This window comes from Malaclemys terrapin, chromosome 2 (assembly GCF_027887155.1).
Source record: "Malaclemys terrapin pileata isolate rMalTer1 chromosome 2, rMalTer1.hap1, whole genome shotgun sequence".
Taxonomy (NCBI): Eukaryota; Metazoa; Chordata; order Testudines; family Emydidae; genus Malaclemys; species Malaclemys terrapin.
Window position 1 is genome coordinate 212,154,372 of NC_071506.1, and position 72,089 is coordinate 212,226,460.

Below are 72,089 nucleotides of genomic sequence, written 5' to 3' on the forward strand. Positions count from 1 at the left end.
GGCCCATCACTCTGTGGATGGCCCCCCCATCACATGCCCTATTTCCCCAATGGGGGCCCACAAATATGTTTGGGGCTGGGCCCACAAAAAGTTAATCCGGCCCTGACCTCAGGGCATACTTTGTATATTTATTTAAAAGGAATACAATGTTCCCTTTGCTTGCACTTCTAGCTCCCAAATAAATATCAATTGCTGGGTAGCTCCCAAGTATCAGGGGGTAGCCGTGTTAATCTGTATCCACAAAAACAACAAGCCGTCTGGTGGCACTTTAAAGACTAACATTTATTTGGGCATAAGCTTTCGTGAAAACCCCACAATCCCACTTCTGTGGGTTTTTTTACCCACGAAAGTTTACGCCCAAATAAATCTGTTAGTCATTAAGGTGCCACCCGCCTCCTGTTGCTGGGTAGCTGCGTTCAGACGGAGTGAAAGTTGATTTCCAGCTCAGAGAAAGAGCAGCGTGGGGCTCCCCAGGCAGACCAGCTACTCCCGGTGCGTGGGTGAGGAGACATTGCCAGGCCCCCACTCCCAAAATCCCGCGGAAGAAGTTGCAGCGGCGGGAGCTCAGGGGCGTGCGGCTCCGGCGTGTGCGGTTACAGGCAAGGCCTTGGGGCTCACAGGGTGAAACCCCCAACGTTACACGCGCCGTGGGAGCCGCTAAACACCGTCCGGTTCCGCTCGGCTGAAATCACCCGCGCTGGGGTGGGAGTGCGGGGCCTGCCGCTGCGGAGGAGCCCGGTAACGGCGGGCGGGTTTTCCCCTGCGGGGGGGGGAGCTCGGGAGAGTCCGTTCCTCGGCGTGTGCGGGGCTCGGGGGCCTGGCCCCGCCGTCCCTCGGCACCGGGATCGTTCTGTTCTGCCTCCGAGAATTAAACACCCTCCACCGGGGCGCTCGGGCACTGCAGAGCTCTCGCGCATGCGCGGCTACTTTGACGGATGGGGGTGCGCGCGCGCGGTCTCTCTCTTGGTCGCGGGCTGGAGGAACGCGCGAGGTGACGCGGCTGCGCGCGAAGAGGGGCCAGCGCGCGACCCGGAGCGCGGGCGGAGGAGAGGAACCTGCTCGGGAGGTGGGAAGGGGACGGCGGCGACCCCGCCCCTCAGGCCGCTCCCCCTTCGTCTCCCTCTCGGGAGGGGGTCACAGTGTCGGCTCCCTACGCGCGCGCCCCGCGATGGGGACCGAGCTCCGGCAGGCGGGGGGAGGGGCCGCTGTCACGACGCTGAGGTGAGGGGGCTGGGGGCCTGACGCGGCACGGCGGCTGCTGGTCTCCTGCGTATCTCGGGGAAGTGTCAGGGCCTCAGCTGCCCCCGCGGGGTTCTGCGCTCACGGGCCCTTCCTTGGCCCACGACCCCTGGTGGGGACAGGCCGGGAGCTGCCCGCTGAACGCGCTAGCGGGCCGGGCCGAGCCGAGACAGCGATCGGTTTCCACGTGGCTCGTTTAAAACTTCCCGCGGGATCCCGCTGCTCTGCCGGGCCCGCTGTCCTAGGGAGCGAGGCCGGGGGTGGCGCTTTCCCGTCACACGGTGGCTGGAGCCCCTGCCGCTTTTGAAGGCAGCCCTTTTTGTGTCCGGATTGTAACCCCGGTGTTGTGCGGGGCCAGGTGACTGGCGCTGCCCACGCCCGCCTTGGCTCGGACCCACCCTCAGAGAGACGGGATTTTAAACCACTAACCCCACGGAAACGCAGCCCGCCAGGAGGGGCTGGGCTGCTGTGTCTGAGCGCCCTTCGTGGGGTCTTGGGGTAGGGCGGCTCTGGTCAGGGTCTGGATGCAGACTGACCTCCCCTGGGCTGTAATACGTGGGGCTAGTTTAGGAGATGTTGGTGGCCTGTCATATACAAGAGGTCAAGCTACCCATTTCCCTCTGGCCTTATAAGCTTTGGATGGTCAAGAGTTGGAAGACACTTGGCTTGTGTTTTGTAAACTTCTTCTGTATTTATGCTGAGATTGCAGAAGCGTTCTGGCACCCTGCGCTGCTCATCTGGAGACCCAAACTCCTCCCTTCCTATCTCTCACCAGAGGCTTTGATTTGGAACTGCAGTTACATGACTGCATCTCAGATCTGTTACATAATGCAGCATAGGCCCAACAGGTGTCTGTCTGAGGCAGCAAAATGTTTAGTCACTTGTTAATGGTGTGGATTTCAATGGTGTCTTTTAAATATTCCTGTTGGCAAATCAGCCCTGCTTCATTCTCTCTTGCATAGAGCTAAAGACTCACATTTTAGATTTTAATTTTAAGGCAGTTTTTGCAGTCTAGAGATATCTCATGAAGCACCCAGCAAATTCTATTTTAAAAACTTACTCAAGTCTTTGAATTTTTGTAATTGCACTGCTTATGACCACTCTGAATCTGCCTGGGGTAGCAAAAAGCCACAGAACCAGCTCTAGTGTTGTACTCTTAACCTATGGAAATGTTGTAGCTAAAATGTTTATATGAATGTTTTAGTTCATTCTGTATACACTGTTGTTGAAGTAACCATGCTGCATCTGGCCAATTAGGGAAATGGGTAGCTGCTTCAACAGGCATAAGACTAGAATCTACAAAAATCTTTCACCAGATCACATGCTATTTTAAAGAGTGTGTTGGGGTTTTAAAAATTGTTTTAGAAAAGTGATCAAATTGTTGACTTAACTGGTTAACCATAGCCGATTTTGTGCTGCATGAGAAAAGTGAATATTTCCTTTGTATTTAAACTCCTTCAGCTTTTGCCTGTTCATGACATCTGTCACTCTTACTAACATTGGTATACCTGGAATGTTCAGTTGTTCAGTTCAGCATACTGCTGGGAATGCTCACAGCAATCAAGTGCTCAGTTAAATGTGAGAAACTGACAGCAGTGACTTCTTATACACACACTATGCTGCTTCCCTTGAGGAGACAATTATGCTGAACTATTTCGTGCCTTTCTAAGGGGGAAAAAAAGGCCTACATACATATTAGCCAATACCCTTATACGTGACGTAAGGAAGTGTTTGGCCCTAGATCTATGGAGAATTCCAAAAATATTAAAGCAAAAATTATTAGGGCTCTTTTTAAAAATATATGGTGAATGGACTATTAAAACACAATTTGTTTCAAGCTGCCTAGGTATCACTTGATTAACACTCTATAAAAATTAAAAAAATACATTAAACTTTAAAGACAGATTTGTTTTTTGTTTTTTTAAATGCAGTAACTTTTTGCATGTCACTCTCCCTTCATGTTACAGTTGAGAAGTAAGGCTCAATAGGACTATGAAACCAAATATATATTCACTTTGAGTTCTGAAGTGATAAGGCAAAAATGATGCTTTATTCCCAAAGACTTTGGTGTTACAAGTGGAGTGCAGTATAAATCTAGTTTGTTTGAGGAAAGAAAGTTGTGTTTTGCTCAGACACAACTGTCTTTTGATTAGGGTGCAGATGAAATAATTCTGTGTGTGTTCAGTTGATCAGTTTAATAACATAATACTGTAGCCAACACCAGATGTTTCAGAGGAAGATGCAAGAAAACTGCAGCAGGCAGTTATGAGAGAATCTGCCTCCAGAAATACTCCCTCCTAACCTTCAGCAGTTAGAAATTGGCTTAAGCCCTTCCAAAACTGTTTGGTGGCTTTTGGTTGGTTGGTTGGTTTATTTAGTGTTTATTACAGTAATTCTAGATTTTCTTGTTATCCATACAAAAAATTGCTAATGTCATTTTGAAATCTGTTAAGATTTTTGCCTTGATATCTTATGGTGATGGATTCCATATCTAATTATACATTGTATGAAAAAGTATTTTCTTTTATTGGTTTTGTATCTGCCACCTGTTTTTAAAGGGACACAACCAACTTGAAAACTTTATTTGTTTTGAAAAATTTGAAGTTAAATGTAGCACCTAAGATAACTGGAAGAAGTTTGGGTGGAAAACTGTTTTGCTTTATTTTTGTTTGTTTTTTTTTCGTTTTATTTTGTGGATTTGAGGGCACTTTGTGCATAGTCAATTTCACTGTTTCCCCCTTGTAGTCAGTCAATTTCTCCTGTGCTGAAAAGACAGTTATAAAAAAACAGGGAGATTGAAAAACATTTTAAATATATCAAAGGACTTTTTTTAAAAGCCATACTCACCAGAAACTGGAGTATCTTTAAATTATTCTGTTTAAGATTTTCAAATAGTGTCAGTTCATATCCACCTATATTAATACAGAGTACACATTTTATCACATAATTTACTAAAAGTTACTTTTTTCCTGTAGCTTAGGAAAAAATCTAAAAGCATCCTTGTGTAAAACCAAATCCTGCATTGTGGATTTTCTTAATTGTTCATTACCACTGTTACTTAAATTGTAAAACAGTTTTTTAGAGAATTGAAAGGGGGAAATATAAATGGACACAATCATTAAATATACTTTCCTTTTGTATTCTTCTTTAAGTGATCTAGCGGATGTCTGAAAGTTGACTTGAGCATAAGCAGTGAGATGTTTTGCCATTTGGGGGCTGTGAGGAGGTAAGACTGATTGCCAAATTAATCTACCCTTTAACTTAGTAATTAAAAGCTGGAGGTTTTGTGTTTAATACTTTTCAATTTTTCTCTGAATGGGTCATTTGTTATCCATGTGCCATTTGACATTTTTACCACAATAGCTGCAGTACACATTCAGTCATCCAATGGAGGATGAATAGTTAGACACAGGCTAAACAGAACATAGGTTTGAGTATGGCTTTATTGGGTGAAATAAGCTAAAATTAAATATCCAAAATATAACTGAATTCTTATGCTATTAAAGTTCAGCATTACAGATAAAGTGAACTGTAAGGGTAAAGTAAATTACTTTTAACAAAGATATTCAATGCGAAAGCTACAGGAAAAAGTTATGTTTAATAGATTTTGACAACAATCTTCAACAGGGAGTATTATTTCATCAATGATTCTGTCTTGCAATCCTGTGGCATAACACCTTGTAGCAGAGATTGTGTTTGATAATATCTTTCACAATAGTGAGACTGCAGTACTCTTGGGGTAATGATTTTGCTTTTGAACATGAATCCCTGTCTCTTCTTATCCTCCTTAATCTGAATGCGGTTTTGGGGAAAATTGATCACTCCTTGAGCAAGAAGCCAAGGACACCTTCTTTGCATTTTTTTCTCTAAATAAATTTTAATTTCTTAATTTCGCCCCACAGCTATGGGATGCCTCAAGATCTGTCTTTCATCTTTTCTGTGTATATTCTTCATTCTGTTACATAGGTTAATTGGTCTGTGAGTGTTCCTCCTTTGAGTAAGTTCAAAATAGTTTTTTGCTAGGATCCTCAGCCTACCTTCTACGATGGTAACGTTACATATAGCAGTTTTATTTTTTTTGTTTCCCATCTATCGCCATTTTCTCATTAAGATCTTGGATAAATGTGATTTGTATGTCTCAAGTTAAAAAGGTTATGAGGAAAACCTTGTACTTTAGCCAGAGGTAACTTTTAAAGATGGGAACAGGTAAGGTACAGGGAGCCTAGGCCCCTTGCCAACCAACTATGAAGGGGTAGGCTGCTGACATTCTTGTATGGGTATTATCCATGGATCTTTTTTTTCAGACTATCTTTTGTATGAGCTTTTAACTGTGTCTGATTAAATGTAAAGTACTTAGGAGTGTCTGGAAGGGAAAATCTTTCTCTTACTGCCTCAGAGCCTCCTGGTTACTGCAAAGAAGTTGTATATGGGAGGGGTAACTTTTACGATTGTCCTTTCCTGAATAACTGCCCAGTCTCGGTAATTTCACTCTGCTTCTTGACAAAACTAGGAGTAACAGAAGAGGTGGTAGAGTTGTCTCTCTGCCAATACAAGACTGTGTTGCTTTGGTTTACATTTGGTTCACATTTCAAAGGTTATTTTTTTTTAACTGTAAGGGCTCCCCATCTTCGTCAGAGAAAGCTTTGTGCTTATCATGGTCAGATGGATTCCTCAAGCCCTGCAAGTTTATTTGAATCTTAAATATTCACCTACCCTTTTTTATTAGCCTCATCAGTTGTTTTGTTGTTAACTAAGCGCAGGGCTTAAATTCAGCCAGAGCCATCCAGAACAGAGCTCTGGTAAATATTTTCAAACCTGCGGGAGCCCTGGCACCAAGCCCCGGGAAATACTTGGGGAGAATTTAAGCCCTGACCAAAGTGTTAGAGATACTGACAAACAAGATCAGGGTCCTTATCTCAACTTGAGAACTCAATACTTGTTTTAAAAAAATTGTTAAAAATAAAATTTAGACATGCACATGAGACTCTGATGTCTGACCTTGTTTTAATTGCTGGATGGAAAGGTATTCACATGAATGAATCTGCTGCCCAAGTGGTGTAAAAGAGATTTGGAGATGACCCTAACATGTTATGGATCTATGCAAGTTCTATTTTAATTTGACTCACTATTTAATGATTTTGGAAAAGAAAAGATGGCTCCCAAAGACCAAACCATCTGGATGTTAACTTCATATTGCACTGACTTTCTCTTAAGTTATTTGATTTTCAGAATATCCATATTTGCACAGATCTTGGCTTGTAAAACGTTCTTGGATCATCTTTCTTGGGTTTGTTGATGATGGTTTTACTAGATCTCATAATATTTGAACTAACTGCAATTTGACTATGGTGTTTGTTTGCAAAGGCATTTGGCAAGTGCAATAAAACTTGATTGATTGATCTCCATTTTGGTCATCTTATTTCAGCCTTGCAAAATTATCAAGATAATTTTAACAGTCCAGGCACATACTCTCCTCCCCAACTCCCCTCCCCCTCCCCAAAAAAACAAAAAAATCTGTTAGCCAACTTCTTTTATAGGATAGGAGTAGACAAAAAGAAATGTTCATCACAATTTATTCTCCAGTAAAATTACTCACCCCAGAAAATCAGGTGAATGGAGTTTTATAAGGCTGTCTTATTATTTTTATATGGTCATAATTTCTATGTGAAAGATATGCAGTTATGCCTCTTAGGTTTCATTTATTTGCCTGTCTCGAGTTTATCAACCTCTGACCATACTATGATTTTGTCTGTCTTGCATTTAATTTTGTGAAGTGTGGGGTTTTGGGGGCGGAGGGGGGGGGGGGTTGGTCTATAGTTTTAAATGTATACGCTGTCTTTCAATGCTGAACAGAACTGAAGTGCTCTTCCATCAGCATTCACATTCAGTTTGAAACTAAGATGATGAAGGAAAAATGACTTCTCATGGTAAATTAATTAGTATGCTATGTGAGATCAGTCGGGAAGGAAAAATTCCATTGTTAAACATTTACCATTTACTTGGTATTTATAAATGTGCTGTCCTGTTCATTTAACACGACAACTCAGACAACTTTGTACTATGGTCAGAAACCTTAGTGATCTTTTACCCAGAATTTGCCTTTTCCTCTCATTTCTCTAATCTGCCGTGCAAGTCTGCTCTTTGTCATTTCCAGAATGTTGCCAGAATTTGCCCTTACTTCAGCTCTGCCTCTAAAACTTAAAGACACACTATCTCCCATTTGCCCACTACTTGCTCTTACAACCTCGAACTCTCTCCTTTAATTGTCCACAATTGAAGCTTACCCTTTAACTTGTGCTTTCTGATCTATCTAAATTTCTTCATCCAAACACTCCCTCTCTTCAAATCTTCCTTTATACAATCTTCTTCATCTATGATGGAAATTAAATCTGTCAACATCCCTCCTCTTCCCTGTTCTTGCCTCTTTCCTCACTTTCAGCACTCTCGTTTTCAAATAAGCTTATTTTCTTTCACTCCAATCTACCTCCTTATATCATTTTGTCTTCTATACAAGAATATGCTTGGGAAATGAAGTAAGTTTGCTCAGGATTAAGAATAGCCATGGGCATGTGGTTCTCAGAAGTGAACAAGGGATGCCTTCTCTGTGTTGAAATATATGATTATTTCTTCTTCAAGTGCGTGTTCATGTCAATTCCAATTAGGTGTGCACGTGCCACATGCACAGCAGCCAGAAGGTTTTTCCTCTAGCAGCCTCCGTTGGGTTGGCCTGGGTGCCCCCTGTGGTCGCGCCTTCATTGCGCTCACTGTAGGGCCCTGCCGACCCGCCATCCCCTCAGTTCCTTCTTACCACCTGTGACAGTTAGCCTGAATGCTCGTGGCTCTTGCTCTGCAAGTGCAATTCCCCTAGTTTCTTTAACTTCTTTGTGTAAATAGTTCATATATAGAGTATAGTTAGTGTTAGTTTTCGATAAGGTTTAGTTGGGGGGTGCACCCTTTGGTTCCCCCCGTGATGGGTTGGATCACAGAAACCCCCTTGGGGGCTGCCAACTGATGTGCTAAGACTACTTCTACCCCTGCTTTTCCCTGCCAGCTTGGGACTCCAGCACCCTGTCTTGTTGAGCCAGACACATCAGTCTGCTCTAACACAGACCCAGAACCACGTGCCCCAAAGCTGCAGACTTAGCTGAAAGCATCTTACAGAACTATTCCTTTCTTTAACACTCAGATGCCCAACTCCCAATGGAGTCTAAACCCCAAATAAATCCGTTTTACTCATAAATTGTTCGCTCTCTATAACACTGATAGAGAGAGATGCACAGCTATTTGCACCCCCCCCCCAGTATTAATACATACTCTGGGTTAATTAATAAGTAAAAAGTGATTTTATTAAATACAAAAAGTAGGATTTAAGTGGTTTCAAGTAATAGCAGACAGAACAAAGAGAATTATGAAGCAAAATAAGATAGAACACGCAAGTCTAATATGTATGTCTAATACAGTAAGAAAACTTAATACAGATAAAAACCTCACCTTCAGAGGAATTCCAGTAAACTTCCTTTTACAGACTAGTCTCCATTTAGTCTGGGTCCAGCAATCACTCACACCCCCTATAGTTACTGTCCTTTGTTCCAGTTTCTTTCAGGTATCCTTGGGGGTGGAGAGGCTCTCTCTTTAGCCAGCTGAAGACAAAATGGAGGGGTCTCCCAGGGGTTTAAATAAACTTTCTCTTGTGGGTGGAGACCATCTCCTCTCTCCTATGCAAAGTCCAGCTCCAAGATGGAGTTTTGGAGTCACATGGGCAAGTCACATGTCCATGCATGACTCAGTTTTTACAGGCAGCAGCCATTGTTTACATGCTACCTTGAACGTCCTCAGGTAGACTTCTTATGTGGATTGGAGCCTTCCAAGATTCACTGTCCTTTAAGTAATTCTTGATTTGCACATTCCTTTCTCAAGAAGCTGACCAAATGCTTTACAAAAGCTTCTTAGAAATCAAACAAGTACACAGCCAGTATTCATAACTTCGAATACAACAATGACACATGCATACAAATAGGAGGAATGTATTCAGTAAATCATTACCTTTACAGAGATATGTTACATGGCATGTGTAGCATAAAACATATTCCAATTATGTCATATATACATTCATAAACATATTTCCATAAAGCTTCATGGGGTACACCATCACACTCCCCCTTTTTTCCCTGATACTGGGGCATGCCTCAGTCCCCAGGGTTTAAACCCTGCATAGACTGTGGCAAGCATATGCCAAAAAGTGACCCTCATGTTTCCTGCCTGAAGTGTCTGGAGGAAGGCCACCTCAAGGAGCGCTGCAAAATCTGCAGAGGTTTTCGGTTGCGGACCCAAAAAGAGAGGGAGCAGCACCTCAAAGTATTGCTAAATGAGGTTGCTTTGGATGCCCATTCGGACCCCTGCTCAGCGGAGCCAACGCTGAGCACTTCGGCACCATGGCACAGTGCCCTGGAACCGTCAGGACACGAGTCGGCACTGAGAAAGGACTCCAATAGAGACTCTCGGCACCAGCAGGCATCTCCTCATAGGAGCTCTGCGCACTCTCATTCTCCAGTCCCGCACAAGAAGAGAAGACCTGAGAGGGGACGCTCCACCACGCCCAGAGTAGCGCTGAAGGAGCACGCCGCTATGAGACCCACATCGGGCCACACAAGCTCGGCATCCACATTGAAGGTTGCGTTGACTCCAGACTCTCCCTAGGACCAGTTGAGTCTGGACCCCCTCCCCTCCTCTGTCTGGGAGAACCGTGACTTGCAAATACCATCCACACTGGAGACATTCGAGGCAACTGAAGACCTGATCACCCTCACAGCACTGCTGCCGCGCCTCCTCTCTCTCTCTCTCCCCCCCCCCCCCCCCCCCCAGACAGGACAGGACGCCTGCAGCAGTCTCAGCACCACCCATGAGACCTGGGCGCCATCCAGGGGCAAACCGGCGATAATGCCATGCCGATTGCCATCCCCTCGGCACCGATCACCAGTGCCATCAACAAGCGTGCAGGTAGGGGAGCTGCACCAGTCCCCTAGCCCTAGATGCCGCTCTCCAGCACAGATGCACTCTGCTCCTCCGTGGTCATCTTATACAGAGTCCTCGGAGTCAGAAACAGAGTCCTACTGCTCCCGGTCCAGGAGGAGCAGGAGTTAGATCCCACAGACAAGGATACCATCTCCAACCGAGACCGTAGCCGGGTCAGTGGCTGCCCAGTGACCATTTTGGACCCCTGGACCTTCTGCCAGGGCCAGAGTCACTGGTCCTATTCTAGGTCGGCGACATATGTGCCCTCAGCCTCCCAGATGGTCGCTGTACCTCTGGCGTCAATGTCAGCCGTGCTCGTGGGGCACTGACAGCGGCACCAGCCTTGGCTGCCCTGGTACCAGCTGCACCACAAGATCCCCTCAGTGCCGGGGGTAGCGAGCAGGAACCACTCCCGACTAGGGCCTTGTCGTCCTTCTCGCCTGACAAGGCAGTGGTTTGCACATCAATGGCCCCAGCCCTAGAGGAGGGTGCTCCAACAATTGATGCACAGGGTAGCGCAAAATGTGGGCACCCAGACTGAGGAGGTGGTCGAGTCCTCTGACCCGATGGAGGACATCCTTGCTCCTTCTGGTCCCTCCTCTATCGCCCTGCCTCTGATATGGACCATACAAGAGACCACTAAGATTTGGCAGACTCCAGTCTCTTTGCCACCAACGGCAAAGTGGAATGAGTGGAGGTATTTCATTCCCTTTAAAGGGTTCGGGCACCTCTATACCCACCCTCCCCTAGACTCCCTAGTGGTAGCCAAGGCGAATGAGCGGGAGCGGCAAGGCTGCTAGGGCCCCTTCCCAAAAAATTGGGAGGCAAAAAAGATGGGCCTCTGGGAGGAAAATTTGTGTCACTGGGGGGCTACAATTCTAGGTCTCTAACCACCAGGCTGTCCTCGGCAGGTACAATTACAACTCCTGCAGAGTGATGGCCGAATTCACAGAGTTGTTGCCGGAGGACTCCAGGGAAGAATTCTCTCTAGTGGCGTAAGGAAAGCTGGTTTCTCTGAGTCTCACTTCAGGCAGCCCTTGACGTGGCAGACTTACTGGGTATAGCCATGAGATGGAGCACCTAGCTACAGGGGTCTGGGCTTCCTTATGAGGTCCAGCAAACAATTCAAGACCTCCCCTTTGAGGGTTCGGCCTTGTTTTCGGAGAAAACAGACTCCTGGCTTCATAGCCTGAAAGACTCAAGGGCCACCCTCAAGTCTCTGGGCCTCACCACTCCGGCAAACCAGTGGAAACATTTTAAGCCACAGCCCCCCGACCTTGTTTATACCAGCCTCAAAATAGGCAGGACTTCTCCCGCAGGTGGGGTGGAAACAACAGAAAGAGGCCCCACTCTTCAGGCCAGGGCTCTGGTCAGGCGAAGCAGTCTGCTGGCCAGAAGCAGACCTTGTGAAGATGCGCCATGGGGCAACGCACTAGTCTGGACACTGGATCCATACCACCTTACCTTCTCGTGCTGACTGTCCCCTTTCTTCCCTGTGTGGGCCTGTATTACATCGGATCGCTGGGTACTCCGCATGGTTGAAAGGGGATAGTCCCACCATTTCTGTGCCCTTCCATCCCCCTTCCCTGTCCCTCTTCAGGGACCCTGATCATGAGCAACTCCTCATACAAGAGGTGCACTTGCTCTTGTTGCTTGGGCAGTGGAAGAGGTTCCTCTGGAGCTGAAGGGTTAGGGCTTCTATTCCCGGTATTTCCCAAAACCAGAAGCCAAAGGCGGCCTCAGGCCCATTCTAGACCTGAAAGATCTCAACAAGTTTATGAAGAAACTGAAGTTCCCCATGGTCTCTTTGGCCGCCATTATCCCTTCCTTGGATCCAGGGGACTGGTATGCCACCCTTGACTTGAAGGATGCTTACTTTCACATTTAGATTATGCTGTCCCACAGAAGGTACCTCAGATTCATGGTGAACTTCAAGCACTACTAGTTCACAGTCCTCCCATTTGGCCTGTCAGTGGCTCCTCAAGTGTTTACCAAGTACATTGCAGTTGTGGCTGTGTTCCTGCGCAAGCGATAGGTACAGGTGTTTCCGTACCTCGACGACTGGCTAATCAAGGGCCGCTTCAGGATGCAAGTGGAGGCACAACTTGGCTTCATCAGAGCAACTTTCGACGAACTGAGCCGTCTTCTCAATGCGCAAAAATCAACTCTGTCTCCCGTTTAGCAGATAGAGTTATAGGAGTGGTACTAGACTCCACACAGGCCACAGCGTACCTCCTGGAATCACGGTTCCGGTCCCTGGGTGACAACATTCAAAACCTCAGACAGTTCCCTACAACCACAGCAAGGAATTTCCTGAAGCTTCTGGGACACTTGGCCGCTTGTACCTATGTAGTACAGCATGCTAGACTCAGACTCGGGCCTCTTCAGGTGTGGCTAGCCTCGGTGTATCGCCCAGTTCAGGGTGGTCTGAACAAGATCGTCACTCTGCCTCATCCAGTCCTCAACTCCCTCCTGTGGTGGCTCGACCTGCAGGTAAGGTAGGCCAGGCCCTCCTTCACCAGACCTCACCCATCCCTTTTGCTGGCGATGGATGTGTCAGCATTGGGGTGGGGGGGCACACCTGGAAGACCTCAGGACACAAGGTCTCTGGTCCTAGGCGGAGCTCTCCCTTCACATCAACATCAGAGATTTGAAAGCAGTCCGCCTAGCATGCCAGACCTTCCGAGTTCATCTGGAGGGGAAATGTGTATCAGTCATGACAGACAACATGACAGTGATGTTTTATATAAATAGACGGAGGTGCACGCTCCTCTCCCCTGTGCCAGGAACCCCTTAGACTGTGGGACTTTTGCATAGCTCACTTGATCCTCCCTGGGGTACAGAACGAGTTGGCAGACTATCTCAGCAGGTTGTTCCACGGCCATGAGTGGTCCTTGCACCCGGATGTTGCGAACTTTATTTTTCAACTCTATCTATCTCCTGCCCCTCCGCTCACAGCGCACTCCACGAGGGCACAGGCTTCATCAGCTGTATTCCTGGTGCATGTTCCATCCAAGGAAATATGCAGAGCAGCGACATGGTCATCAATACACATTTTTGCCTCGCATTGCGCTGTTACCCAGCAGGCCAGAGATGATGCAGCCTTTGGTAGAGCAGTGCTACAGTCAGTGAACCTTTGAGCTCTGACCCCGCCTCCAAAATTTGGGCTTGGTAATCCACTTAATTGGAATTGACATGAACAAGCACTCGAAGAAAAAACGGTTACTTACCTTCTCGTTACTGTTATTCAAGATGTGTTGTTCATGTCTATTCCAATACCCACCCTCCTACTCATTTGTCCAAGCAGCCAGCAAGACGGAACTGAGGGGGTGGATGGTAGACAGGCCCCTATATTGAGCACCATGAAGGTGCGACCCCAGGGGCCACCCGGGCCAACCCAACAAAGGCCACTAGGAGAAAAACCTTCCAGCTGCCATTCGTGCAGTGCACACACACCTAATTGGAACAGACATGAACAACACATCTCAAAGAACAACAGTTACAAGAAGGTAAGTAACTGAGGGGTTTTTTTAGCCCAGAACTAATGCTTTGTTTTTATATCACTTTTCATCCAAGAATAGCAAAGTGCTTTACAAATATTAAACTTCTTAGCTACTTTCGCACCTTCAAGTTATGGGCATTGACTTTGAGAAACAATTCCAAGATGGCAACCCTTAGTACCGCTGACTATTCCAATCACCAGTGTTTAAAAGAAGTATTTGTGTGGAGGATTTCATATATGAACTTATAACATGCATACCTTACCTTCTCCAAATACCACTTTTTGAATGCCACTAATCAGAACCATTAGCATCAATCATCTTTGTAACACAGTAGGCCTGTTCTGGTTAAATAGGATTTTGTAGATCCCATGGGACAAAATCCAGCCTTCTAGTATGGCTTATTTTTAAGTGATTGTATTTCATATGAGTGTTTGCACCATTTTGGTAACATTTCTTTTATGTAGTTTATATTACTTTTTCATATAGTGGTTACTTTAATACATAAAGATTTTATTACCTTGTTAGGTTGTGTCTGGAGAAAATATTGCTACAGTGGGTTCTTCAGACAAGACCTTTGTCAGGTGCTGAAGCCGTCAATGCTCTCAGACCTTTCTATTTTGCTGTGCATCCAGATTTCTTTGGCCAGCATCCCAGAGAAAGGGTAAAAATATATTTTTGTTTCTAATGGTGTTTTCATTTATATGGTATATGAAGAATGGAAGTATGTTATTAGTTTAGTTTTTACGCTGTCAAAGTTTGATCTACATATTGTAGAATTAAAATGATTGATATTGGTGATTAGGAAAATAGAACTTTAACAAGAAAGTGTCCAGCAAATTCTTATAATTTGGACAAAGTATATCCCCAAACTCACTAATCAGCCTTTCACTATGCATTGCTGTCTCTGACAATCTGGAGTCTTGATCCATACAAAACATAGAACTAATGCAACACTCCATTTTATTTTTTTAAAACCTGTGACAACCCTTACAAAGAATGACCTTTTACTTTTAATCAAACCTAATTTTTACCTGGTTTTGGAAGCTATCTTGAACATTATATATGCCTTAACTTCCGTTTACCCTTATCTACCATCAAGTCAGCTATTCATGCAATGAAGACAATTTTTTAATAAAATTACTCAGTCACCTTTCTATTTGGAATACATTGATGTGTTTTCGTGGAATTGTGAACTATGTTTAATATTTCGAAATTTAGTTGTATCTTATTAAACTAACACTGTTAGCCTACTTTTAAATAAATATGCTATGTTGAGAAAGCGGACAAAATTAAGTATTTACAGTGGCTCTTATTTTGTTTTCTACAGGAAATCAATGAAAACTCTCTTAAGAGGTTAAATGGCTATTTGGAGAATCTCCAGAAACCAGGATTTAAGTCTTTTAAGCCAACTCAACTCACTTTTTATGTGAGAGATACAGAACAAAACTCTTCTGATGTCCAAGAATCCTTCAGTGCTGCAGGTGCCTTTTTTATCTGACAATTTCTCTTGCAAAATTAAATACTGAAAATCCTTTCCATAGTTTTGTACTCTTCACACCTTTTATAGTGCCTTATCTAATACCCATTGATGTCAATTGGCATTGGATCAGGCCCCTAAAGGCCATCCCAAGTAATTACACATTTTTCTAATGGAAAATCTTTATTAAGAGAGAGTGGTTATAATGGGTTTAAATGTAACTAGGAGTCCAGTCAATAATCTTACAATGAAATTGAAATAATACCCTGAAATACTTGCCAGATATCAATGCTTTTAATTCAACTGTCTGTGTATAACTTGAAGATAGTTTAGGGTGTTACTTTTATTTTCTCATTATTTGGTCCAGCTGTAGCATGTAGACTCTCAGTATGTTATAGAAGTGCTGAATGACCTAGAGTAGCAGGGGTACATTTTAAAGTGCAATTTGTAAATTTCAGTTAATATTCGCTTAAGAGAACATACAGTGCTTCACTGGCAAGTTTGGTATGCTTGTCTCTGAATTTTCCTCAGATTTTTTACAATTTTGTCTAATGAAGTGTTAGTCTGTATTTTAATTCATGTTCTGTTTTCTTATGGTCAGAAAATTCTCACATAAATGAATTTTGAGTGATCCTTCTGCTAGAAGAAGAAAATCAAACTAGCCGGCAGAGAAAAATAGTGGTATATTTGAGCCACTTAGATATAAGAAAAAAAGAGGGGTTGTTTAGTAGTTGGAACAGGGGGGACTGGGTCTATGTGGTTCTGTTCCTGCTTTTGCCACTGACTTGCTGTAACACTGTGCGAGTCAGTTAACATCTCTGTGCCTTAGTTTACACCTCTGTAGAATATGTGTAATGCTTGTCTCTGGAATTTCATAGGTGTTGAGGCTTACTGTTTGTGAAGTAGTCTTAGATCCTTGCCTGTCTACAGTATATTTAATCCAAAGTAGTATTTTTTTGTTAATAAATCTTACATAAAGGGCTCTCGGACAAAACTGTTGGAGTTAAAGCAATAGAAGTGTTTGCACCTCCGTCAACTTTATTTTCTATTTGTCACAATTGCAGATAAGCTTCAGATTCACCCATTGAGCCAAATAGTTGAAATATCCTAGTAGTTATAGCTCTGGACTTGTACAGTTGTAAATATTAAACTATATTCTGATGCCTTCTGCCATGATAATAGTTTGAAATCTACAGTACTTGTTAAATAAATGTTATAATTTCACTTTGAAATTTATCATATAATACATGTATGGTTTGTTTTAGCTTTAAGACAAGAATGAAACAATGTGAATGCATCTAAAAGCTCAGCTGTTCAGTTGAATACAGTATTAATTGTTTTGAGGGTTGCGTTTTATAGGTTTTCGAGCCGTCAGTTTTACTTTGCACACCAGGGACTTATTAAGCACAGTATTGGACATTCTCAACTCCTGCAGCTTATCTACTGAGCATGTCCAAAGTGTGAACTCTCAGCCTCACAAAGAAGTAAAAGGGACGTTTTACAGGCCTATCAAATGGGACAAGACTTACTACTCATTTACTGGATTCAAGGATCCTGAGGAAGAACTAGAACAAGCCCAGAGGGTGGAAATTACTCTAATGTAGGTAAAGGTTTTTATTTAACTAAACTAGTGTTTTGTAATATACCGTATATACTCGTTCATAAGCCGAATATTTTTGGTAAAAAAGTGAAGCATCAAAGAGCGGGGGTTGGCTTATAAATGGGTCGACACCAAAATTTGATGATTTTAAACTCTATGGAATCATTGAATTGAATATCTAATACATTGTCGTTTTGTTTACCTGGAGTGTCTGCAGGCATGGAGCCCCTCAGCTCCCATTGGCTGGGAACGGCGAACCGCGGCCACAGGGAGCTGAGGGGCTCCATGCCTGCAGACACTCCAAGTAAACAAAACAGCCCGACTCGCCAGCGGCTTACCCTGACGGCCGGGAGCCAAAGTTTGCCAACCCCTGAAATATAGGATCGGCTTATGAAAGGGTCATACAGTTTTTGCTATTTTTACCTAACCATCTTGGGGTGTCAGCTTATAAACGAACGGGATAATGAGTGAATATATACGGTACTTTAAGTAGTCTGATTTTAGTAGTGGTAAAATAAGTTAAGAATTTTTGACAAACTGCTAAATTTTTATCACTCCCTCCAAGTATTGTTCTTTACCTGACAGTGATGTAATTGACCAGTGTTCAAATGAGCAACTGCAGTAATCATAGACTCTGGTGAACGATGGGCAAACAGGCAAGGAATGTTTAATCCTAGTTTTTCATTGGTTTGCTGTGGAATACCACTTAGATTCATCAGGGAAATCAACAGATTTCAAGTGTTATAACTCAGTCAGTACTCTGTCTCTTGTAATTTACTTAGAGCTTTCGGAACACAAAATAATGAATTTAAATCTATACAAGTCAAGACATTAATTGGGCACCATGTTATAGAGCCCTATAAAAATGCTTTATATCTGTATAGTGTGGTTTTTGCAGTGCCTATCATTTTTTTGTGTATAAGCTTCTAACATCTGTTTCAGCCTTAGGGCATCATCTTAAATATCCAAAGGTTTGGCAATTTAATATATGCAGTTAACTTACACTACATGCAATATGTTGTGATTTAGAAATCAACTGCTGAAAATTGCTTAGTATTCTTAATAATCCTGAATGAGCTTACTACTAATTTCTGAAGAAATAAACGCTGATCATGAGACACTTCAAAAATGACTGAATTAAAACAAAAAAGGCATTATACAATTTAATTTTTAGTCCCTTGAATATAATAACGCAAAATGTGTGGTGTTTATGCCAAGTGCCAAACTAATTAGAATGTAAGCTCTTCAGGGCAGAGAGCATGATACCCAGCACATAAGGTCATTGTACTACTGCAAAACACATAACAGATCTAAGTTGTACATGAGTTTTGTTTTCTGTCTGTGTGTAATTGTACATCCTTTTCTTCTATATCACGGGCCAGTTATGATTACTTCATAATTTGTATAAATTGTCATTTGAAGAGGGACCTTTTTCTTGTATCTGTTTTATTTTCATGCTTGAGTTTAGTACTTTTTCTTAGCGATGGAGTATAATATTGCTCTTGTAAAAACAAGAAACTGCAATCAATCAGTTGTGTATAGAGGGCATTTGGATAACTGAAATAGTTTAAAAGGGTAAATAGAGTAAAGGAGATCATTAAGTATCTCTTAGAAATAATTGATTTTAATCTTTGAATGTCTCAAATATTTTTCCAGTTATAGCAAAAGCTCCACCACGTTTCTGACCAGTATTACAGCTATCATTTACTATTTTGTTTTGAGGACAATATACATTGTTGACTTAGGACATCTCTACACTGAGACTTCACACTCTGGCTTGCCATGTAGGAATCTACAGCACATTAGCTGACCGCTCACTGGCTGGCTATGCGGACTGCTACTGTGCACTAATAGTTCCAGAGTGTTGTCTCCATGTGGGCAAGCCCTGAGAAGTCCATCTGCTGCTTGAAGTTACACCAAAATTACAGTTCAGTCAAAATACCTTCCTGTGAACAACTGAATCCCCGTCACTGTTAAGAAGGGTTAAAGGCCAGTTGGGCATATTCACTCCACGTGGGTGGAAATTAAATAGTTATCAAATAGAGAGGGAGGACAAAAAAAATCCGGGGATAACTCAGCAGACACCTGGGCCTTATAAATAGGCTGAGAGAGTTCAGTGTTGGGGAGAAAGCCACAGGAAGCAGGTAGGTCGTTTCTGCAAAGAGCCAAAGTGCCAGATACTGGTAGAGGCTAGAGGCCTCAGGAAGGTTTAGATTCAGTGGGACAGTGCTTGATACCAGAACTGAGGAAAGGCAGTGAAACCCCAGGAAAGGGTTAAGTGCAGGGCCCAGAGAATAGATTGATTTTTTGGTAGTTTGGATTACGCTTGAATGTTTCGTTAAACTGAAAGGGATTTGGACTAGTAGCTTCTCAGCCAGAGGGCTGAATGGCCTGCAAAGACAGGCAGCCTGCAGGGGGCTCTGTGTGGTCATAGTGCCCCTCAGGTTTGGCATGGCTGTTCTTCTGTCTCCATCTGTGGAGGGATGGATGGGCCAAACCTGAGTGGTGCTGTGACAGTATGTCAGGTCACAATGCTCGTAGCGGGGAGCAGAGCCAAGCCAAGCTCCACAGGACAGGAGCTGCGACTGCAGGGTGGCCTCAGTGTGGGCTTTATTCAAATTCACAATTACCATGAACGCTAATGCTATGATTTTGACACAGCCGTCACAATCAGGGCAAAATACTGGCTAATGGTATGGATTCAGCTCAGAAAACAAGTTCATATAAGGTGTGGCATCTGAAATATCACTAAAATATGGAATGTGATATAGTGGAATAATTTTTATCTCATGTTATTTTAGGATTGTAAAATAATGCTCTAGTATTACTAGTGTATATTTGCATTTTGCTATTCACATTTGTGCAGCACAAAAATAATGGGCTATTTTTAATACTGTAGATGTGGCCTTAATTGTATTTATGTGCACTGCACACAACTGCTAAGACCTGAGATTTTGTACTCAATAGATCCCTCTCTTTTGGTTCATTGGGTCTGGTAAAAGCACCCACAGTTTTAAAATTGTGCTGTTGGGCTCACTTCACATTGTCCTTGCTTAGATATTTAGATTGCCCTGTTTCCCTCTCCTGCCCCCCAGCCATCCTATATGTTCCAGAAGTCAATTCATTCCTGCTGGTTATCAGTGACGAAGGAACCCTACAACTGTGACCTCTACTCATCAGTGTTCATCCTAGCTCATGTGAGGTATCAAAGTATTTCATCCCTCATATCTCTCCCCCACTCTATTATATCCTTTGGCTCTGGTGTCAGTTTCCTTAAATTTAAAAACAAAACACACCACAACCTTGTGTTAGTCTTCAGAGGCACTGACTTCTGACGGAGTTGTTTTAGAGCTGCTCGTGTAAACCACACCAGTCTTCAGGCCTCTATCTTTCAGTCCCCTCAGAACAGCTAGAGTAATAGAGCTGCATCTCTAATACTACCAGAGGTTTCAGAGCAGCTTGTGTGGCAGTTGGTGCACAGCTTTTGAGGAGCTCAAGTTCTCACTTACAGATACATCAGAGGCATTCAGCAGCTTCAGTCACTTTTGACTCATTCCCTTTGGAATGTCACTGAGCTTCATAGACTGATCTTAATGCAAGGGCATCTTCAGTGCTCTTAAGACCTTGCTCCTTCCAGTGTGAAAAGAGTGTACATCACTGCTGCGCTTTATCTTTGAAGCACCAGTGGCACACTTCTCAGCACATTTTCTGGATCACGTGTTGTGTGGTGTGTTTTCTGTCTGCTTCCCTTTCTCTTTGAGTGAGAGGGGCCTCTGCAGCTTTAAAAAATGTGTATGTAGTCATACAATATCCATCACAAGTAGGCATGACTACTGTGTCTTGGTTCAGTGAGGATCACGCTTGACTAGGCTGTGAGATGATCACAGATGTCAATTTGAGTCATTAGGTCCCAGAGGGAGCTGCTCCTTACAAATTCCAGTGCTTCTGATAAGTCTGGAGAGAATTTGGCCTTAAATGAGTCAAAACTGATACCCCATGCTTCACATCAGGGCAGGCCTTAGGGGTGAGCGACCTGGGCAACCCGCCCAAGGTGCTGTAGTCAGGAGGGTACCATGGTGAAGAGGCAAGGGTCTCAGTTTCCCCCTTGCTGCCTGCGGAGTGCAGCCTGGCATGACGGGAGCGCCCACCTCCTTGCTCCGGAGCAGATGCCCCCTGCTTGCCACTACACCTGGTTTCCCAGCCCACCCTCTCAGTCCCACCTCTGACTCTGCAAGCCGATGAGCTCTTCCCCTGCATTCTTTGGGACTGTCCCAGCCTGGGCCATTCCTCCTTCCATGAGTGGCCTGAATGAAAGCAGTGCTGCCCAATAGAAGGTGAGTGTGGCATCTCAGCCGGCCAATGGGAACTAGAAGTTGCTGGCCTCTTTTGGTTTGGGAGAGGAAGGAAGCTGAAATTGCAAGAGAAAGAGATGAGTAAGTATGGGGAAGGTGGTTTCCTGACCCCATGTCCCAGCTCTCGGCCTCCCAGGGCTTCCAGCTCCCCCTCCACCCAGGGTCCCAGGAGGATCCCCCCTATGCCCCAGCTCCCAGGAAGCCCCTCTGCCCCCCAGGTGCCAGCCTCCCAGTTCTCAGGACCCCCATTCTCCCCAGGGTGCCCCCCAGGTCTTTGAGGTCCCATTCCCCTATTCCACACTCTGACCACCCAGTTTCCCAGCTCTCAGGGGCTCCCCCTTTCTCTTATCCCAAAGGGAGGTGTCAGTGCAGGGGGTTGGGGATATTTCAGGAGCGAACCTTCCACCATCACTACTCACCCTAGCTATCTCCAGTGCACTGGAATGTTTGCATTTTAACCTTCCCTGTCCCCCCAATAGCCTCCCTTCTCTGAGAGTGGGAAGGGGTATTTGAATATTGGGGATGCTCAGTATTGGGTTGTGGGGAGAGATCTGTCCTTTTGGAGCCCCCATGTCACTACCCCACCCCTGCCTTCCCACACAAGCAGACTATCTGTACTCCTCTGGTTCCCTCACCCCTTTCTGGGGCTCTCTCGTCACCAGGCTCCCCTGCCACCACAGCTCTCTGGTTCCCTCCTGTCGCTGTACCTTCCCTTGGGCTGCTGACCCTTTGTGGAGAGTCCAGGGAGGCACTGGGGGCTGGGGCAATGAGGGGGTGGGTGGGGAGCCCAGGGAGGCAGCGGGGGCCAGAGGCACCAAAATACAAGTTCACCCAGGGCGCTATTTTCCCTAAGGCTGGTCCTACTTCACATCAAGACCAAGTTGGCATTTTCTATGGTGGTGTAGGTCTGATGGGATAGATCCCATCATTCTACTTCCATCCTTTCAGAGCAGTCAACTAGATGTACCGTATCAATATTGCTGTAGTGCATTGAGCATGTCCTCATCATGTAGTTCTTAAAGCTGACTTTTGTGGTTAAATGAGGCATGATAATACTCCTATAGTGCTTAAACTCATTCTGTACCATTAGGGCTCATAAGACTTGTAGCTGACTTTGCCAGTGAGATACAGCTGTAATTTTAAAGTAACTCACAATAAATTGATGCATTCTCTGGATGTATTGAGATGATCCCTGATATCAACATACACAGATGGAGCTTCTGTGGCACTAAAGTGTCAGACTACTGTTCTGTCATGCCATAGTTGGTACAGAGACTTGGGAAAGCTTGGACACATTTCATTGCTACAAGAGTGGTCAAATTTAATATTTTTATCAGCTAACTGCCCTCTGCTGTCTGTGTCCTGTCATGGTGAGACAGTTTGCATACTCTAACGATCCCGAATCTGGGTTGCCGAGGACTTTTTTTCTCCAGCAGGTTCAACCATGCTGGACTGGTCTGTAGGGGAGGGGCCAGACAAAAGACACTCTGGCTCTCCATGTTGGGGGGCCTAAGCACAGGGCTAACAACCCTGTCCCATAAAAAAACAAAATATGTTACAGAAACTGCGGCAGAGAAATCAACCATTAATATGTGTGATGGCCTTCAGGAGTCAATGACCCATATGACTGCCAGTGGTGAAAGCCAAAAGGAAGCCACTGGCATGAAGACTGAAGTACTCAACACCAAGACAAAAACCAAACTTGTTTTTTGGAACGTAGGGACAATGTACGAAACTGGGAAGCCAGCTCAAGTCACAGCAGAGATGAAACGCTACAACTTACGCATCCTGGGTGTCAGCGAGAACAGATGGATGGTATCAGGAAGATTAAAAGCCTTGGGAGAAACTTTGCTGTATTCTGGCCGGGATGATGGACAACTTCCTGAGGTTGTTACCATCTTTTTGGAGAGGTAGTGGAGCAGTCCCTGCTTGAATGGAAGTCAATCAGCAGCAGACGTATGAGAGCCAGACTGAAAGGGAAACACAATAATATCACCCTGATTCAGTGCTATGCTCCAACAAATGACAGTGATGAAGAAGCAAAGGACAAATTCTACCTTGCACTACAGGCATAGTTAAGAGTACCACACCACAACCTAACTATCATCATGGGAGACCTGAATGCCAAGGTCAGTAGGGACAACACAAACAACGACAGAGCAATGAGAAGACATGTGTGGCACCATGAATGAAAACGGAGAGGCTGATGTTGATTTCTGCAATATGAACGATCTAGTCATCAGCAGAACCCTATTTCAACATTCTGAAATTCACAAGCTGACATAAGCGACAAAGAGTCCTGTGGCACCTTATAGACCAGGGGTCAGCAACCTTTCAGAAGTGGTGTGACGAGTCTTCATTTATTCACTCTAATTTAAGGTTTTGCATGCCAGTAATACATTTGAATATTTTTAGAAGGTCTCTTTCTATAAGTCTATAATATATATATTGTTGTATGTAAAGTAAATAAGGTTTTTAAAATGTTTAAGAAGCTTCATTTAAAATGTAGAGCGCCCCAGACCGGTGGCCAGGATCCAGGCAGTGTGAGCGCCACTGAAAATCAGCGTGCGTGCCGAAGGCGGCACACTCGCCATAGGTTTCCTACCCCTGTTATAGACTAACAGAAGTATTGGAGCATAAGCTTTCATGGGTGAATACCGACTTCGACAAAGTGGGTATTCATCCACGAAAGCTTATGCTCCAATACTTCTGTTAGTCTATAAGATGCCACAAGACTCCTTGTTGCTTTTTATAGATCCAGACTAACATGGCTACCCCTCTGATACAAGCTGACATGGGGTTCTCCAAATGGCAGAAATAAGAACCAGATTGACCATACAATGATCAATGGCAAATGACGACACTCACTGACAGATGTGAAGGTGAGAAGGGGAGCAGATATTGGCAACGACCACCACCTTGTGACAGCCTCCATCAAACTAAAACTGAGAAGCGTGGGTCCGCCAAACAAGGGACATAGACATTATGATGTTGACAAGCTAAAATCTCCTGAAATACAGAAAGCCTTCATTCTGCAGTTAAAGAACAGGTTTCAGGCACTTGCAGACCTTGATGAAGAGGAGGGGAATGCAAATGAGATCAACAAGAAGTGGGATAAAGTAACAATCTATAAACAGAGCAGTGAAGCCTGTCTAGGCTACAGGCAGAAGAGAAGAAAGGAGTGGTTTACACCCAACACATGGAATACCATAGAGCCCCGAAGAAAAAAGTTTTAGACACAAAATCCCAGAAGCTAAAGGACAAATACCACGAATAGTAGAGCAAGGCACACCAGGAGGTCAAACACCTTGTGAGAGCAGACAAATGACGTTATATTGATAATCTAGCAACACAAGCAGAGGAACAAGGAACCGTCTACCAAATGACATGGCTTATCAGTGGCAAATGGGAGACACCAACAAACATTCTCATCAGGGACAAACAAGGCCACTTATGGACAACTGAAAAACAACAAGAAATGTGCTGGACAGAGCATTTCAAAGAATTGCTGAACTGGGAGCCACCTATAGAGGAAGCAAACATTCAGGAGGCAGAAGAAGATCTTGATATCAACACAGACACCCCAACTAAGAAAGAGATCATTCAATCCATCAAATTCTTTAAAAATGGGAAAGCTCCTGGCAAGGATAACTTGAATGCAGAATTGTTCAAAGTAAATCCTGAGTTAGCAGCATCTATCCTGGCCTCTCTATTTACATCTTTCTAGGAAAGGGAAAAAGTGCCAGATGAGTGGACCAATGGGATTATAGTGAAGATATCAAAGAAAAGAACCCAATGATTGTAATAACGGGCGTGGTATCTCACTTTTATTTGTGCCAAACAAAGGTATTGTGTAAGATCATAGTCCAGCATATATCAGAGGCAGTTGATAGCATTCTTAAAAAAGAGCAAACCGGTTTTTGAAAAGGGCCTGGATGCACAGACCAGATTTTCACTCTACGAAACAGAATAGAACAATGCTTAGAATGGCTACGGCAATTCTACATAAACTTCATAGACTTTGAGAAGGCTTTTGATAGCATTCACAGGACCAGCCTATGGTGCATTCTGCGGGCATATGGAATCCCTCTCTGTATAATCAACATCATCAAAAGCTTCTTTTCCAACTTTACATGTAGTGTTGATCACAGTGAGCTCAGTTTTTGAAGTCATAATAGGAGTACAGCAGGGGTGTATCATGTCTGCAATCCTCTTCAGTATTGCCATTGACTGGGTAATGCGGCATACAACAAAAGACATGTCAAGAGGTATTAAATGGACACCCTTCTCATCCCTTGGAGGCCTGGAGTTCGCAGATGATCTCGCTCTCCTATCACATACTCAACACCTTATACAAGAAAAAACAACTCGACTCAACACATTCAGCCAGCAAATTGGACTGAAAATCAACCGCAGTAAGACCGATATCATGACCTTTAATATTGGCTCACCGTCAACAGTACAGATAGAGGATCATGCTCTCTCCAACGTAGAAACATTCACATGCTTGGGCAATACTATCAGCCAGAACAGTGGAACAAGCCAGGATATCCGGAACAGAATCAGTAAAGGAACACCTTTAGGAGCTCAAATACAGTCTCTGGAAATCTTCAAAATACAACACCAAAACCAAACTCCAGATTTATCTGAGCTGTGTACTTTCAATACTACTTTATAGTGCAGAATGCTGGGGAATGAGAGAGATGACATGTCCAAACTGTATTTATTCCATACAACCTGCCTCAGAAAAATCCTCATGACGACTGGTGCCCCCCCAGTATTGGGGGAGGGCAGCACCAGCTAAAGGGGAGGACATGTGATCTCCCCACGTGTCTTCACCCCAGCCTAGGGCCCCTGTGCTCTCCCCACCCCCTCCCTACCCCACATTACCTGTTGGGGGGATTTCTGTCCTCCTGCTGTGCCAGCTCTTTATGGCTGCCAGAGCTGGGCAGGGAGTGGGACAGAGCCACTCTTGGCTGCTGCCTGGTGCAGTGCGGCTGCTGCCTGGGAGAGTGCCTGGCTGTGGCAGCAGCAGGCTGCCTCCTGCCCGGGCTTAACTTCCAGAATAGCAGCTGAGCAAGTCAGAGCCCCCTCCACACCCAGCATGCTCAGTCGGCTCCTGTCCCCAGAAGCTGAGCCAGAGCAGGGAGGGGTGGCAGCAGCAGCCCGCTCCATGCCCAGGCTCAGCTCCTAGGGGTAGGAGCCGACTTTGAGCATGCCAGAAGCTGAGCCTGGGTGGGGGGCAGCCTGCTGCTGCCACAGCCAGGTGCTCTCCCCATCAGCCGAGACACGGCGCTGCACTGGCTAGCATCCCAGGCAATGTGGCTAAAAGAGGCTCTGGCCCCGCCCCTTCACTTCCGGCTCTGGCCCCACCCCTTCCTCGCCCCGCCCGGATCGGCTGCTGGGAGGGCACTTGACCCTTCATGATCCTCCCGTGCGTCACCTCCCTACAATCTCAAACCAAGACCTATTCATACAGTGCAGCCAAGAAGATATGAGCACCATCATTACCAGGAGGCGCTGGAGATGGATTGGCCATGTGCTTCAGATGGAAACTGATTCCATCACCAGAATAGCATTAAGGTGGACACCTGAAAGCAAGCGAAAACGAGGCCACCCAAAAACAACATGGTGAAGATTGGGGCACCGCTGGGGAACCATTGAAAGACTTGCTAGAAACAGCCCAGTCACTGAATCATGTTCTCACAGGTCTAGCTCATGAACTTTTTAAAAGCAGCATCTTAAGAGATCTTCATCGCTGCCCTAAACACCAGAGGTGTAATGAGAACGTGATGATGATGATAAACTAAATCATCTCAAAATGTTTTATCCATTAAATCTCTTAAGATGCTGCTTTTAAAAAGTTCATGAGCTAGACCTGTGAGAACATGATTCAGTGACTGATCTACAGTTATCTGTTTCTTAGGGTATGTCTACACTACGAGAGTAGTTCGATTTTACTTAAATCGAATTTCTGGAATCGATATTGCAAATTCGAACGTGTGTCCACACTAAGGACAGTAATTCGACTTTGTGAGTCCACACTAACGGGGAAAGCGTCGACATTGGAAGCGGTGCACTGTAGGCAGCTATCCCACAGTTCCCGCAGTCCCTGCTGCCCATTGGAATTCTGGGTGGAGCCGCCAATGCCTTCTGGGTAAAAAAATGTGTCGAGGGTGCTTTTGGGTAACTGTCGTCATCCGTCCATCACTCCCGCCCTCCCTCCCTCCTTGAAAGCGCCGGCGGGAAATCAATTCGCGCACTTTTCTAGTCAGTGACCGCGCGGACGCCACAGCACTGCGAGCATGGAGCCCGCTGCGACCATCGCTGCAGTTGTGGCCGTTCTCAACGTCTCGCAGCTTATCATCCACCTTTCCCAGAGGCAGATGCAGATAAGTCAGGCGAGGAGGCTACGGCACCACGGTGAGGGCCTGAAGTCTGAGAGTAGCACAGACCTGTCAGAAAGCACGGGACCCAGCGCCGAGGACAGCACAGTGGCAATGGGTCATGTGGATGTTGTGGAACGGCGATTCTGGGCCCGGGAAACAAGCACGGACTGGTGGGACCGCATAGTGCTGCAGGTCTGGGATGAATCCCAGTGGCTGCGAAACTTTCGCATGCGGAAGGGAACTTTCCTTGAACTTTGTGAGTTGCTGTCCCCTGCCCTGAAGCGCAATGACACCCGGATGCGAGCAGCCCTGACTGTCCAGAAGCGAGTGGCCATAGCCCTCTGGAAGCTTGCAACGCCAGACAGCTACCGGTCAGTCGCGAACCACTTTGGCGTGGGCAAATCTACCGTGGGGATTGTTGTGATGCAAGTAGCCAAGGCAATCGTTGATGTACTGCTGTCAAAGGTAGTGACCCTGGGAAACGTGGAGGTGATCATAGATGGCTTCGCAGCGATGGGATTCCCAAACTGCGGTGGGGCCATAGATGGAACTCACATCCCTATCCTGGCACCGGACCACCAGGCCAGCCAGTACATTAACAGAAAGGGCTACTTTTCCATGGTGCTGCAAGCACTGGTGGACCACAGGGGACGTTTTACGAACATCTACGTCGGATGGCCGGGCAAGGTTCATGACTCTCGTGTTTTCAGGAACTCTGGTCTGTTTAGACGGCTGCAGGAAGGTATTTACTTCCCGGACCACAAAAGAACTCTTTGGGATGTGGAGATGCCTATAGTCATCCTCGGGGACCCAGCCTACCCGCTAATGCCCTGGCTCATGAAGTCCTATACTGGCGCCCTGGACAGTGAAAAAGAACTCTTCAACTACCGGCTGAGCAAGTGCAGAATGGTGGTGGAGTGTGCTTTTGGCCGTCTCAAGGGGAGATGGAGAAGCTTACTGACTCGCTGTGATCTCAGCGAAACCAATATCCCCATTGTTATAGCAGCTTGCTGTGTGCTCCACAATCTCTGTGAGAGCAAGGGGGAGACCTTTATGGCGGGGTGGGAGGTTGAGGCAATTAGCCTGGCTTCTGATTACGCCCAGCCAGGCAGCCGGGTGATTAGAAGAGCCCAGCGGGACGTGCTGTGCATCCGGGAGGCTTTGAAAGCTAGGTTCCTGAGCGAGCAGGGTAACCTGTGACTTTTAAGTTTGTGTACAGAGAAGCTGACCCTGCCCCCGTTTCTTTACCCAGTTAATGTTGACTATCCTCTCCAGTTACATACCCCCTTCACCCCCTTCCAACACATGTTTAGAAATAAAATCACTTCTACTTTGTTAATGAACACCGTTTTCTTTATTACTGTTTTCGCGGGAATGTTTTAAACCTGGGACGCAGACTGTGGTGGGGAGCGGGTGTAGTGTAGTGACGCAAATGACGCTTCTAAACTCCAGGATTGACAGGCTCTGCAGTGGTGGACTGGTTGTTTCAACGGAGCCTGTCACCCCTCCTGATCGGGACTGTGTGTATGGGGGGGCTATGTGACTTTGTGGCAGGGGGAGGACGGTTACAGATCCCCTGCTGCGTGGCTCTGTGATCGAGGATAAGGACCACGGCATAAGATCTGTAACTGCCCTTCCCCGCCACAAAGTCAGAGAGCAACCCATCCCCCACCACAGAACATGAAAACCGAGACTGACCAGGGTAACTAGTGACTGCACTGTGTATGTGCCCTGCTGCTGGACCTGCCCCCGCCTATGTACCCTGCTAAAGGTGACTGTCCTGTCCAATTACCAACCCCCTTCCCCCCTCTTCCCCCCCTCCTCCAAAAGAACATGATGGAAACAGTAATTAACAGAAACGTATTTTTTATTAGCAACTACACATGAAACTGGGAGGTGAAACTTGGACGGGGGCTTGTGTGAGGTGGGAAGGAAAGAACTTGTCAAATTTTGGGGAATGAGAGCCTTCTACTACTAGAGCTGTCTGCAGGGGTGGAGTGAGAGTTTGCACGGACTCTGCCGCCCCTCCTTCTTTGCACTTTGGGTGAGGGGGGTATGGGACTTGGTGGCGGGGGAGGGCGGTTAGAGATGGACTGCAGTGGGGCTCTGTCCTCCTGCCTCCGTTCCTGCAGAACATCCACAAGGCGCCGGAGTGTGTCCGTTTGCTCCCTCATTAGTCCAAGCAGCGTTTGAGTCGCCTGCTGGTCTTCCTGCCGCCACCTCTCCTCCCGTTCCATGTGTGCTTGGTGCATTTGGGACAAGTTCTCCCGCCACTGGGTCTGCTGTGCTGCCTGGGCTCGGGAGCAGCCCATAAGTTCCGAGAACATGTCCTCCCGTGTCCTCTTCTTCCTACACCTAATCTGCGCTAGCCTCTGGGAGTGTGATGCCAGGCTAGGTTGTGAGACAGTCGCAGATGTGGCTGTGGGAATGGGAAAAAGGGAGTGAATTCCTCAGAAAGATAAATGTAGTTGTGAACAAAGAACATAGTCTTTCTCTGTGAACAAGACCATGCACAGCACCTATCACATGCACACTCAGGACAAGGTCGAATTCTCGGCCTTCGCATTCAGTGCCTGGGGTCTTGCACTGCAGATCTGAGAAGCGGGGCAGGACACCGGAATTTGTGTAGCAGGCAGACATGGTAAGCCGTAGACTTGTGGCAGTTAAAAATTTAATAGTAGCACTGGCCTCCTTTCACATTGAAAGCAATGCCAGTCCCTGCTGCCAGCAATCCAGCAAGCAGGAACTCTGCCCCTGTCCCACCCCCTCGCGGCTGTCCCCGGGAAAGATCCCTGTATGCTGCCCCTCTCCCGCCTCCACCGCGTGGCTGCAAACCAGCGGTTACAGTTCAGTAAAGGAACAGGCAAGCAGTCCCAACACTAACATTCCCCTACCTAATTCAAAGCAGGTCACCATGAGCGACATCACCCTGATGAGGATCTCAGACCGTGAGAAAGAAAGAATGCTTTGGGAAAGCCTCCAAAGACCAGGGCCGTATGCCGCCCTGCTCTGCAGGGCAATGATCCCTGAGTACTTGATTGTCTCGTGGCGCGGAAACGTTTCATACTACGGAGGACCCAATAAGGCCGCTCTCCCCAGGAACCTGATGCAATGGCTTTCCAATTACCTCCAGGAGAGCTTCCTCGAGATGTCCCAGGAGGATTTCTGCTCTATCCCCGGGCATATAGACCGCATTTTACTGTAGCTGCACTGGCAGGGACTAAACAGTAGAGCGGCTTGGGCAGAACAATCATGCTAAACCGGACATTGTTAGATTTTTTTTCAATAGTTGCACTGCCCAGGACTGAAACGGCCTAGGGCGAACTAATCATGAGAAACCCATTTTTGTTATTCTTAATATTCCTGTTCTGTTAAAAATAAATGTTTAGATGTTTACAACACTTACTGGCTGATCCTTCCCCAGATTCTGTGTCCGGGTTAACGGCTGGGGACGGTTGGTAGGGGATCTCTGTAAGGGTGATGAAGAGATCCTGGCTGTCGGGGAAATCAGCGTTGTAAGCGCTGTCGACTGCCTCGTCCTCCTCATCTCCTTCCTCATCTTCCCCGTCCGCTAACATGTCTGAGGAACCGGCCGTGGACAATATCCCATCCTCAGAGTCCACGGTCAGTGGTGGGGTAGTGGTGGTGGCCGCACCTAGGATGGAATGCAGTGCCTCGTAGAAACGGGATGTCTGGGGATGGGATCCGGAGCGTCCGTTTGCCTCTTTGGTCTTCTGGTAGCCTTGTCTCAGCTCCTTGATTTTCATGCAGCACTGCGTTGCATCCCGGATGTATCCTCTCTCTGACATGTCTTTAGAGATCTTCTCGTAGATCTTTGTATTCCGTCTTTTGGATCGCAGCTCGGAAAGTACGGACTCATCGCCCCACACAGCGATCAGATCCAAGACTTCCCGATCAGTCCATGCTGGGGCCCTCTTTCTATTCTGAGATTGCACGGCCATCACTGCTGGAGAGCTCTGCATCGTTGCCAGTGCTGCTGAGCTCGCCACGATGTCCAAACAGGAAATGAGATTCAAACTGGCTAGACAGGAAAAGGAATTCAAATTTTCCCGGGGCTTTTCCTGTGTGGCTGGTCAGAGCATCCGAGCTCGGACTGCTGTCCAGAGCGTCAACAGAGTGGTGCACTGTGGGATAGCTCCCGGAGCTATTAGCGTCGATTTCCATCCACACCTAGCCTAATTCGACATGGCCATGTCGAATTTAGCGCTACTCCCCTCGTCGGGGAGGAGTACAGAAGTCAAATTTAAGAGACCTCTATGTCGAACTAAATAGCTTCGCGGTGTGGACGGGTGCAGGGTTAATTCGATGTAACGGCGCTAACTTCGACATAAACGCCTAGTGTAGACCAGGCCTTATACTATAATAGGTTACACTAAAAATAGATTTATTCTTTTCAAGAAAACATTCTTTTAAAACATTACCTGATCTGGTAACTTGACATATTTCTTAAAGTAGCCATTAATGTTTTTATATAGCAGTGCAATGTGCCTGAGAAAAATGGTCTTGAACAGCCATATATTTTCTTTTTTACAGCTCCTGGTTAGATAATAGTGAAAAAAGTGCAATAAAGAAGCTGAGAAAGAGCTTACCACTTAGGGAAGAACTAATCCGTTTAAAAGATGAACTCACTCATCAGCTACAGCTCTCTGATATCAGGTAATGAAGTACAGAAGATCTACCTTAAAAGGGTCAAAACAAACATAATTTACAATTTTGTAAGGCCACATAGACTAAAAACAAAGTAATGCAGTTAAGCTTTAAAAAATGTATTCCAGCAAAATGTCTATTTTATATGTAGTCATAAAGGCAGTACTCCACTGAATACGATTATATTTTCATCAGACTTGTATGGGACTAAAAATTTGCATTTATAATATCTGAACTAGACCTAGTCTTATTTATAAGTCAGGAGATTGTACTACCTAGTAGTATGGTTGCCAATTCAGGAAAACACTTAAGCATGTGCTTCGGTTCTGTTGTAGTCAATAGGACCTAATCATGTGTTTAAGTACTTTACTGGATAAAATTGCTTTCCTGAATTGGAGCTTGAGCTTGCTTATGTAACTAACTTAGCTTCTCTTTTGATGCTGCATATGGTACTTATGGACGACCTGTGAAGACTTAGTAAAGGTATTGTTGTCCAAAATATCAGAAACAAGAGTCTATGGAGGGAATATTGTAATAACTTTAAAAAGCAGATTCTGTACTTGGGTTTCTTTATTCCAAAATATTTCTTAGAAACTACAAGTCATTAATATTTGAGAACAAAAATGTATCTCTTCAGGGTATGTTGTGAAAGCTTTGTGTTAAATAACTTTTAGGTTTGTTTAGTGCAGTAACATGGAGTTTAAAGCCAGAAGTGCCCACCAGATCATCTAATCTGACCTTCTATTTATCACAAGCCACACCACCCAAAAGCCACACAGTAAACCCAACAACTGAAATTAAACTCAAGTATTTCAGCCCATAGAAGACAGACTATTATGTGCCAAAGGCAGAAAATACGTGCACCTTGGTCCCTCCTATTACAGTGAAATGAATGAGAAATACCCAGATAATCCTTGCAAATGACTCTCGCTCACACACTGCAGGGGTGGGTGAAAACCCCCCAAGATCCTTCCCAACCCCACATATGATGATCAGTTAGACCCTAAGCATAGGAGCAAGAACCAGCCAGCCAGGCATTTGAGAGAAAGAATGCTTGGTGCCACCTCAGAGTCCTGGTCCTCCCTGTCAAATGTCCCTCTCTAGCCATGGCTGTCCCTGATGCTTCACAGGAGTGATATTAAGGAAACCCAGAATCCACTGGGGGGAAGCGGGGCATTGAGGAAATATTCCTTCCTGACCCCTGCAAGTGGCTGGCTAAAAACCTGAAGCATGAGCTTTTAGGAACATCAGACAAAATGGATTGAGCCCCAGGGCTGCTTCCCCTTACTGTCACAAGCAACCCCATCGTACAATCTCACTCATACATTTCTACAGCTCCCTCTTGAAACTAACTAAGTTGTTTGCCTCCACAACTCCCAATAGGAGGCTTTTCCAGAACTTCGCCCATCTCACGGTTAGGAACTTTCTTCTAATTTCCAGCTTGAATTTGTTCATGGCCAGTTTATATCAATTGTTGTTGTGCCAACACTGCTCTTTAGCTCTTCACCCTCCCTCGTAATTTACCCGCCTTGATATATTTATAGAGAGGGGCCTTCTTTTTGTTAGTGTTAACAAGTCAAGCTCTTCCAGTCTCCTCTCATAAAATTAGGCCCTCTATTCCCCTGATCACCCTATTGACTCTTCTCTGCACTTTTCTGGTTTGAATTCATCTTTCTTGAATGCGGGTGACCAAAATTGTATGCAATATTCCATATAAGGTCTTATAAGTGCCTTGTACGTGGCATAAATATGTCTCTATCTCTACTGGAAATGCCTTGCCTGATACATTTTTGGATCTCATTTACCTTTTTCACAGCCACATCGTACTGGTGGCTCATAGTTATCCTGTGATCCAACCCACACACCCAGGTCTCTCTTCTTCTCTATTGCTTCCAACTGATGAGCTGCTAGCTTGTAGCAAAAATTCTTATTAGACCCTAAGTTCCTGACTTTCACTTTGTATTACTGAATTTCATCCCATTTCTGTCACTCCAGTCTTCAAGGTCATCCAGATCTTCCTGTATAATGTTCCAGTCTTCCTCTATATTGACGATGCCTCCGAACTTAGTATCATCAGCAGATTTCATTAGTGCGCGCACACTTTTTGTGCCACTCTCATTAATAAAAATATTGAAAAAGATTGTTTCCAAGACCAATCCTTAAGGAACTCCACTAGTAACCTCCCTCCAGTCCAATAGTTCACCTTTCCGCACAACCCATGGCCTTCTCCAATTTTAGCCAGTTCCGTATCCATCTTGTACTGATCCCCATCTTCCCTAATTTAACTAATTTCTCATGTGGTACCATATCAAATGCTTTACTGAAGTCAGGTATGTAAGATCTATTCCATTTCTCTTATCTAAAATAATTTATTTTCTGAAAGACGATCGGGTTAGTCTGATGTGATCTACTTTTGGTAAATCCATGTTGCATTACATCCCTTTAACATTTTTTCTCCCATGAACTTGCTCTTTCCTTCACAATTTTTTCTAAAGCGGCACATACTAGTTACAGACCTGTTATTCTGACTGCCTGGATCACTTTTTTTACCTTTCTTAAATATAGGTCTGACATTAGCTATTCTCCAGTCATATGGGATTAGCCCCGACTTTATTAAAAATGCTTGCTACTGGACTAGCAATTTCATGTGCCAGTTCTTTCATATTTTGGAATAGAAATTATCTGGGCCCCTGATCTGAGCATGTTATGATCTGTTTGTCTTCCACCTCAGATGTGGTAATTTCCATTTCTACACACTCTCTTTCATCAACTATAGTGCCTTCATGCACATGTTCCATATTATCATCCTTATTGAAACCCCGCAATGAATTCATTTAGTTTGAGCCATATCTAGATTATCTTTAATTTCCTTCCCATCCTCACTGCATAGCAGCCAGACTCCACCCTTCCTTATTCTATTTTTATGTAAACTAAAAAGATTTGAATTCCCTTTGCAAGAGTTAATTCATCTTGATTTTTAACAATTCTAACTATTCTTACATTTTTCTAACCTCCAGATGTAGCTTTCTTTATTGATCAACCCTTTTTTCCATTCCTTATAAACTCTCAGCTTACTCCTAATAATCTTTTTGAGGTTGCTATTCAGCAATATTCTTTTTTAGGTTGCTATGGAGCCTTTCCCTACAAGCTTTTTTTCTTTGCTTGGGATGCAAATTTCAGATAACTTTTTTATATAGTTGTGTCATAGGGCGAATCCAGCCTCAGTGACTGACCACCACAACTCCAAGTCGTCTTAAACACCACTGTGCTTTATATTCCTTCAAAGGTCACAGCCTGGAGTGTTGTTTTACATACTGCTTACAGTCAGTAGCCAGCTTCCTCACTTGCTCTGGGGAAACGGTGGAGTATTAACAGCAGCCAGTCCTATCTACGCCTGCCTTCCTTCAGGCTCCCGACTCTCCTCCCTAGCACTTCCTTCCTATCTACTTATATAGTCCCAGCTGCAGGGGTTTCTTCCACCCAATTAGCCCCTGAGCTGTATCTTTACTCAGTTAATTGGCATGCTCTGCCAACTACCTGTCTTTCAGTCAAGTCCCAATTAATGTATACTGGTGAGGATTTGAGTGACAGGGTGCTGAGTCAACTCATGAGTCATAATGCCCTGTTAGAAGTTGATTTTGAAGAAATTCCAAGCCTCCTCCGCATTAAAGTCCTTGAGCTTTTCAGTTGACTTCTTTAACTAATTCCCTTAATTTCCCAAAGTCTGCACTTTTGAAATAAAAGGTCATAGTTGACAAGCTGATTTTGATTATCCTTCCATTTAATTTAAACTTAATCAGCTCATGATTGCTCAATCCAAGGTTATTTCCTAAGACTAGCTCTTCTGTGAAGTCCTCACTGCATAGTAAAACCAAATCAAAACAAGTTGATAGAATCTTTCTGAACATTGAATGAAATTTGCTTGTCTGTGGTTTTTAATTTTTCTTTCATAGTCTGTTATCAAAATATTGTAATACTATATTGTTACATTTTATGGAAAGTTAACAATATTTTAATGAAAAAATGTACAAGAAAATGCTTCCTGTTCAGAAATTTTTCTAACTGAGAAGTAATTGTATCTTAATGGGAAACTGCTACTTCCACCTCTTACAGGTCAATGCTAATATGGTTGGAGGCTTTAAAAGTAAATAAAGGTCTGGATCCTCAGCCATTCCAAGCTTATGCTTGGGACATTTGAGCAGAGGATGCAGGCTCTAAGCCACCTTTTTTGTGTCCCCAATCCTGGAGCTATTGAGGCTCAAAGCAGCCTCAAAGTATAACATGGAGTAGCTTAGGCTGGTCTGAGTTATGCCTGCTGTAGTTGTCCCATTAGGGCCCTTGCATGGTACCATCCCTCTGTGCCCCTGATGCTGAATTGCTACACTGGCTTTATGCTAAGGATTCTCCTATTCTGTGGTAACAGTTTTATGTTTGAGGCAGTTTTAAGTACACTGAAAAGGGACCTGGGAAAGCTGAAGATCTGGCCCATAATTGTAAACTGTGTTAACGTAATGTTGAGGGTACAGTGACCAAGAAACCTCAGAGTTTAATCACTATATGAAACATTATCCTTAACTTGCCTGTTCTGTGTCAGTGTTGAGGGGATCTCAAAATGGTGAATTTTTTTTTTTTTTTTTTAATATACACATGCTGTAATACCTGAACAGAAGGTGAATTAAAGTTGATGTATTTTTGTGGTTTTAATGTAGGTACATTTTGATAGCAGCAAAAGTTATCCTAATGTCTCTTAATTAAATATTGTAAATCATAAACATCTGTATGAATGAAGCTGTGAAAAGGGCAACAAAAATGATTAGGGGTATGGAACGGCTGCTTTGTGAGGAGAGATTAATAAGACTGGGACTTTTCAGCTTGGAAAAAAGACAACTAAGGGGGGATATGAAATCTATATATGAAGTCTATAAAATCATGACTGGTGTGGAGAAAGTGAATAAGGAAGTGTTGTTATTTACTCCTTCTCATAACGTAAGAACTAGGGGCCACCAAATGAAATTAATAGGCAGCAGGTTTTAAACAAACAAAAGGAAGTATGTTTTTCATACAATGCGCAGACAACCTATGGAACTCTTTGCCAGAGGATGTTGTGAAGGCCAAGACTATAATAGGTTTCAAAAAAGAACTAGATAAGTTCATGGAGGATAGGTCCATCAATGGCTATTAGCCAGGATAATCAGGGATGGTATCCCTAGCCTCTGTTTGCCAGAAGCTGGGAATGGGCAACAGGGGATGGATCACTTGATGATTACCTGTTCTGTTCATTCCCTCTGGGGAACCTGGCATTGCCCACTGTCAAAAGACAGGATATTGGGCTAGATGGACCTTTGGTCTGACCCAGTATGGCAGCTGTTATGTTCTTATGAATGGATAACTTACTCTGGCTGGTCATTCAAAAAAAACTGGCACTACTTTCTGCAAGATATGCTACAGGAAATTTTTTAGAGATGTTTTTCCTCCTTACTTACAGTACATGCACATAAAACTTTCAATTCCAGTACAGTAGTTCCCCTAATAGCAAGCCAAATCAACCCATCCAATATATGATCTAAATACTGGTCTGAACTCTCCAGGATTCAAGGGAGAAAGGAATCTTTCCCCCTGCTTGGCTGTACAGCACCTGTGTAACTGAGTAATTAAGGGCTAGTTACTAGTAAGTGCTCCTACTTAACTTTATGCTGTGTGAATAACCTAAATGAAATCAATGGACATACTCACAGGTGCTGGGTTCCACCAGGCCCCAGGGTGCTCAATCCTCCGCTCTGGCCCTGCCTCCACCCCACCCCTTTCCCCAAATCCCCAGCCTGCCTCGTCCCACTCAGTTCTGCCCACTCCTCTGAGCGCGACTTGTCCCTGCTCCTCCCCTCTCCTCTCCAGCGCCTCCTGCATGCCACGAAACAGCTGATTGCAGGGGGCGAGAGGTGCTGATTGGCGGAGCCGCCAGTGGACGGGAGGTGGGGGGAGGAGGAAAGGTAGGCACTGGCTAGCGGAGGGTGCTAAGCACCCACTAACTTTTTTCCAAGGGTGCTCTAGCCCTGGAGCACGCATGGAATTGGCGCCTATATACTCACTGCATAAAGTACATGTGTAAGTCTTTTTAGGAACAGGGCTGAGGCTGCAATAGACTTCACAATCCTAACCTCTTGTCCTCTTTTAAGAAATCAGTAAATTTATGAATAAAACTTTTGTACTGAACTCCCTTCTGCGTATAGGAAAAAAATACAAAGAAAGTATCCCGAGAAACAAATAACTGCTTTTTGCATATCCAAGTTATAGTTTTTAGCTTTTTTCAGTTTGTTTTTCCCCATTTCACCTGCACCATCTTCAATATGGCACCCACTGCAAAAGAAATTCTACATTTTCCATTTAAATTACTTTAATTGTTGGTTTATATATAAAATTTGAGTAGTGTATGACTCAGACCACTTTATACACATTCCCAGTTGGATTATTTTCTATTTATTACTCTTCAGTGACTGTGATTTTTGTTGCTATGAATTACTGCTTTATTGTAAAGCTCTTAGCACACTTTGGGCACTGCCTTACATTTAAAAAAAAATCCTTTTACAAGACTGAGTGATATATTCTCAAGTATATTTTTCTTTAGGTGGCAAAGAAGCTGGGGTATTGCCCATCGTTGTAGCCAGCTACACAGTCTAGGTCGTTTAGCTCAGCAGAGCCCAGAAGTATTAAGGAATCTTAAAGGTATATTTCCTATTACTTTTCTCTTTTGTGTGTCATGGTACAGTAATCCTCTAAAGATAAGCATGAATTTTATGGTATTCCTCATGAAAGCATAGTAACTGCCTGAGTTACTTAAGAAATTATCAGTGATACATAGTTAAAAATTCAAGTTATTTCATTTCATAGTTATTTAAAATATTGACTATTGTCCAGTAACTGACTACAACATCAGGATTTAAAAGCACTTGCTTATTTCAGCTTGAAGTCTTCATATAGACTCATTTAAAGACTGTACTTTCAGATATTCAGAAACTCACAATTTACGGTATTCATAATATCAATCTTACAGTAAATAAACATATCTGTTTATATATGTTTAATAATTGAAAAATAGTCACATACAACATATCAAAGTGATCACATAATATAATTACAAATATGATTCTTCCATTTCTTGTTACTGTCACATTATATAGTTGACATTCGTTCATATTAGCCATATTAAACACAAATGCTTAATGAATACCTCAAAAGAGGTTTGAGTATTTGAATACCTGAAAGTACACTCCTAGTTTAAATAAGCAGCCATAGATGGTGTGTGTGTGTGTGTGTGTGTGTGTGTGTGGTTTTTTTTTTTTTTTTTTTTTTTTTTTTTTTTTTTTGGCATTTGTACACTGTTAACCCTTGCTTCAGGGTCCAGGACTTTTAGTCTTAACACAAGTCAACTCCATGCTTCCAGATACTGAGTTGAACTATATTTGCCAGAGAAACATTTAGGTATGAGGGCGCAGACACTTTAGAACAGGGGTGGGCAAACATTTTGGCCCAAGGGCCACATTTAGCTATAGAAATTGTATGGCGAGCAATAAATGCTCACAAAATTGGGGTTGGGGTGCGGAAGGGAGTGAGGGCTGTGGATGAGGCCAGAAATGGGGGGTGGGGCCAGAAATGAGTTCAGGGTGTGGGAGGGAGCTCCAGGCTGGGGCAGGTGGGATGGAGTGCGAGGCGCAGGTGAGAGCTCTGGGGTGGGGCTGAGGATGAAGGGTTTGAGATGTAGGAGGGTGCTCCGGGCTGGGACCGAGGGGTTTGGAGTGCAGGACAGGGATCAGGGCTGGGGCAGGGGGGTTAGGACATGGGGTGGGGGGATGAGGGCTATGGCTGGGGGTGCAGGCTCTGGGGTGGGGCTGGGGATGAGGCAGTTGGGGTGTAGGAGGGTGCTCCAGGCTAGGACCGAGGGGTTCAGAGGGTGGGAGGGGGATCAGTGCTGGGGCAGGGGGTTGGAGCACAGGAGGGTGGCTCAGGGGTGTAGGAATCTGCTTACCTCAAGCAGCTTCCAGAAGCAGCTGCATTTCCCAGCTCCGGCTCCTACACAGAGGCACAGCCAGGCGGCTCTGCTTCGCGCCGTCCCATCCACAGGCACCACCCCTGCAGCTCCCATTGGCCGCAGTTCCCGGCCAATGGGAGCTGCGGGGGCAGCGTGCAGAGCAGAGCCCACTGGCTGCCCCTATACGTAGGAGCCGGAGGGGGGACATACCGCGGCTTCCAGGAGCTGCGTGGAGCAGCCACCGACATTGCTCCGCAGCTGGAGTGCCAGAGCGGGGCAAGTCCCAGACCCTGCTCCCCAGCGGGAACTCGAGGGCCAGATTAAAACAGCTGATGGGCCGGATCCAGCCTGCGGGCCATAGTTTGCCCACCCCTGCTTTAGAACCTATGAGATTCCTATACACAACCCCCTTATTCTTATGGCCCATGTGAACCTGGGCCTAATGCCCCATCTCTTTGCATTCCTTCAGAGAAGTATACATGTAGGAATCGAGATGCATTGTCATCAAAATGCCCCAGATCAACTCACAAGGGTAGCGATGGCTGCTCTTCAAGAGGTTCCTTTGGATTAGAAATGGGTGAATCATTGGGAAGTTATTTTCAGTAAAGGATTAGAAGCTCCTTCCTCCATCTCTAGCTCTCCTGACCTAGATGACACCAGAATCAGCTTCTGTCTTACCTCTTGAGGAATACAAGTTATTTAAGGTTTATTGGATAGACAGGTGAAAGAACTATATTTGCCTGTTTACACTATGGAGGATAAATCCCACAAATAGTTATACAATCCAGACAAAAGACTCTAAGATAGCTTTTTCTGTCAGAGGGACTTCTGGAACTACGTGAGATCTGTGGCTCTCTGCTTCATCCATGCCACCAGTATCCAAGAAGAATGATAAACTCTAACAGGTGCCCCAGGCAGGACAAAAGTACTTCTACCAGAACCAGATACTGGGTTCACTTGTGGTCTCTGCTGCCCTGGAAAAGAGTAAGTTGGTGCAGTAATTATAATCTTTCCTTGGGGACAAGGAGACAAAAAGATGGATCACTAACTCTCAGAATACCTAATTATCTGGCCAGTAGGCTTGTAAGAACTTTTTTTTTTCTTGGGTTAAGTAATCTTCTCTTGTAGATCATATTCCAGAAGACCTACATTCTGAAATCAAATCTCTTGTCCAAGAAAGATTGAGCATCTCTGAACACTTTCAGGTTACCATATGACTCCTCTGATACAGCAGACTGATCTGTGGCAATAACTGTTGGCCAGCACACATGACATCACGCTTAGTCTTTCTCAAGATTCTCAGTTTTGAATAATTATTTATACACTTGAGAACTCCCTTATTTAATCGAAAGACAGGTGAGACTGTCCCACATTGTTCAACCTTATAAAGAACCTTGGAAAGGTAATGTTTATCAATGAGAAGAATCAATATGCTAATATACGATTGTGTATATAATTATTCCTTGGACCCTGCAAATTTGGCCTCTGCCCTAGATGAATACTCAGATGATTAACTGTGTCCGCAGTCTCAGTCCCACCCCCAGGAATAATTACTGTCTTACAGGTAGGTAGAGGTCATTGTGAGAATATTTTTACTTCCTTTTATCTCTGTTTTTGAGATGACTCTTTGGGAGTGTTCCTTTCAACTATGTCTTTCTCATGGAAAACTAAGGTCAGGTCTGGACTAGCACTTCTGACAGCAAAACTTTTGTCACTCAGGGGTGTGAAAAAACACCCCCACCCCCCGAGTGACACACAGTTTTTCCAGTGTAAGCACTCGTGTGCACAGCACTATGTCAGTGAGAGAGAAGGCTGTCTAACAGCACAGCGGGTGTGTAGGATTGTATAAGGATACCTGGGGTCAGATATCTGCATAAAAGTTCACCAAAGGGTAGCATGTGAGGTCTCTACCGAGAGCCAGTTATCCACTGGTTGTCATAATCCATTGTGAAATGTATGTACATATAATATTTAAGAACTTATGTGTCTATACTGAAAATTATGCTCTTAAGGTCTTGAACTTAAGGCAGGTCACCAGGAGATGATGTACCATGGAGATGTGCCTTTCAGGAAGGAGGCAACAGATACCTGTCTCCCTGTCTGGCCTAGGATGACCAGATGTCCCGATTTTGATAGGAACAATCCCGATTTTGGGGTCTTTTTCTTGTATAGGGTCCTATTACCCCCTACCCTCTGTCCTGATTTTTCACACTTGCTGTCTGGTCACCCTAGTCTGGCCATTTGTGTATTGTATCCCTCATGCTGCATGCTTATTTGCATACTGAGCCGGGTGCAAATTGAGAGATTGGAAAAATCTACAAGAGAGGAAAACTGCAGGAAGAAACTAACAGCAGGGGGGTGTCCTCTTTATGAATAAAGACAAAGGATTGGTCTGGTATATTTTGGAGTGCAGAGACACCCTGAAAATCCTTCATCTAGGACGCAAACTGACAGCATGTGTGTCCCATGAAAAAAGGGTCACAGCCAACCTAGCTGTAAAGGATTTTGGGTGAGCAATACTCTACTAGACATGAGAGTATCTTTGTTAATTAAGTCTGGCTCTAGATTGCGTGCTATGATTTTATTTAATATGTAACCTCTGGTTTACAATATTTCTACTTGTTACTATTTGAATCACTATGCTTTGTTAAATAAACTTGTATTTGATTTCACTGTAAACAAACCTAAACACTGCGAGTTAAGGGGAGTGGTGATTTGAGGAGCAACTGGTAAGCTGGTAAGCTGGGATGTACTGTTTCTTTGGAAGCAGCAAATCAGTGAATACTGCAAGTGGTCAGTAGATCAGGGGCTGGACACTCCACTTGGAGGGCTTGAGGGCTGGAGCATGCCTATCACTAACCTACAGAGTGACAGTGGCCTGAGAGGCCTAGAGGGGAGTGCCTATATTGCCAGTGGCTGATAAGGTTGGGGAGTTGATCCATGGTAGGCACAGACAAGGCTTCTTCACTCTAAGGGCAAGTGGTAGAGAGGTGCCTCACAACCCTAGGTGCCCCGGGAAATGTTATAGTGGTGATCTGGGCAATATTTACCATATTCAGCTTAAAGTTACTTTATTTAATACAAATAATAGTGATCTAATTATTGTTTCTTGAGTGCATACAGTGTTCTGTGGGTTGTTTAAATATGGTATTGTCCAAATATTGATAGTTGTCCAAAAATAGTCTATAAGATAAGACACTAAGTAGTGAAACTACACAGGGGAGGGAAGGAAAATACTAGGTCAAGTTTCGTATAGAAAAATCCTTGAATTTAAACTTTCAGAACGAGAGTTTCCAATTGATGGGAGTAAAGCTTCTACTTATTTTTGTCTGTGCTGAAATGATTTACTCTTGGTGAAATGCAATAATATTGTTAAGCTTACATAGTTGTGGAAAGTGACTAAAAACTGTTTCATTATTAGGACACACAGTAGTATTCACGGACTGTTCAGGTATGAGTGCAACAGGCCATGTCATGCTAGGCACAATGGATGTTCACCACCACTGGATCAAAGTAAGAGAATTTCAGATAAAGGATAGTTAATATTTTTCATAATTTAGTTAATGGTGCCTTGTATAAATGACTTTTTTTTAAAAGGTTTATAACCAAAATATTAATTGCTACAGGTAACTGATAAGTAATTTAATGCAATGCATATAGTTACTATGTTCAGCGTAACTTGATACTTGCATTCTAAACCGAATCCTTTGCAGTAGATGTTAATAAGAACCATAATCTTTATGGTTGGGTTTTTATTGCAGTTTCTGCTAGTAAATCAACTCCTGGTCTAATACTAAGGGTGAACAAAATTGGCTTTTTCGCAACTTAGAATGCAACATGATCACGCACTGGTGAAATATTTCTTCATCCCTAAAATGTCTCAACTAACCAAAAAAAAACCCACTACTACTGGGAACTCAATGGGAGTTTTGCTATTTATTTCAGTGGAAGCTGTGTTGATCACAAACTCTTTTTGCAACATCTACTAAACTACTTTTTCTGTACCCAACACTCCATCTTGTTCACTAAGCCACCTTAGACTGAAAGAATCCCTTTTTGTGTCTCCTTTATTTACACATTTCTGTAGGTATTTCAGTGTTTGTTGTTGCAAACAGGCTGTGGCAAACTCTATGGCATCTTTTTAATAATAATATATAGTTTCCAAAGAACTATAGAGAGTAATCTTTTAACATAATGCACAGATACCACCAGGATATCACTTAATGAAATGTCTGAAAATATTTGTCACTTCATTCAAAGATGATTTTCATATATTTCATAGTTCCAGTGAATTTAAATTTAGCAATGTACAGTTCACTTAAATGAATTGTAGGCGTTGAAGAGGAGATTTACATAGGGCATCTGCAGAATTATCACTCTTTGCACCAATTAGTTTAGTTCAGTATTGTCAGTTCTTGGCCCACATAAGTAAGTAGCATTTGGTCACCTGAGAAGTCACTCCTTTTAAAGGACTTGCATAAAAGGAGTTAAATGTGGATAAAATTCAAAAAGAAAGAAATGGAGGTGGGTGGGTGAGTTCAATGCTGTAGTGCAGGACCATAAGATTCCTATCTTACATCCTGCAGTTAACATTGTAGTCAACTAATCAACACAAAATTCTGTAGCAGATGATTAGTTCCTTGTCTATGTAAGCTCAGTGGAGTGAGAGGTTTCTGTTAACTCTCTCTTTCCTGTTTTGTTAATATGAATGATTTATATCTTTGGTAAATTGAGAAATTGGAATTAAATGCAAAATTCATTCAAAAGCGCATTGAATAGAAAAAGTTTGAGAGAAAGTGCTTTGGATGTTCACTTTTTTTAATAGAAGCTGCACATTAAGATTCCAGACTACCACCTTGTCTAATTAAAAAGAGAAATTATAGCTTCTAATGATTTAGTGTCTTAAATGTATTTTTAAAAATTGAGTAGGAAGCTGATGTTTTGAGACTTGAATAGGATAATGTGTGATTTAAAGTCTTTAAGTTCTTGAAAGATAAATTCACTTTCTTTTTTGAGATATTGTAGTTAAAACTAATGAGAAATTGGCCAGCATAATTAAAACAACTTAAAATAACTTTGGAAGTCACCTGCTTTGTCATCATATGCAAAAGGTAACAAATGCATTACCTGTATAATCATATTGGACCTCCTGCTGCAAATTATCATTGAAATTGCAGCTTTCACTTTGACTTCTTCATGATGGAAATAATGCAACATTGATGAAATTGCTAAATTAGCTGTCCATTCTGAGGTATAATCACTGTTGGCAAGATCTGCTTTCATTCTTCTTTGATCAGCGTTTGCTGCTTGGAAGGTCTTGTCTACAGCCAAACTTCACCAGTTGAACTGAATCTCTCATGATTAAACCAATCCTAAACCAAAATAAAAGTACACATAGTCTTGCACTGATTTAACTAAATTGGTTTAAAAACACACCTTTATTTAAACCAGAGCAAATCTGTATGTAGACAAGATTGTACTTCCACTTTAGTACCACTGAGTGTTTGTCACTGTCTTTTCTTTTGAAACTATTCTCTATTCAGTCAAGCTGATAGCTCAGACTTTTTGCACAGAAGGAAGAGAGAGATCCTTCAAATCACACTGCAGCAGGGTATGCTGAGGCCTGTATGAAATTCTAGTATATGTTGGCATCAGTACATCTACAGCTAAAACTTTTTTTCTTTCTCATTTATGTGCATGTGCACACTTGAAGAATTTCAGTGTGTATAATTAATGTTGTATATGTGCTATTTTATCTATAGTACAGATAATTCATAGGCCATGTCATACTAGTCATCTCATTTAGTATATCATGGTAATGTGTATAATAATGGGACACAAGCGGTCATAAGTTGTTTTATATATAAAATACACAAAAGTTGTTTAGCTCCCTAACAGTCATGCCCTCTAATTCTTCATCCACAAGCACACACCTTACTATTACCACTTCTGCTGTACACTATGAACCATGCACATGGGGCTAGAAATGCAGTGGGAGAACACTGCTGACAGATTAAAAAGTTGTGTACGATCCCTCATGTCAGTGGCTGTGCATGAATGCTACTTTGTAGGATAAAATCCAGCAAAAAAGCATAACTCCTCATAGAGATTCCATGTAATCCTCCTCTCCCCCCAACTCCCCGAAACAAGATTGGCAGAGCTGGGTGAACAGACAATCTTGTTTGTGTTCCCAGTGCATAACTTTCAGTTGTAACATTTAGAGTTTATGTTTACATCGTTAGATACTTCATTTTCTTTAGGGTTCCTTCCGTTGTGAATTAATAAGCGGCTAATTTCTTGGAGAGATTTTTATCACGTGTTATGTGTAATTATAGGCAATGTATTTTTGTGTGTGCAGATTTTTGAGAGATTGCCTAGCTATTATAAACTTCAAAAGAAGATGCTGCTTTTGGAGGACCGTATAAGTCATCTTCTAGGAGGCATACAAATAACATACATTGAAGAGATGCAACCACTGTTAACTCTTGAAGAATATTACACCACTCTTGATGCTTTCTATAATAGATTGCTTAACAGTAAACTATCTTTTCACCCTCGTAGTCTGCGTGGCTTGCAAATGATTCTAGAGAGGTAAGTGTCTGCAGGATAGCTGCTTCTATAAAGCTTTTTGGTCATTTTACACTCTATGCTGATTATGTATTGCTCTTCTTAATATTACAAAGTCTCATTTGCTGCAGTATTGTTCCTTTGGCATTTTCACATTCCCTATTGGTTGTAGTATATTTTACATTTTTAATGTAGCTTCAGGAAATGTTAACTGCCTGCATCAAGTTAATTAAGACTGCACAACCTGGAAACAATATGCACACATTACAGCTTACTAGGCACTATCAATCCTGTTTGTAGTTATGGAATCAATATGATCTGTTTCTAAATGATGCAACTGTGTCAAACTGTTTCTCTTGAGTTGGAGAGTGATTAGCTAGAAGGAAATCATGCACATCCAGTGAGGATAGCATTTTTGTCTTTCTAAACTCATCTGCACGGTATATAGCATTGAATAGATTGAACAATCTGTCAAGCATATGAACAGCTGTTACACAGAGACACAAGTATGTGCATCTAATAAGCCAGTGTAGTTCAGTGAGGGTAGAAGTGCCTGCCCAGGGCATATGTATTTAGGCTTTGTTTATGTGACTAAGATAATGTGATAGTGCTAAGAGAATACTTGGCTTGAATTCATTTCAGAGCCAGCTTTACATCCACGTATTGTGCTAGTAAGATCATTAGACAGGTTGAACACAGGATTCAAGAAATGAAGTTGCAGTTGTTTTGTAAGGGTTCTGCCAAGACTGCTAAATGTAAAATTTTAACGTATCTTAAAATTGCTAATTTAATGGAGAAAGTCCTTTGAAATCTAAATCTTTGTTTAAATCTCTGAGAAATTATCTGAAAAAAGTGAGTTTTGTGAGTCAATAGTTTTGTCTGCAGCAGGAAACTAATATGCATCTATTGAGTTGCTTCTGCTGATCCACACTTGAAATTTTAAAAAATATGAAAACACCTAAAATAACATTCTGTACTCATGCCTCAAACCTTTACCAAAGAATGATTTAGAATGTATTGATCAGGTGGGATTTTTTTATCCTTAATTCCTCATTCTGTTATCCATGACAAATATTTTAGTACACGAAGAAGTGATAAGATACGTCTATTTTGACTTTCATCATATTTCATTACAGTGATAGGTATGCTCCAAACTTGCATGAACTTGGGCATTTTAACATCCCAACAATGTGTGATCTAGCAACCCTTCAGTGGTTTATTATTACCAAAGCACAGCAAGCAAGAGAGAATCTGAAAAGAAAGGAAGAGTAAGTATTCTCAGCAAGTTTGTACACTAGCTCTTGTGTTTCTCTTCTACTTCTTGTATTACTGAATTATTTGTTTTACGTCTATAACAATACGAGAACTTTGAGAATATATAAAGGGAGTTAACTTTTCCCTACAAAAAAGGGTCTCACCTTTCTCGCCACTGTGTTCTATCTGTTTTACCCAACATGAATGCTTGTCTCTCTAACCAGTAGTTGGTCCAATAAAAGATATTACCTCACCCAACTGTCATTTGTTATAAACTGCTGCTCAGCTGACTACTTCCTTATCAGTTTACATAGCAGCTATATTTCATTAGAAAATGAAAGATTTTTTTGTTTGTAAGAGATCATGAAACTTGATGATTTTACAATAATCTTGCTGAAGTATGCAGACACTCAATGATTGCCACAATTGAGCATTCTTTATTGAATATGAAAATATTTTATGGTACATACAAGTTTTTTAAAGGTTTTAAAAATCTCTTTATGGTCCTGAATCCTTAATATGGACTCCAATTAGAAATAAATATCTTTTAAAACAGCTGAAAATTTTCCTCTTTTTTACTTATTTGGCAAGACCTGAATTCAGAGTTAGTGTTAGTGAAATCACAAGCACCTAATGCAGCATAAGGATGCAGCTCCCTTCACTGTTTGGGAGCTTGCAGTATAATCAGCACTTCAGAAGAAAATAAGAACCCAGAATTTTTGAATACCAATCTAACCAATTAAAATGGATCTTTAAGGACCCAAACCTGCAGCTGGAACAATGCATGAGCATCAGGGGCAGCCTCCTGCAGAGTTCCAGGCAGGTGCAAGGGGCTGCCTGCACTAATCCAGTTGCAGGATCATGGCATAAATGTGTAATTTTTAAGGCCTGCCTTACACTTAAAAATAGATAAACGTAGCTACACTGGTCAAGAGACCATATGTACACCCCTTACCAACGTAGCTCTGCTGACCTACCCCAAAGTGTAGATGCATCTATGTCAATGAAAAAGTACTTTTGTCAATATAGCTATTATCATTTGGGGAGGTGGTCCTGCATCAATGGAAAAACACCCTCTCTTGGGGTAGACTGCACTTGCACTGTATGGGATCATGTTGGCATAGCTACAGTAACATAGCTATATTGGTATAGTTTCCATAATGTAGACACATCCGAAGTCTGCACACGTAGCCTGTTTATTATCTGGATCTTAAGCACAGTACATGTCAAACTTTCTTTAAAAATAAGAAAGCGTTTCTGTTCTCTGATTCTATGGGCTGTTTCTTTGCATTCTCTTTAGGATTATATTAAATGAACTATATATCATCCCATATAGGCTATGTAAAAGTGTTTTAGCAATACAGAATTTAGAATGGCTCAGTTTGTTTCATTTATCTGTACCAACGCTGACAGATTTGTATTACATGACAGCTTTTTAAAACTAGAATTCTCAAATGTGCATACATACTACCTTTTTCTTTAAAGAACCTGTATTTGTCAGTTGGTTTATTCCTTTTTGTCTAAGGTGAACTGAAAAATCATTTCATTTGCTAAGTCCTGAGTTAAGGCTTCTGTATTTCTGTTGCAACAGTAAACTATATTTCTAACACCTAAAATAGAGCAGGTGGCTACACTACTCTTTGTTTGATATCATTCAGTGTTTTAGGTCACCTGCAGAATACTGAATATGGGATTTGGTAGGTGGGTACAGGAGGAAATTATTTTTGTACTTTCAAGCCTAGTTTCTTAATGTTGACTCAATATCTCAAAAAGGAACAAACATTTTTATCTCTAAGATGCCTTGAAAATGAAGTCTCATGATCACATAACCACAAAATGCTCTTCAAATAAGTGAGTCAGTAATGTTTTTAAAATTTGGTCTCCTTTTGTAGGTATGCAACTTGGCATAATCACTTGCACACACAAAGTTTGCATATTTGTACACAAAAACATTAGTTTTTACATGTTCAAAACTGTCTCACTATATCTACACTGGAAAAAATTGAAACTAAATGCACACTATAAAAAAAAATTAAATAATGTCCTTGAAAGACAAATATTTATAAAGGCCCAAGCACTAATTTCGTCATTGTATTTGGTCCTCATATTTAGCACTAATTTCTAACTTTTTAAAATATACCAGGTTGACAGTGATGGAAAAAGAGCTAATCAGTGCTTCCACTGAAAAATTTTCTCTGAAACAGCTGTATAAGGAACCAAGTATTTCCCATGCACAGATGATAGATTGTTGTAAGCGACTGCTGGAAGAATCGCTCCCATACCTGCAAGGCATGCACCTCTGCATTTCACACTTTTACTCAGTGTTGCAAGATGGAGACCTCTGTATCCCTTGGAACTGGAAAAGCTGAGGCCTGTCTAATAATCAGAGGAACTGTCTATTTTTTTCTGAGGCTATAAACATGAATTATTTTCTTTTAGAGTAAATTATTTAAACGTGTATTTTGATATCCATATTCTAACTAATCCAAGAATTTCTTTTTAATTGCTGCTCAGAAAGTAGAACTTCAGTTCTAAACAGCTTGCTGAATAATGTACATTATTGCCTGTCCATGCGTAAACATTCTGTACAGTTTCCATACTCCTTTACAAGTCCCATCAAAGGGAAGGGGTAATGAAAGGGCATTTTTGATAGTTAAACAAAACTTTTGAATTGGATTTGAAGGTTACAAAAAGGGTTTTGGTTTGTTTTTCATATACATGAATATTCCAGGATGGATTTTGTTAAGTTCATAGAAATTGTACCTCTAAAGCCAAGCACTATGTACTATCTAAAGTAGGTAATTAACTGGATTCAAAAATTAAGAAATATCTTGTCAAAGTAGTTTTAGGGGCGGCAAAGGCAGTAGAAGTAATTCTAGAGTCCTTCATATATCATTCATTATCTGGTTCCAATACTGTAGTTACATATTGCTGTATATCTTACTGTATAAGAAATATAGAAGGAAAAATCCATCAGTGTTTTTATTATGCAGATAGGAACAGTACTTTGAACATTTGTTTAAGAGGAGTTTATTTTAAATGTCAATCCAATATCTGCCCATTGGAGTAGGTGTTTACACTTTCAAAATTACATCCTCTTGGTAAATATATCTCCAATCTACATTATTGTTACCATAATTTGTTACTGGAGTATAAGATGCATCAATTGTTTTTAAGTACACTGTAGCTGCGGGCATGATTGTGAAACTTTTACTCACACTGGTGAGCACTGATCTGCATGACTAGTCCCGATGAAGTCTAGGGATGGTCATGCAAATCATTGCTCACCAGTGTGAGTAAGAGTTTCAATCAGCCCTGAGGATCAGACATACTGAATTTTATTTAAACTTGATAACTCTATCGTAAGATAAGGATTGAGGGCTTATTTTCCAAGTAAATGTTAGACACATTAAAAAGCTGCTGTTTCACTGTATTTCACACTAGAATACACACCGTGTTTGAGTTCTAAATCTTGCAAAATCATCTGAAAGGAACTAGCCAGTTAACATTTTTTGGACTTGGATTCATCTTTCAGAACTGGCAAAAATACTGTAAAATAAATATGTATAAATTATGTATATTATTTGTGTTATTAAGATTGCCCACCATCTCCCATTATAAGATCGTGTTTTCACTTGCTTATAACTTTGCTGTACTTTAACAATTTAGGCCGAAATTTTCGATGTTAGGTATCTGCCTTAGGCTGAATTTTTTGGAAAACTTCAACTGAAATAGTTCATCATTTCAGAGAATGAGTCAAAGGGAAAAATATTGTTTAGCCCATGTTAAATATTTCTTGCTCTTCTTTGAACTGCTTCAGCACCCCTGTGCTTTGGAGCAAGAGGGTTGATTTGTGTGACAGGGATGTGACTTTTGTCGTCCCCATGAAAATCCACCTGAATTTGGCCAAGTTTTAAGCCTTTGAAGAATTGCATTTCGCACATGCACAGTAGAGCCTTGCTAGAGCTTACCTGCTAAAACTTCTAAAGATTCCATCCTCACTGAGTGTGCTCCAGCCCCTTATGGCTCCTGTGTGTGACAGGACTGTGCCTGCACCAGCCCCACAGAACAGCTGAATATGCTACAGCCCAGGATTACGAGGGCTCAGAATTTCCTTGTAATAGCTGTTTCAGAGTGGTACCGGAACTGATCAGGGAGCCTGTCTCTCCTTTGCTCTCAATATTACCCCTGTCTGAAGTCCACACCAAGGCAGTATGGACGATGTAGCCAGTTGATTTGAAGGTAGAGGGAACAAAAGCTGGACCCGAGCGGAGAGAAAGGAGTAGGCTGGGACAAGGAGTCTTCTGAGAGTGAGACGGGAAGTAACTGACTAGAAGCTGATTGGTAGGGAGAGACCGGGCAAGAAGGAGACTGGGACTGGGAGTCAGTTTGCTGGGAGGGGAAGATGAGGAACGAAGATGAGGCAGGGACAAGGAACCAGTGTGGCAGGGCACCTCGGAGGAGACACATCTGTCAAGGAGTTGGCTGGGTGAAGAGAAGAGACAAGGAGTCTAGGTGGGAGAAGGGGACCGAGATTGGATGAGGAGCCCAGGAAGGGAGATTGAAACTAGGAGCTAGTGTGGAGAGGGGAGAGACCAATCAAAAGCTAGGTGTGGAGAGACAGGGCCTGGCTGGGCAAGGAGTTTGGGGTAGGGAGTGGGGAATGGGGACTAGCTGAGCGAGGAGACTGGGACTGGGTGTGGGGAGGGAAAGAGATGGGGAGCCAGGGAACAGAGGGGATGGGGACAGCATGCCCAGGGGGAAAGACAGACTGGCTGGGCAAGGAGACTGAGATGCGAAGACTAAGGAATGGACGCTGGGAGTGGCCAGGTGAGGAGAATGGGATTGACACAAGGAGCCAGGGCTGGGGAAGAGACAGGACCAGGACAAGTTGGAGGGAAAGGGATGGGACAGAAGGGGTCAGGCTTGGGGGAAATGGGAAGGAGTGTCTGTGCCCACTGGAGCTTGGGTTCTATTCCAGACTCCCCATTCAGAGTCTAGAATAGAACTCAAGATTGCAGAGTCTCACCGTTCCTTTGCTGTCAGCAAACATCTGTGAAACCCTTGTCATAGTGTGTGTCCCATCCTCCACTTGCACTGGTCCACGTAGAGGATGACTGCCTACTCCTGCTATCCGTTACTCTATTGGCTCAAATGGGAGAGGTCTGTGTGGTGAATCTAAAGGTTTCAACCCCGTTGGTGACCCATGTGGGTGTCAATATGATGTCACATTATGGAATTTGTTTTTTCAGTTTCTTTAAAAAAAGCAACTAGGAAATAGCACACAAACTATGTTGAAAATTCAATATTAAGGTTGCAGAATTAAGCACTCAAGAGTTAGGAAATAGCAGAATGTAGATTGCCTAACACAACCCTCAGCATTCTTCACATCTATTTTTGTGTGTGGCATGAGAAAAAAGGGTAGTGATCAATAACTACTACTAATCATAATAAAAATCCAAAGCCAGTTATATTTTCGAGTATTCGTTGATTTCATATTTAATAATCAGATTGGCTGAGACTTGAGACTTTTTCTTCTCTTTTGTTTTGACTACTTAAAATCAAATATTTGAAGGAAAGGTGGGTAACAATTCTTGAATCTCAACCAGTGATCAAAGATTTGAGAGGTGGGCCGTCCATTATCACACCAGGACATTCCAGATCATGTCATTCAGACTTCAAGAAGTAGTTTAGTCTTTACCATTGCTTCAGAAAGGACATTGAAAAGACAATCTTCTGTTTCAGCATCATGTTAATCTTTACAAACTGATAAACATTTAATTTTTAAAGAATAATTCCAACAATAATTCCAATCCTATGTATAACTGTGGCTGTATGATATTCATGCTTTGGCAAACAGGAGCATTAATTTTGGTAATTATATGTCTAGCATTTTAAAGCACTTGAAACTATTATTCTGGTGGTGTGATATGTGAAGACATTCCCCAGTATCCAAAACATTCTCCCCACATATTTACTCACTATGCCTCTTTCACTTCTAGCGCTGTATATGAAAACTGTGAAACCATTGCCCATCTTGTCATTGTACTTTTGACTTTTACATACTATGATCTACTCTCAGGAACTAACAGTTTTTTGTACCCACTTACGATTTAGAAGGTGTTGAAGTGTCAATTTTGAATCTCAGGGCTTGTCCACATGGCTATAGTGTACAGTAAGCTGGGGTGGGAATGTACCGCTCGCTAGCCTGTGTGCTAATTGGCCTTGTGGACCTTGCTACTGCACACTAAAAGTTCCATACTTTTAATGCACAGTAACCGAGTCCACACAGCCAGTTAATGCGCAGCAGGCTAGTGCACTCTGCATTCGGCACCCTGGCGTGCTGGTAAGTAGCTGTGTAGACAAGCCTATATTAGATGTGTGTGGATGGGATAGAAAAGGAAAATTCTCCCATAGAGGACAAGTGGCTGATTAACAATGTAAGTGGATTAATAATTCATCATAACTTTTTCTTGTAGAAAGTAAATTAGGTATATAGCCTAAATTGTGTTCACTGTAGCTGAAATAACCTGTTCCTCTTATGAGGAAAAAGTGAAACTAAAGCCTGTTAATTAAAACTTTTGTCATTCTCCTAATATGCAAGCGTTTGTCCACAAAGAGGATATTTGTATGATTTCATGGATATATGTATATTTATACATGGTGTGAATTGTAAATGTATATAGTAGTGAATTTGTCTCGATTTTTTTCTTGATAAATGTGCACTTTTGGTGATGCTACAGGCCGTCATATCTGACCCAATTGGTAAGGAAAAAGTTTAATTATGGCAAAAAGTTTAATATAAATTTAGAAAGATACAAATTCAGTCTATCCCTGCATAAGCTGAATAGTTGAATATTACAGAGAGGACTCGGTTTAGTTCTTCCAAGATTGAGATTAAAAACTGGGACTCGGTCTTCTCAGAGATTCCAAGAGCAGAAGGGGCCATTGTGATCATCTAATCTGATCTCCTGTAGGCCATAGAACTTCTCCAAAATAATTTCTAGAGCAGATCTTTTAGAAAAACATCCATTCTTGATTTTAAAATTGCTAGTGACGGAAAAATCCACCACACCCCGAGGAAATTGTTCCAATGGTTAATTACCCTCACTGTTAAAAATTTGTCTTATTTCCAGCAGGGGTGATGGACTCTTTCTAAAAGGTGGGGAAGGGGTTTCTGCCCCAGCAGAGCCGGGCCGGAGAGCCCGTGGCCCTCCACCTACCTGGGATGGGGGAGTGCGAGAGCAGTCTCCAGCTCTTGTCCCAGCTCTCCACCCAGGGCAGGTGGAAGGTTTGCAGCTCCCTACAGTTGCCCGCATGGCTCTTACCCTGACCCAGCTTGGCGTGGGGGCGGGGCCTCAGGGGCCAAAGAGCTGCAGCTGGGCTATGGTAAGAGCTGTCTTGGCCCTGGGTGGGGGACCCGGAGGGCAGGGACATGGGCCGGGGGCTGCTCTCAGGCCCCCCCAGCCTGGGCTGGTCGAGTATCTGCGGCTCCCCATAGCTGCCCAGGCTCCCCGAGCTGATCTCCAGCTTTCAACCTGGCCAGGGGATGGGCCTCAGGGGGAAGAGGAGGGGCAGGGGGCCAGGCCCATGGCCAGAAGTGGACAGGACAGGCCCATCTGCCCACCCTGTTCCAGCACCCCTGATTTCCCGTCTGTTTTTGTCTATCTCCAGCTCCCAGCCATTGGATCATGTTATACCTCTTGTCTACTAGATTGAAGAGCCCATTACCAAATATCTGTTCCCCATTTGGGTGCTTACAGACTGTAATCAAGTCATCCTTTAACCTTCTCTTGGGTAAGCTAAATAGCTTGAGCTCCTCTAGTCTATCATTCTATAAGGCATGCTTTCTAATCCTTTAATCATTCTCAGGGCTCTTCTCTGAACTCCCTCCAATGTATTAATGGACACCAGAACTGGTCACAGTATTCCAGCAGTGGTTGCACAAATGCCAAATACAAAGGTAAAATAACCTCTCTACTCCTAGTCAAGAGTCCCATGTTTATGCATCCAAGTATTACATTAGCTCTTTTTGCCATAGCATCACACTGAGAGCTCATATTCGGCTGAATCCACCACAACCCCAAAATCTTTTTCAGAGTCCTTGTTTCCCAGGACGGAGTCCCCATCCTAGAAGTATGGCCTATATTCTTTGTTCCTAAATGTATACATTTGCATTTAACCATATTATATGGATACTGTTTGCTTGTGCCTACCTTACCACGCTCTCTCTGTGACCTGTCCTCTTCATTATTTATCATGCCCCCAATTTTTGTGTCCTCTGCAAGTTTTGTCAGTGATTTTTTTTTTTGTTCTTAATAAAAATGTTAAATTGCATAGGGACAAGAATTGATCCCTGTGGTACCCAAAAGATTTCTGCAGAAAGCTTTTTTTTGTTTTGTTTTGTTAAAAAGACACAGTTGTAAAGAGCATATCCTTTCCTGAACTAACAGAGAAATGCTCTTGTCATGCAGTTGTGTTTACAGATGTGTATTCCTGATGTGATTGTTTAAATAACAAATAAATAATTTTGTGCTCAATTTTAGCTAAGACTCTACTGGGGTACTAAATTGCTGAATAGTCAGGTTGATTGCATTATCAGCTGCTTACTTCAATAACATAATCTTTTAAAATTCTTTTATTTAGTGGAACTTAAATGTTTTGACTGATTTCTGGCTTTTTTTCATATTTCTCTTTCACATTCCACAAATTTTCTTGTAGTGTTCTTTCATTTCCCTGAGTTTATTTGACTATTCTCTGGACTCTTTCTACCTTTTTATGAAATTAGAACTATATAATCTACATTATATACAGATCTCAAGCATGAGCATTTTTAAGGTAGAGTTAGATTAAAGAGTTCATCCATGTATTTTGATTTGTAAGATTAGAAATAAGTGCCTATCTGATGCTCTGAACTCGTACATAGTTTTAAAAATACAAAATATCAGACATTAAAAAATCCATATAATAGTTCTTTGAGTTAATCAAGAGTTTGAGTTCTTATTGATGATGTGTCTTACAAAGGATGACAAATCATTAATGATAAGTTTATTTTTTTCTATATTTATAAAACTTCAACAGAGGTTTAGGATAGAGGAAGGTCTAGATTTCATGAAACTAAACTCCAGTGACCTATTAAAACAAGAATCTTGAACTAACTTTTTAAGTTAGCTGAAACAGCTGTGTTGTAAGGGAGATTCATTCCTAAAGCATGATTGTATCACCCTAGCCCTTCTCAGAATGTTTTGCCATGAGAGTGCAGTTTTAAATTACATACATCTCCTGGCCTGCCTCCTCCCGGGATAGCTCAGCCCATGCTGTGAACTGTACTGACCACCTGGCTGATTCCAGGCCTCTAACACACTGTAGGTTACAAGTGGATTGGGTTGCCACAACCCTGTTTCTATTAGACTACTACCAAGGATATGGAGCTTGGGTTTAAACAGGTGCAGTGAATGGGACTGATCAACAGTAGTGGTAGGTATTTCCTTTTATAGCTTGAGCAAAAGAAAGTAGTTTCAGACACAACCTCAAATTTAAGTTGACACAAGGTTTGATAGGAAAACAACCCTTCTTTTTTAGTTTTAGAACCACCTAGTCTTCACCCTCTCCTGTATTTACAGCTGATTTGGAGAACAAAAGGCAGTTAGATTTAACTTGGCCACACGTGATTTCTTTTTAATTATTTCTGGGTAATGTTTTGTTTTTAAACATCTACTCTGTCAGAGTTTGTTTTTCTTGCAGTATGCAACAGCAGGCTAGGCATGTGTATCTTCAGCACATAATGAAACATTCTGGGATTCATTACTAGAAACAATAATAGGTACCTAGTATCCTTCATCAAGTCTGCTTTTGTAGACCCACGTTCTGTGATCTGGCACCCATTTACTAGCTAAACATAAATATAGTTCATTATCAAGACGCTTCCTTGATACCACATCTAACTACTACACATTATTCTCCCTCATCAAATTGCCATGCTCCAGGGATACATTTTTCTAATTCAGTGTGTTTTTTATGAACAGTTGTATAGTGAATATTTGAGCCCAGTTAATGATATGTACCAAGAACATGGGTTACTTTTTTTCCCCTCTGAATATATTGACACTCAAGAGCTCAACTGTAAGAGTCACGTTTCTAGCCACAGTCACAGATTCTTTGAGCAGTAGTTGGCCATTAAGGGGTGTACATGTGCATACCCCTAAATCCCGGCCTTCTGTAGACTGAAGGTATAAACACCACATCTCTTCTAAAACAATTACTTTTAAGTCTGTTCCTGTATTGGACTGTAAATCCTTCAGAACACACTGTGTATTCAGGGCCCATTTCGGTCAATATATATCTTTGAAAGAAACGTATGTCCAGTGAGCCAGACTTACTGCGAGTAAGTTAATGTTCTTTCTTCATGATAACTGATTCTAGAGCCCCACTGTAAGAGATGAGATACTAGTGACCTCCCTGAAGAGGTGGGCTGATGAACCTTGCTAATTACAGTAACTGAAGAATTCCCTTCCTGAAACCAGAAGCATCGAGAACATGATGATTCATGAAGTTATGCACCAACTCCACAGTGCAGCCCTACAGATTTCAAATAAGGGTGCATTGTGGATACATGCCATTAAAATTGCCAGGCACAGGGACATCAGTTCATAATATGACTGAATGCATACTACTACTCATTCTTTGAGCTCTAGACCTTTCTCCGAAGTCTTAGACCAAGCACAACTAAGCAGTTTAAAAAGCTCTTTGGGGCAGGGATTGCATATCATAATGGAATCCTGGTCCATGGCTACTGCTCCTAGGCACTATGGTAATTCAAATAAATAATTAGCTTAACATAAGAAAGGCCGTACCGGGTCAGACCAAAGGTCCATCTAGCCCAGTATCCTGTCTACCGACAGTGGCCAATGCCAGGTGCCCCAGAGGGAGTGAACCTAACAGGCAATGATCAAGTGATCTCTCTACTGCCATCCATCTCCATCCTCTGACAGAGGCTAGGGACACCATTCCTTACCCGTCCTGGCTAATAGCCATTAATGGACTTAACCACCATGAATTTATCCAGTTCTCTTTTAAACTCTGTTATAGTCCTAGCCTTCACAACCTTCTCAGGAAAGGAGTTCCACAAGTTGACTGTGTGCTGCGTGAAGAAGTACTTCCTTTTATTTGTTTTAAACCTGCTGCCTATTCATTTCATTTGATGACCCCTAGTTCTTGTATTATGGGAATAAGTAAATAACTTTTCCTTATCCACTTTCTCCACATCACTCATGATTTTATATACTTCTATCATATCCCCCTTTAGTCTCCTCTTTTCCAAGCTGAAGAGTCCTAGCCTCTTTAATCTCTCCTCATATGGGACCCGTTCCAAACCCTTAATCATTTTAGTTGCCCTTTTCTGAACCTTTTCTAGTGCCAGTGTATTTTTTTTGAGATGAGGAGACCACAGCTGTACGCAGTATTCGAGATGAGGGTGTACCATCGATTTATATAAGGGCAATAATATATTCTCAGTCTTATTCTCTATCCCCTTTTTAATGATTTCTAACATCCTGTTTGCTTTTTTGACCACCTCTGCACACTGTGTGGACATTTTCAGAGAACTATCCATGATGTCTCCAGGATCTTTTTCCTGACTTGTTGTAGCTAAATTAGCCCCCATCATATTGTATGTATAGTTGGGGTTATTTTTTCCAATGTGCATTACTTTACATTTATCCACATTAAATTTCATTTGCCATTTTGTTGCCCAATCACTTAGTTTTGTGAGATCTTTTTGAAGTTCATCACAGTCTGCTTTGTACTTAACTATCTTTAGCAGTTTAGTATCATCTGCAAACTTTGCCACCTCACTGTTTACCCCTTTCTCCAGATCATTTATGAATAAGTTGAATAGGATCAGTCCGAGGACTGACCCTTGGGGAACACCACTAGTTACCCCTCTCCATTCTGAGAATTTACCATTTATTCCTACCCTTTGTTCCCTGTCTTTTAACCAGTTCTCAATCCTTCCCTTTTATCCCATGGCAGCTTAATTTACATAAGAGCCTTTGGTGAGGGACCTTGTCAAAGGCTTTCTGGAAATCTAAGTACACTATGTCCACTGGATTCCCCTTGTCCACATGTTTGTTGACCCCTTCAAAGAATTCTAATAGATTAGTAAGACACGATTTCCCTTTACAGAAACCATGTTGACTATTGCTCAACAGTTTTGTTTTTCTATGCGTCGGACAATTTTATTCTTAACTATTGTTTCGACTAATTTGCCCGGTACAGACGTTAGACTTACCGGTCTGTAATTGCCGGGATCACCTCTAGAGACCTTTTTAAATATTGGCGTTACGTTAGCTAACTTCCAGTCATTGGGTACAGAAGCCGATTTAAAGGACAGGTTACAAACCTTAGTTAACAGTTCCGCAACTTCACATTTGAGTTCTTTCAGAACTCTTGGGTGAATGCCATCTGGTCCCGATGACTTGTTAATGTTAAGTTTATCAATTTATTCCAAAACCTCTCTCGTGACACTTCAATCCGTGACAGTTCCTCAGATTTGTCACCTACAAAAGCCAGCTCAGGTTTGGGAATTTCCCTAACATCCTCAGCCGTGAAGACTGAAGCAAAGAATCCATTTAGTTTCTCCGCAATGACTTTATCGTCTTTAAGCGCTCCTTTTGTATCTCGATCATCAAGGGGCCCCACTGGTTGTTTAGCAGGCTTCCTGCTTCTGATGTACTTAAAAAACATTTTGTTATTACCTTTGGAGTTTTTGGCTAGCCGTTCTTCAAACTCCTCTTTGGCTCTTCTTATTACATTCTTGCACTTAATTTGGCAGTGTTTATGCTCCTTTCTATTTGCCTCACTAGGATTTGACTTCCACTTTTTAAAGGAAGTCTTTTTATCTCTCACTGCTTCTTTTACATGGTTGTTAAGCCAAGGTGGCTCTTTTTTAGTTCTTTTACTGTGTTTCTTAATTTGGAGTATACATTGAAGTTGGGCCTCTATTATGGTGTCTTTAAAAAGCGCCCATGCAGCTTGCAGGGATTTCACTTTAGTCACTGTACCTTTTAACTTCTGTTTAACTAACCCCCTCATTTTTGCATAGTTCCCCCTTTTGAAATTAAATGCCACAGTGTTGGGCTGTTGAGCTGTTCTTCCCACCACAGGGATGTTGAATGCTATTGTATTATGGTCACTATTTCCAAGCGGTCCTGCTATAGTTACCTCTTGGACCAGCTCCTGCACTCCACTCAGGACTAAATCTAGAGTTGCCTCTCCCTTGTGGGTTCCCGTACCAGCTGCTCCATGAAGCAGTCATTTAAAGTATTGAGAAATTTTATCTCTGCATTTCGTCCTGAAGTGAAATGTTCCCAGTCAATATGGGGATAATTGAAATCCCCCACTATTATTGAGTTCTTAATTTTGATAGCCTCTCTAATTTCCCTTAGCATTTCATCATCACTATCACCGTCCTGGTCAGGTGGTCGATAATAGATCCCTAATGTTATATTCTTATAAGAGCATGAAATTTCTATCCATAGAGATTCTATGGAACATGCGGATTTGCTTAAGATTTTTACTTCATTTGATTGTACATTTTCTTTCACATATAGTGCCACTACCCCTCCCTCCCCCCCGCACGACCTGTTCTGTCCTTCCGATATATTTTGTACCCTGGAATGATTGTGTCCCATTGATTGCTCTCAGTCCACCAGGTTTCTGTGATGCCTATTATATCAATATCCTCCTTTATCACAAGGCACTCTAGTTCACCCATCTTATTATTTAGACTTCTAGCATTTGTGTACAAGCACTTTAAAAACTTGTCACTGTTTATTTGTCTTCCCTTTTCTGATGTATCATTCTTTTTTATGTGAAGTAGTAGGTAGTGGCTCTTTGCCATTCAGGGTGTGTAACCTTGCCTCCCCAGTATGACTATGGGACAGAAGCTCTGAGAATTTGGTCTAGTGGGTCAGTCCTGTTGACTCTTCCTCAGAAGTTGGAGCGGGGGCGGGGAGGAAATGGAAGCTAACTCTAAATCTGTTAATTTGAACATAGTTTTATCTTTGTATGTGACAGAAAAAGGGATGAGAATAGCTTCATGGACCCTCCTGCTGGTGGACAGAGAAACTGAGGCTCAGTTGGGGGTACATGGTATTTACACCATTGGTGTATGGAATGATGGGCTCAAGAGACATGTACCCTGACATGCAAACTATAGTTCAAAAAGTTTGTGACAGTATTAATAGGCACGTAACTCCTATATGTGTGGCTCTGTGGTGGCAATGTCATGAAGAACTGTAATTTAACTATTCTCTCTATTGCTAATTAATTTAACTAGTCAAACTTGGAGCAACCCAAACAAAATGGGTTTAAATTGCATTCAGTGTAGTCACTCCATGTCCTTAAAAGACCTGAAGATGAGTCAATAGTGTCTGTAATACAACCTAAAAGATGCCTTGTGATCCCACTTTGTCCTCAAGCAGACGTTTAGCATGGTTGTAGTTCTTTTTCCCTGACCATCACTTTGTGTGCTGGTTAGTACACTATTCCCCTTGACACGTTCACTAATAAAAACTTCAGCGCCTCTCAGTTACCATGGCTATGGCACCTATTAATCTTCAGGAATAAAAGTTGAAGTTATTGATACGCTCTTCAGTTCTCTCTTATGGTGCTTCTCTATCAACCCTTTTCCTTCTCTGGGATTCTTCTACAACAAAAATTCTATAGCTTCAAGGGATTGGGGGGGGGGGGGTTATTTCAGAAATCCAGGGTAATAGCAGCAGTAATCTAAGATCAGAATAAAGCAGGGGAGGGCAAACTAAGGCCCATGGGCTGGATCTGGCCCATCAGGGCTTTCAATCCAGCCCGCGGATTGCCAGTCCCTGGCTCAGTTGGGCTAAGGCAGGCTCCCTGCCTGCCCTGGCCCCACGCTGCTCCCAGAAGCGGCCAGCACCATGTCCCTGCGTCCCCTGGGAGGGAGTGGGGGGCAGAGGGATCTGCGCACTGCCCTCGCCTGCAGGCACCGCCCCCCACAGCTCCCGTTGGCTGGGAATGGGGAACCGTGGCCAATGGGAGCTTCGGAGGTGGTACGCACAGGCAAGGACAGCATGCAGCAGAGACGTCTGCCTGGCCTCACCCCACCCCTAGGAGCTGCTGCCAGACATGCTGGCCACTTCCGGGAGCGGAGTGGGGCCAGGGCAGGCAGGGAGCCTGCCTTAGCCCTGCGGCACACCGCTGCCACCCCAGAGGTAAGCGCTGCTGGGCCAGAGCCCACATCCTCCACCCCAACCCCCTGCCCTGAGTCCCCTAACCTCCTGCCTTGAGACCCCTGCTGCACCCCAATCCCTTGCCCTGAGCCCCTTCTTGCACACCGCACTCCCTCCCGCACCCCAGCCCTACATTCATGGCCCTGCATACAATTTCCCCACTCAAATGTGGCCCTTGGGCCAAAAAGTTTGCCTACTCCTGGGATAAAGGTTCCTTATGTACAGAGTAAGATGGGTTCTCTTTGAGGCCTGAGATCTGAATCACTTATTTCTGTATTTTTTTCCTGAATTATATCAGGTCAATATCCTGCAAACTATACCAACTTGGCCTGCATTCTCTTCATAAACTAAACAAGTTTAGGCATAATAAATATATGAAAGGAATATTCAGGGAAAACCTAGGTGCTGTAAGATTTAATACTAAGCGGTACTCTGCCCCCTGAGTTAAAGATGCAACCACAAAAAAATTGAGGGACCTGCGGTGAAAAGAAATGAGATCTGGAGCAGTAATGCGGAACATCAACAGGGTCATAAATTGGTGAAGATGAATGTGCCCCGTGGTGCACCTTTGTGTAGTCATAATCCAGTCAATGTGTTATCCAGGTGCTTTCATTTATATTTAGCATAACATAAATCTATTGCATGTGTAGGAGCAAATATTGCCACTTAAGTTGTCAGCTAAGGGGTGCTCTGCCTTTTTATTATCAAAAGGAGCTAATAAATCATAGAGTTCTGTGTTTACAATTAAAATGGTACAGTCCTCTTTCACATTAATGTTTGCATTCTTCCACATTGTTTTGTTTTCCCATCTAATTTTATATTTGTCGGTATTGTAATAGTTTTCCTGTTCTGTCCACTAGTGATGTTTGCTTCTAATATTATATCAATTTTGCATAAATAAAAAGAAAAAATGTAAACAATGTTAAGTTTTTCCTGGTCTTTATTTATTTAGCCTGGGTCTCAGCAGTACCATGTTATAGCCGCTGTCTCACCACTTTTCTGGTTAGCATGTTTAAAAACTGTTTTATTTTATAGTTCATAGAATCATAGAATATCAGAGTTGGAAGGGACCTCAAGAGGTCATCTAGTCCAACCCCCTGCTCAAAGCAGGACCAATTCCCAGCTAAATCATCCCAGCCAGGGCTTTGTCAAGCCGGGCCTTAAAAACCTCCAAGGAAGGAGACTCCACCACCTCCCTAGGTAACGCATTCCAGTGTTTCACCACCCTCCTAGCGAAAGTTTTTCCTGATATCCAACCTGGACCTCCCCCACTGCAACTTGAGACCATTGCTCCTTGTTCTGTCGTCTGCCACCACTGAGAACAGCCGAGCTCCATCCTCTTTGGAACCCCCCTTCAGGTAGTTGAAGGCTGCTATCAAATCCCCCCTCATTCTTCTCTTCTGGAGACTAAACAATCCCAGTTCCCTCAGCCTCTCCTCATAAGTCATGTGCTCCAGACCCCTAATCATTTTTGTTGCCCTCCGCTGGACTCTTTCCAATTTTTCCACATCCTTCTTGTAGTGTGGGGCCCAAAACTGGACACAGTATTCCAGATGAGGCCTCACCAATGTCGAATAAAGGGGAACGATCACGTCCCTCGATCTGCTGGCAATGCCCCTACTTATACAGCCCAAAATGCCGTTAGCCTTATTGGCAACAAGAGCACACTGTTGACTCATATCCAGCTTCTCGTCCACTGTGACCCCTAGGTCCTTTTCTGCAGAACTGCTACCTAGCCATTCGGTCCCTAGTCTGTAGCAGTGCATGGGATTCTTCCGTCCTAAGTGCAGGACTCTGCACTTGTCCTTGTTGAACCTCATCAGGTTTTTTTCGGCCCAATCTTCTAATTTGTCTAGGTCCCTCTGTATCCGATCCCTACCCTCTAGTGTATCTACCATGCCTCCTAGTTTAGTGTCATCTGCAAACTTGCTGAGAGTGCAGTCCACACCATCCTCCAGATCATTAATAAAGATATTAAACAAAACCAGCCCCAGGACCGACCCTTGGGGCACTCCGCTTGAAACCGGCTGCCAACTAGACATGGAGCCATTGATCACTACCCGTTGAGCCCTATGATCTAGCCAGCTTTCTATCCACCTTACAGTCCATTCATCCAGCCCATACTTCTTTAACTTGGCGGCAAGAATACTGTGGGAGACCGTATCAAAAGCTTTGCTAAAGTCAAGGAATAACACATCCACTGCTTTCCCCTCATCCACAGAGCCAGTTATCTCATCATAGAAGGCAATTAGGTTAGTCAGGCACGACTTCCCCTTCGTGAATCCATGCTGACTGTTCCTGATCACTTTCCTCTCCTCTAAATGTTTCATAATTGATTCCTTGAGGACCTGCTCCATGATTTTTCCAGGGACTGAGGTGAGGCTGACTGGCCTGTAGTTCCCCGGATCCTCCTTCTTCCCTTTTTTAAAGATGGGCACTACATTAGCCTTTTTCCAGTCATCTGGGACCTCCCCCGATCGCCATGAGTTTTCAAAAATAATGGCTAATGGCTCTGCAATCTCACCCGCCAACTCCTTTAGCACCACCGGCCCCATGGACTTGTGCACGTCCAGTTTTTCTAAATAGTCCCGAACCACTTCTTTCTCCACAGAGGGTTGGTCACCTTCTCCCCATGCTGTACTGCCCAGTGCAGCAGTCTGGGAGCTGACCTTGTTCGTGAAGACAGAGGCAAAAAAATCATTGATTACATTAGCTTTTTCCACATCCTCGGTCACTAGGTTGCCTCCCTCATTCAGTAAGGGGCCCACACTTTCCTTGATTTTCTTCTTGTTGCTAACATACCTGAAGAAACCCTTCTTGTTACTCTTAACATCTCTTGCTAACTGCAACTCCAAGTGTGATTTGGCCTTCCTGATTTCACTCCTGCACGCCTGAGCAATATTTTTATACTCCTCCCTGGTCATTTGTCCAATCTTCCACTTCTTGTAAGCTTCTTTTTTGCGTTTAAGATCAGCAAGGATTTCGCTGTTTAGCCAAGCTGGTCGCCTGCCATATTTACTATTCTTTCTACACATCGGGATGGTTTGTTCCTGCAACCTCAATAAGGATTCTTTAAAATACAGCCAGCTCTCCTGGACCCCTTTGCCCTTCATGTTATTCTCCCAGGGGATCCTGCCCATCTGTTCCCTGAGGGAGTCAAAGTCTGCTTTTCTGAAGTCCAGGGTCCGTATTCTGCTGCTCTCCTTTCTTCCTTGTGTCAGGATCCTGAACTCGACCATCTCATGGTCACTGCCTCCCAGATTCCCATCCACTTTTGCTTCCCCTACTAGTTCTTCTCTGTTTGTGAGTAGCAGGTCAAGAAAAGCTTTGCCCCTAGTTGGTTCCTCCAGCACTTGCACCAGGAAATTGTCCCCTACACTATCTAAAAATTTCCTGGATTGCCTGTGCACCACTGTATTGCTCTCCCAGCAGATATCAGGGTGATTAAAGTCTCCCATGAGAACCAGGGCCTGCGATCTAGCAACTTCTGCTAGTTGCCAGAAGAAAGCCTCGTCCACCTCATCCCCCTGGTCTGGTGGTCTATAGCAGACTCCAACCACGACATCACCCTTGTTGCTCACACTTCTCAACTTTATCCAGAGACTCTCAGGTTTTTCTGCAGTTTCATACCGGAGCTCTGAGCAGTCATACTCCTCTCTTACATACAACGCAACTCCCCCACCTTTTCTGCCCTGCCTGTCCTTCCTGAACAGTTTATATCCATCCATGACAGTACTCCAGTCATGTGAGTTATCCCACCAAGTCTCTGTTATTCCAATCACATCATAGTTCCCTGACTGTGCCAGGACTTCCAGTTCTCCCTGCTTGTTTCCCAGGCTTCTTGCATTTGTGTATAGGCACTTAAGATAACTCATCGATCGTCCCTCTTTCTCAGCATGAGACAGGAGTCCTCCCCTCTTGCGCTCTCCTGCTTGTGCTTCCTCCCAGGATCCCATTTCCCCACTTACCTCAGGGCTTTGGTCTCCTTCCCCCGGTGAACCTAGTTTAAAGCCCTCCTCACTAGGTTAGCCAGCCTGCTGGCGAAGATGCTCTTCCCTCTCTTCGTTAGGTGGAGCCCGTCTCTGCCTAGCACTCCTTCTTCTTGGAACACCATCCCATGGTCGAAGAATCCAAAGCCTTCTCTCCGACACCACCTGCGTAGCCATTTGTTGACTTCCACGATTCGACGGTCTCTACCCCGGCCTTTTCCTTGCACAGGGAGGATGGACGAGAACACCACTTGTGCCTCAAACTCCTTTATCCTTCTTCCAAGAGCCACGTAGTCTGCAGTGATCCGCTCAAGGTCATTCTTGGCAGTATCATTGGTGCCCACGTGGAGAAGCAGGAAGGGGTAGCGATCCGAGGGCTTGATGAGTCTCGGCAGTCTCTGTCACATCGTGTATCCTAGCTCCTGGCAAGCAGCAGACCTCTCGGTTTTCCCGGTCGGGGCGGCAGATAGATGACTCAGTCCCCCTGAGGAGGGAGTCCCCGACCACCACCACCCTCCTCCTCCTCTTGGGAGTGGTGGTCATGGAACCCCCATCCTTAGGACAGTGCATCTTTTGCCTTCCAATCGGTGGAGTCTCCTTCTGCTCCCTTCCCTCAGATGGGTCATCTAGTCCATTCTCCGCATTAGTACCTGTAGAGAGAACATGGAAACGATTGCTCACCTGTATTTCCATTGCTGGTACATGGACGCTCCTCTTTCTCCTTCTGGAGGTCACATGCTGCCAAACCTCCTCACAATCCTTCTGTCCCTGCTGCGCCTGCTCTGAATCTTCAGAACATTGCGGCCGTCGAAGCATCTCCTGACATCTGTCCAGGAAATCTTCATTTTCCCTTATGCAACTCAGAGTCGATACTCGTTTCTCCAGCCCTCGAACCTTCTCTTCCAATATGGCGACCAGCTTGCACTTTGTACAGACAAAGTCGCTTCTGTCCTGTGGAAGAAAGACAAACATAGCACAATCTGTGCAGGTTACAACAGCTGATCGCTCACCTTCCATATCACCGTCCTCTTAAGAGCTTCCTCAACTGTTGCAGAAACTACTCAGAGAAACCTGCAGATGAAAGCCTCGGTGCGCTCTCCCCACGCGAACTCCCACTGTTAGCCTCTGCTGTTTGCCACTCAGCTGGTTCGCTGCTGACTGCCCTTATATACCAGTCAGGCCCACTCAAGGCCCACCTGGAACAAAGCACTCCCAATTCACACTTTTCAAACAAACAAGCAAGCAATCAAGCACACGGTCAAACTGACCAACTGTCCCAGTAGCAGGCACTCAGATACTCACCAACACAGCCCCCCTAATGCAGCACTTAGCGTACCTCCTCTTGGACAGCTCCCAGGCAAACTCCCGCTGTTAGCCTCTGCTGTTCGCCGCATCTACAGTGGCCACGGATACCATGTTAGCATTCTTCTGGCAAGAACCATCTTTAAACTATGGGCTTTGCTCTAATCTAAACAAATAAAAACAGAATTTGGGGATGCTGTGTATTTTTTTACCCAATTGTATTCTATGCCAGTTTGGCATGGCCAGTATAGATGGGGATGAATCTTATGAGCAAGTTCCAAAATGGTACTTTAGCCTACGCTCCTAGAGTACAGCATGGTTTGGAACTTGCTACTGACATAACTTAGGGCATGGCTACACTTGCAGATGTAGAGCGCTTTGAATTAAACCAGCCTTCGTAGAACGCAGTAGGGAAAGCGCTGTAGTCTGTCCACACTGACAGCTTCAAGCACAGGGGCTTGGCCACATTTGTGGCACTTGCAGCGGCATTGGGAGTGGTGCATTATGAGCAGCTATCCCAGCATGCAAGTGACTGCAACATGCTTTTAAAATGGAAGGGTTGGGGTGGAGTGTGAGAGGGAGTGTGGTGTGTATATGGGAGGGGGAGAGTGGGTTATTGGGGGGCTGAGAGCATGTCAACCAGACCTTCCTCTCCCCCCCCACCTCTCTCTCCTACACACAGCATTCCACAGTAATGGCTTGCATGCCGGCTGTCAGAAACGGAGCTTTGAAAGGGCATTTCTGCATTCCTACAGTGATTCAAAACAATGACAAGAGTGGCCACTTGATTTAAGGGGATTATGGGACGTTTCCTGAGGCCGATCAGAGCGCAGTAACCCAACACCTTGTTCACACTGACGCCCAGGTGTTGTAGCCAAGGCACAGCAAACATTATTCCTCTCGCCGAGGGGGAGTACCAGCAGCGCTGTAGCCACGGAGTCAGAGCGCTCTACGTGCCTTGCCAGTGAGGATGGGTAGTGAGCTAGTGTGTCCGGGGCTCCTTTATTGTGCTGTAACTTGCAAGTGTAGCCAAGCCATTAGTCTAAATGTCTATCTGAGTAGTGGCAAAGGAAGAGAAAGGAGGAGTCCCTTGAGAAGAAAAGGGAAAGGTCATACGCTAAGCAAGTCTCTACATGTATCATCCTCCTTTTCTCTCATCCCTTTGCTGTCTCAAGTGCTAGTTCTCTTTTCCTTTCAACTTAAACAATGGCTCTGTGATGGGGTGTACTCCTCACGCTAGCCCTGCAAAAGCTGAATTGGGCCAAATAGGCTGCAATCTGTGAGAATGAAACCTCTGAGGAAAGCCCTAATTAAGGGAGACTCACCTGTGGGAACAGGTGGGGCTTATATAAAGAAAGGAAATTGGAAGCAGAGGAGGCTGCAGGGAGGCAGTCTCGCTCTAGAAGAAGGGATGGGGCTGGGGCTATAAAGACAAGTAGCCCATGGTTATTCCCCAGGAGGAGGGAGCTAAGAGGCTGGTAAATCCAGAGGAGTAGGGAGGGCCAGAAGGTAAGGAAGAGGCTCAAGAAAAGGCAGCAAGGTGCAGGAGGGAACAGACCGTGGCTACTGCTTAGAGCAGTGGTTCTCAAACTTTTATAGTGGTGACCCTTAGGGGGGAGGGTTAGCTCAGTGGTTTGAGCATTGGCCTGCTAAACCCAGGCTTGTGAGTTCAATCCTTGAGGGGGCTATTTAGGGATCTGGGGCAAAAAATCTGTCTGGGGATTGGTCCTATTTTGAGCAGGGGGTTGGACGAGATGACCTCCTGAGGTTTCTGATATTCTGAGTCCAAACCCCTATCACATAACAAGCCTCTGAATGCAAACCCCCTTATAAATTAAAAACACCCATTATAAATGCTGGAGGCAAAGTGGGGTTTGGGAGGGGAGACTAACAGCTCATGACCCCCCATGTAAGAACCTTGTGACCCCCTGAGGGCTCCTGACCCCCAGTTTGAGAAGCCCTGGTTTAGAGGGTCCCTGAGCTGAAACCTGGAGTAGAAGATGGGCCTGGGTTCCCCTGTTAGCCCCTGAGGCAGTGAATGGGAGGACTGCCTGAGGCTGCTGGTGAGCAGAGACTTTGATACAAATCCCCAGAAGGGGAAACCACACGGTGACCTGGCCAGAGGGCTGAATCATGAGGAGAAGACTGTAGTTCCTGGGATGAGAGAAGGGCCACAGAGGCAGAAAGAGACAGTGCAACTGCAGGAAGGAGTGTTGGCCACGCAGAGCTAATCCCCAGAATGGCAAGGAGGGGGGTGTCACCTGGGGTTTGTCACAAGCTCCTTGATCTGAAATGGCCAAGGAAAAATCCCCACTCTCCCAAACCGATAAATACGACAGTAACAGATAGTGTGCACTCAGCAAATCTGAGAGTGGAGTTTCAGAAGTGTTGAGAAACCGGTTTACTCTGCTCCCACTGAAGTCAAAATTTCTCTGGGAGCTGAGTTAGGCCAATATCGAGCACTTTTTTTAAATCCCATCCTCAGAGTATAATAAAACTCCATCTGTTTCATTACAAAATCTTTACACCACACTTGCCCTTGGACCTAAGGCACAGTAGATGTGCATTTAAATGTGTCCTAGCAGTTTTTCAATATAGCTGTGCTTTATGAAAAATCTGATACTTTCATAATCAAGCTGAGTGATCTAAGGTTAGAGGAGGCATCTTTATTAAATAGATCTACCTCTCTGCTCTTTCCTGATGCAAAGATGAACCTTTCTAGTTTTTGTGAGCCTCAAATGTCCTTTAATTTAAATTTTAAAGTTATAAAAGAGAGGTTATCACTGGAATGTATGTTCCTCTTCGAATACTTGCTCATGTCCATTCCTGCCTCTGCTCAGCCTCCTCCCCCAAGTCCCTGCCCATGCTCCACCCCCCATTTGGCCCCCTCCCCTGAGAACTTCTACTGCTTGCGCTTCTCTGCCCCATCCCCCCCTCCCCCGAGAGGCCCCCCCCACCCGAGGAAAAAAATTCTCTCGCAACTGTGCATGCAGCGCGGTCATATCATGGAATGGACATCAGTAACACATTTCAAAGAGCAACAGGTACGGAAAGGTTAGTAACCATATTTTTCAGTATTAACAAGCCTTATTAAGGAACCACTGAAGATCACCTTTCAAAAATCCAAGCAATAAGATATGTTAACGAGAGATTTCACTAGTAGGAACTGATCTTATGTTTTCATTATAGTTGCCTAAATCTGAAAGGACCATTACAAAATGTTAATCTAAGCCCCTTCACTCCATACAAACATATAAACCTCCTGCAAGAGAAGGATCCTCGTGTAATCGGTTAGAAACCTGGCATCACAGTATACCTACTCCTAGTTCAGAGTATTGTTAAATCACTCCTTACATCCTCAGCTATAGAGGAACAAGGGAATGAAAAGACTTTTTAATTAATAACTGCACCTTTTTATGAGACTTCCTTTACTGCCTTTTACCATTTT

The 72,089-nt window shown here is 43.6% G+C and overlaps 1 protein-coding gene across 7 annotated transcripts; it reads left to right on the forward strand.

Moving 5' to 3' along the window:
• The first annotated feature begins 384 nt into the window (after window positions 1-384).
• Window positions 385-56,629, forward strand: TCAIM (T cell activation inhibitor, mitochondrial). 7 transcript variants are annotated; one of them, XR_008443983.1, is made up of 12 exons: window positions 1,073-1,221; window positions 4,392-4,465; window positions 14,280-14,415; window positions 15,082-15,235; window positions 16,591-16,831; window positions 32,127-32,249; window positions 38,863-38,960; window positions 43,685-43,776; window positions 46,622-46,854; window positions 47,967-48,098; window positions 50,228-55,881; window positions 55,957-56,629. XR_008443983.1 is itself a non-coding variant. In XM_054019821.1 (11 exons), exons 2-11 carry the CDS (start codon window positions 4,437-4,439, stop codon window positions 50,451-50,453), a joined length of 1,464 nt encoding a protein of 487 aa, XP_053875796.1. In that variant the 5' UTR covers window positions 385-500; window positions 4,392-4,436; the 3' UTR covers window positions 50,454-56,629. The 7 variants fall into 7 exon arrangements, 6 of the variants coding, with proteins under 6 accessions (XP_053875796.1, XP_053875795.1, XP_053875797.1 ...); XM_054019821.1 differs by lacking the exon at window positions 1,073-1,221 and adding an exon at window positions 385-500 and having other exon boundaries at window positions 50,228-56,629; XM_054019820.1 differs by lacking the exon at window positions 1,073-1,221 and adding an exon at window positions 385-492 and having other exon boundaries at window positions 50,228-56,629.
• The last annotated feature ends 15,460 nt before the right edge of the window (window positions 56,630-72,089 follow it).

Excerpts from the sequence above, each read along its gene's own strand:
- TCAIM (XM_054019821.1), top strand. The coding sequence starts at position 4,437 with ATGTTTTGCCATTTGGGGGCTGTGAGGAG. Across the intron at positions 32,250-38,862 it reads CTACAGCTCTCTGATATCAG|GTGGCAAAGAAGCTGGGGTA; the intron begins GTAATGAAGTAC and ends ATTTTTCTTTAG. Across the intron at positions 38,961-43,684 it reads AGTATTAAGGAATCTTAAAG|GACACACAGTAGTATTCACG; the intron begins GTATATTTCCTA and ends TTTCATTATTAG.